The sequence below is a fragment of the Copadichromis virginalis genome, linkage group LG17, assembly GCF_057382275.1.
Source record: "Copadichromis virginalis isolate Kocher_CV1m ecotype Utaka linkage group LG17, C_Virginalis_male_GT1.1, whole genome shotgun sequence".
Taxonomy (NCBI): Eukaryota; Metazoa; Chordata; class Actinopteri; order Cichliformes; family Cichlidae; genus Copadichromis; species Copadichromis virginalis.
In genome coordinates, this window is record NC_140634.1 from 10830696 (window position 1) to 10902784 (window position 72089).

General features: G+C 39.5%; 1 protein-coding gene and 1 long non-coding RNA gene across 2 annotated transcripts; one reads left to right on the forward strand and one right to left on the reverse strand.

Annotated features, from left to right (window-relative positions):
* Positions 1-12517: 12517 nt before the first annotated feature.
* LOC146689019 (uncharacterized) lies at positions 12518-12982 on the reverse strand. Its single transcript, XR_014916176.1, has 2 exons — positions 12719-12982; positions 12518-12592 (listed from the first exon to the last, which is right to left on the reverse strand). It is a non-coding gene; the product is annotated as an uncharacterized LOC146689019 (long non-coding RNA).
* Positions 12983-36946: 23964 nt separating this feature from the next.
* LOC146689020 (uncharacterized) lies at positions 36947-41740 on the forward strand. Its single transcript, XM_085437014.1, has 13 exons — positions 36947-37172; positions 37528-37565; positions 37867-37951; positions 38051-38141; positions 38279-38367; positions 38448-38575; positions 38670-38721; positions 39561-39658; positions 39760-39895; positions 39979-40044; positions 40232-40278; positions 40444-40592; positions 41311-41740. The coding sequence occupies exons 2-10, from the start codon at positions 37541-37543 to the stop codon at positions 40004-40006; spliced, it is 732 nt and encodes a 243-aa protein (XP_085293140.1). The 5' UTR covers positions 36947-37172; positions 37528-37540; the 3' UTR covers positions 40007-40044; positions 40232-40278; positions 40444-40592; positions 41311-41740.
* The last annotated feature ends 30349 nt before the right edge of the window (positions 41741-72089 follow it).

A 72089-nucleotide genomic window follows, 5' to 3' on the forward strand; every position in this document is an offset into this window, starting at 1 on the left:
CCTTTCTTAAAAGCACCTGTGCGTGGTTTTTGTAGTCGGACAAAGATGACCCAGACGGTGCTCCAATCCATTTTCTTTTATACTACACTCAGTGTGCTGAAAATCTTTTATGAGGACAGTTTGAAGTGAACCTTTGGGGCAATGTGTGTAGTTGTTTTGAGGGACAGAGTATCGATTTCAAAGTCAAGTCAAGATTAAAAAAAAAATGAAAGAAAAAATGAAAGAAAATAAATGATTCAAAATGGCTCAGTGAGAGAGCTTTCTGGAAAGTCCAACATGAATATCCTTTAGCTGTATTACTAAATAATGGTAAGAGCTATTGCACATCAGAATAAAACATAAACCCTGTTGTAGCTCTAAGCATAAAGAATGCTTTCTTCCCCAAATCTATTTTAACGATGTGTCTCCTGGCCTTTAGTGCTATTTTTCTATCTGGATTGTACTGGTGTGACTTGCTAGTTTTGCAGATGTTGGTTGTAGAGATATTTACCTTCTTTCGAATTTAATTCGACTGGATGGCGCTGATGATGGGGACAAAAAACTCAGCTGTCTTTCCAAAGAGTATTCAAAGTGCTATACTACATGCCACATTCACCCATTCACACAAGCACCGTCTTCTATGCTTTTAAGTGCTTACTAACTACCATTCCCACACATTCATAGAGCAACTTAGGGTTAATATTTTGGTCAAGGAAATTTGGCATGCAGATTAGGGGAGGCAAGGCTCGGACCACCAACCTCCTGATGACCTGCTCTACATCCTACAGCTACAGCCACCCAGTGATTAAACAACACTTGTAATGACATATTTCAGAGTACATCATGTCAGAAATTTTTTAACCTTCTAAAGACCCTGACCAGTGGCCCTCCCTAAAGCCCGGCTCACAATTCAATCCCAAACCCGCCATTCTCCTTGCAACTTTGCCATTAACTCATGGTTTGGACTGGGTCTAACCCTGAGCTCCTCTCTCCCGGAGTTCAGAATCAGAATCAGACATTAGAATAAATTCCAAATACCTAAAGAAAGAGCACTCATAATGCGTTATATATTTGAATCATTAATTCATAAAACCAATTTTAATATTACAGAATAATAGGTTTTAAAATTAGGTTTTTGTAGTAACTGGTTTGAATGAAGAGTATAATATTTCAATGCAACTTAATTCAATTGAGTTTTATTAATATAGGGCAGCGGTTATTGTAAGGTAGAGACCCTACAATAATACAGAGAAAACCCCAACAATCAGACAACCCCCCCAAACACTTGGCGACAGTGGGAACGAAAAACTCCCTTTTAAAATGAAGAAACCTCCAACAGAACTAGGCTTAGAGAGGGGCAGCCATCTGCTGTGACCGATTGGGGGTGATGGGGAAGAGAGCCTGAGATTAATAATGACTAATGATTAAATCAGAGTGTTGTGTAAGCAAATAGAGAGTGAAAAAAATTGAGTAAATAAGAAAAACTCGCTCAGTGAAGTATTTGACTAAATACTCGTGAGATTAGTAGAGCACTGTAGCCCAGTTATAATGGTGCAGAGGTGATTGTGGATAGAGCATGATAGTTTTTTGCTCGTGATCAATTCATTGGTGTGTCAACCCCAGGTGAGATGGGTTACACTAATTACACCCACCGACAGAAACAGAAGCTGGAGTTGTTCAGTCACGATACATTAACTTGATTTCCTTTCGCGTGGTGCTTCCATCACAGAATAATGGTGGAGGTCTGTGTGCGATCCTCATTTGTATGAGTGCATGTTTCTGACGAATGAAGTCAGAATGGGGATTGAGCTTACGCTAACAGAAACACCAGCAAGCACTTTGCTCCTGGAGCAGCCCCACGAGGAAACTAATAGTCACAAACTGCTTTGTGCACGACCAGCAGAAAAAGAGAAAAATGTTTTGAACTGAGGCAAAAAAGGGGGGGAGGGGGGTTGAAAAGAAGCATGGCACAAATGCAGAAATGATGTACAGTCAGCAGAGTCACCTTGTATAAAAGTTTGGGGGGGGATGACCATTAACAATCAAAAGTGACAAATTGTGGTTAGTCTTTTTCGCAGCGCTCTGTTTTTTTAGGGGAGAAATGCAGCAGGGGAAAAGCAGGGATGGGCGAGGGATTGACGGAGAGAAGCCACACCACATTTACCACACCTCTGGCACTGATGGAAACCTGTCGGCTACTCTGGAGACAGGAGCATGCGTTGCCTCAGGTTGCCATGGGAACTGGGGTAGATGGCGAGTTGAGCGGACACAGACGTCTTTGCTTTTGCCCAGGTTCGAACGCTCCTGGACGGACACGTCAGCACACCCAAAAGGCAAGGCTTAAAGACAGGACACCACTCCTGCCTGCATGTTATGGAGCACTGAATCCATCGCTTCTACCTCAAGTACTGTCTACAAAAGAGATACAGGGAGGAAATTACACCCAAAATAGAAGACAGGGAGGTGTTAAAGACTGTGTTAGGGAAATAATAGACTGGTAATGCAGATAAGACAACAGAATGAAAACTGGCATGTCCTTATCTCTTCACTGATGCCCTGCTGATGCCATGTTCTTTTCTCTTGGTCTTCATTATTTATAAATCTTTTTTTAAATCTTTTTCTAATATCATATTGCAAAAGAAAAAAGAAAAAAAAAACCCTGTTGCTCGGTTCAGCCAGTGCTGAGCTCGACCACATACTGTTTGTCACTGTCTGTCAAAAGCTTTCTGGGTAACATCAGTGCTGTCGGCTGCCAGCTGAGCTAACGAAGGCTGGAATAAATATTTGCGTAGTGTGTCCGGATGAAGACGGGTATGACAGAGAAACTCAAGGGGATAAAACAACGGAGTTGTGGGAACCCGCAGATGGTAACAAATGATCCAGGCTGTCATTCCAATTTATTGACCACATTGCACAGATGTAGTGATGCAAAGGAAACCTGCTGAAGAGTAGATTGAGCTTTTATGACCTTTACAGCCATTGCTTACACGTGGGCTGCAGAGCAGAAGAAAGAACTGCTGGCATTTTGGCTGTCTGCACCTGGTTTGGTAAACAAAAGGTAACATTTTGGTGTCAAATTGTAAAGTGTGAATGCAGTGACATTAGAGCTCTTTTGAGAGGCCTTTAAGATCTTTTCTACAGTAGGCTACTGTGCAAAAGTCTTGAGCTACCCCTCATTTCTATATGTTTCTAGTGGATGCAGCTGATGGCAACATCAATGAACTCACAGACTCTGTCATTGGATATATCCAAATCAGAAACCCTGGGTAAAAAAAGACGTTCGCGCCAAGCTAAAAGTGCGGACCTCTTCCCTTAACTCCGGGGATGCTGATGCATATAAAGCAGCCAGGTACGACCTCCGAAAGTCCATAAAAAAGGCCAGAAAGGACTACAGGGACAAAATGGAGTCCAGCTACCACAGCTTTGACACCAGGCGACTGTGGAATGGACTGCGCTGCATCACTGACTACAAGAAGGTCAACACAGTCAGTGTTCAGCCCACTGCATCTCTTGCAGACGAGCTTAACAACTTCTATGCTCGTTTTGACGCAGACAACAGAGAGCATATCCTCTACCCTCAGAAGGACAGTGAGGCTGCAACTTTAACTCTGAAAACAGAAGCTGTGAGATGGACCTTTAAAAAGGTAAATCCTCACAAAGCTCCAGGACCAGACGGCATCCCAGGCCGGCTACTCAGAGTGTGTGCAGACGAGCTGGCAGAGGTGTTCACCAACATCTTCAACCTCTCCCAGAGGCAGTCAGTGGTCCCCACGTCCCTCAAAGCATCCACCATCATTCCCGTTCCCAAAAAATCAGTGGTCTCCTGTCTGAATGACTACCGTCCTGTTGCACTGACATCCGTCATCATGAAGTGCCTGGAGCGGCTGGTCAAAGGTCACATCTGCTCCTCCCTCCCTGACACACTGGACCCTCTTCAGTTTGCCTATCGGACAAACAGAGCCACAGAGGATGCCATCGCCCTGGCAACGCACACCACCCTCACTCACCTGGAGAAAGGGAATACATATGCAAGGATGCTCTTCATCGACTACAGCTCGGCATTTAACACCATCATCCCCTCGAAACTTGCCACGAAGCTCGTTGACCTTGGGCTGGGAACACCGATCTGCAGATGGATTCTAAACTTCCTCACAAACAGGCCCCAGGTGGTGAGAGTTGGTAAGCACACCTCCTCATCACTCATCCTAAACACAGATACGCCACAGAGTTGTGTGCTTAGCCCCCTCCTATATTCCCTGTTCACACACGACTGTGTTGCTAAACAAGAGTCCAACATCATCATCAAGTTTGCGGATGACACAACCATCATAGGCCTCATCACAGACAATGATGAGACGGCCTATAGAGAGGAGGTGATGGCACTGTACGAGTGGTGCCTGGAAAATAACCTGACTCTCAACATCAGCAAAACTAGATAAATGATAGTGGACTACCGGAAACGACCAGTCAGAGAACACCAGCCCATCCACATCAACGGTGTCAAGGTCGAAAGGGTCAGCAGCTTCAAATTCCTTGGAGTCAACATCACTGAGGACTTCTCCTGGACCCTTCACACAGACACTGCTATCAGGAAAGCTCGCCAGCGGCTTTACTTCCTGAGGAGGCTGAGGAAGTTTAGCATGAATGCCAACATTACCTCAAATTTTTACAGGTGTGCAATTGAGAGCTTGCTGACGAGCTGCATCACAGTTTGGTACGGAAGCTGCTCTGCCAGCAGCCGTAAATCACTACAGAGGGTGGTGAAAGCAGCAGAGCACATCACTGGCACGAGGCTTCCTGCCATTCCGGACATTTATCTCCAGCGATGCCTCCATAAAGCACACAGCATCATCAAGGACCACAGCCAACCAGCACATCAGCCGTTCTCCTTGTTACCATCTGGCAGACGTTACAGGAGCCTGTCTTCTCGGACTACAAGACTTAAAAACAGTTTTTACCATCAAGCCATACGACACATCAACCACAACACTTAAACACACACAACACAGCACTCAGAAGCTACCCTGCAGCTTCACAAGTACTCTGTTTAATCTGCACTGGTCACTTCACTTTATTGTTATTGATATTTATATTTTAAAGTGCAATACTGTAATTTTCTGCTGCTCATTCCTGTGCAATATCCCATCTGCCCTCCCGTCATATTTCTTTTCAAGATTTTCTTATTTAATCACTAGTGTACATATATTTATATTTATAGATACATATATATTTAGTCATCTTTTCTCTTTTACCATGTCTCTCTAATATTTTGCTCCTTACTATTTTTTTTATTATTTTATTTTATTATATTTTCTCCTACTGTATCATGCTGCTGAGTGACTGCTGCTCGTCAAACATATTTCATTGCAATGTTGACACTGTGCTAACTTGCATATGACAAATAAAACTGAAAACTGAAACTGAAACCTGAAACTGAAAACTGAAATAGGGTAGTGAAATGTGTAAAGATACATGGAAATATGGTCTATTAGGCAAAAACAGTTTGCACAATTTTAAAAGCCTTGAAAGTTAATATTTGATATGACCACCTTTACTCTTTAACACTATCATAACTCTGTCTTGTAATTTATTTAAGTAATCTTCAGGAATAGTTCTCTTAGTTCTCTGCTAAGACTGCTTTAGTGTAAAATGTGTGTTTAGTGTAAATAGTGTTCAATTGTGTGTTTTTCTATCCAGGAATTATAGGAATTTTTGTAGTTCAATGACAATGTGTTTGGGATAATTGTCATGCTGAAAAATAAAACCACTGCCAATCATAGACATTCCTGATGGGATTGAATTATGGATCAAATTCTGTTTTCTGGGTTGACAACTCCATCAATTTTGAGAAAAACTCCCCAACACAGCTGACTGATATGTAGTTCACAAACAATGAGAGATCCATTGCCACACATTTACACCCCAGTTCTTCTATTTCTTCTAATTTAGCATACCTAAGTCTTGTCTCCCCATTTCACTTCCTTATAAATGGCTTATTGATAGCCACTGAGACCATTTCCGATGATGCCAGATGCATCTCTCAGGTTCTGTGTCAGGTTTTTGCCGGATTTTTTTCCTATTTCTTAAGGACATGAATTCAGACAATGTTTATGTGCTGTAGATTTACTTTTTTCCTCCATTTGTTCATTTTGCTGTCATTTCTTGTCAAAGACACACTACATACATTGCTGAGTTTCAGTTAATAGCACGTTGTTGGTGCAAGAACGAACATGTTTTATTTCTGTCAAACTGTGTTATCTTTGACATTTAACAAAAGAAACAAATGGGAACAAATGATGTGTTTTTTAACAGGCTACTAGAAACAAAGTGCCTAAAGATGCAATTTAAAATTGTTTGTTTGATAAGTTGTCTACTGTGTGTAGATACAACACCGGTAAAACCCTTAAGGTAGATGCCTTTTTTCATGCTTGAAAGGTTCAAAGGTCAGTGTTAAGTGTCTTAACAAAAATGTATACTCCTCCTAAAATGGTCAGGCACAAGGACTGGAGTGAAAATGAGTGAAAAGGCCACCAATGTTCAAAGAGAAACTTCACAAACTATCGCTGAAGTGTAAAATTTCTTAACAATTGTTGCAAGCAGCATATAAAAAAAATGTTCCAACCTAAATCAACTGATTTAAGATACCAAATATTTTCCAAAAAATTGTTTGTTGTTGCTAATTAGTACAACATGCTCATATGCTCCCAAATGCGAAACAGCACACTAAAGGAAGAGAGGCGAAGTAATGAAACAAAAGCCAAACCCATGAAGTGTGAAGAAAGCAGCAAAATCAGTTACGACATTTGCATGAAGGTGAGAAAAGCAGGAAATCTTGTGGACCGAGCAGGCTGGCTTTTAAATGTGCTTTTTTATTTAATGATGTCCCTTTTGGCTTTACCTTTGTTGGCATCTTTAACTGCCTGCACTGTCTGGTGTATCATATTAATTGTCTGTATTTTGTGTGTGCTGCTTTGCATGTTAAGTTCTCAAGCTTTTTCACCCTGTTTGTTCGCCTTTCCCTGCAGTGGCTTAGAGTGTTCGTTAGCGTTGTATTGTTTTAAAGGGCTACTTTAACAAGTTCAAAAGCTAACACTATTACATTTACAGTAATGGAGATTAATGTGCATTGTCCCTAAAAAAAACCCCCAAAACAAATAAATAACAAATAAAGGCTCACCAGCTGCATATGGTGCTTCACTTTTCTTTTTTTTAACATTTTGACATGTTACAGCCTTATTCCAAAATTATATTTATTTTTTTTAACACAAAATGTGTTAATAAAATGGCAAGCAAACTTTTTTTCCACTTTGCCGTTAAGGGGTATTGTGTGTGGAAGGTTTGTTAACAAGATTATTCATTAAAGTCACACTTGTGGTTACATTTTTAGGGGCTAAAACACTGTGGTTGCAGGGAACAGAAAAATCTGTGAGTTTGGTGTGACATTACCACTTCACAAATCCAAAAATCCTTTGGCATGAAGCGCTGCCACCAAAGGACACCTAGTGTACAACTGAGCCAGGACAGAGATGCCATTTGAAAAAAATGGCACCAACTGACACCCTGACAATGCGAATAAGTTGAAACACTTTAACGGCGAATCTCCGTTAGCGAGTTAACGCGGCTCGCCACGTGCGAGGGCTGCACGGTGTCAGCGTGGTTAGTTTGCTAACGCATTAGGGTATATGACGTTTGAGTAATTGTTTTCTAATCTTAGGTAATCACATAGTGTGTACTTTTTTATATAAACCCACCGTTCAAGCAGAAGGCTTTATGTCAGGCTGTTGATTACAACTCGTATGATGAAAAAAGATCATTAAAAAATTATGTGTGAAGTTTAAAGACATAGCCCATACAGTGTAGGTGAAGTGTAAACCAGAGAGTGAGAGCAGCATTACCACCTATTTAATATTTTCTTTCATTACAGCAATCTACACAGAATCAAGGATGCATGTTCCTCTGGGTCTGCTTTGAAAGTATCTGCAGTTTTAATATCCTTGAGAATGCAATGTTCCCAGCTGGGCATAGCAATAACCATGTGTGTCTGTAAACAAATGTCCTTGCTGTGACTAGCACATAAAGTTGCCTTTAGGGGATAAAACAAGAAAGATGTTAAACTGTGCCTGAGCTTCACCTAATGAGAATGGCCTTGCCATCACACACTCAGTACAGAGACGGACTACAAATCTGATCCACGCATGAATTTTAATAGTACAATTTGAATGCTTACAACAAATGGAGCACAACAAACTCTTAGGAGGGCAATGTTTGTCTCAGTAGCCTTGTGCTTAATTATGGAAGTGCAGTCACAGTTAAAGTCATCCGAAATGACCACTGATTACTATTTTCTGGTGCATTCAGTCTTTTTACATGCAAAAGCAGAGCTGTGCCATGGATGTACTAATGGAGAAGGACCATAATCCACTATATGGTGAGGGTATAAGCAGTGAAATCAGTGTCCTTGATTTCACCAAGGATCCTTAAATCCCCTTTCGAACTTCTGATTTCAAAACACAGAGCAAAAATGCTCAGCTGGAAGCTTCATGAAAGGGCTTAATTAATGAATGAGTGATGTTACGCCAATCTTTTGTGAAGTCTTTGTTGGCAGCAGACTTTGAAATCGAGTTTCTCTTGTTTGGTGGGTATACCAAAATCCTTGTTATTCTAAAAAGACAGAAATCAGACATTTAGTGAAGTGGCTACAAACATTTTTTTCACCGATGCTGTCAAATGATTCCAAATAATTTCAGAATTAGGCTTTGTCATTCACTTCGGTACCGTAACAGGGTGTCGAACACATCACTGTTTCTAGCTCGAAATACCTTTTTGTGTTGGCCCAACTCAGCCCAGACTTCAGTATGCTGCACACTCAGAAGTGGAGCTGAATGTCAGCATGTAAACATCCTCAGAATTGCTAAAAGTGCTGCTTTCAGCTAGGCTTTGGTATGTTTCCATGTTAGCTAATACAGTAACTAAGATCTGCTGGGGATAATAATCTCATTAATTGTCAAAGTCAGAAGAAAGATGAGAAGCCAACCTGATTCAACCTGAGGGGGGCATACAGAATTTTATGGCAGGCCATTTTAAGGCTGTTGAAATACTTAATTATACTTAACAACAACTGTCAACTACATGTTTCTGGATGCAAAATCAGACAGCATATGATGGATGCTCTGTGGATCATTTATGTATCTAGGAAAATGAATGTCAATCCACTCACGGGCTAAATTATTTATGCCTGAAGTTTTATTCATATTTAAGTTTTCCCTTTTTGTCCTCTCTGACTATTTCCTATATGATGCACACTTGACAGTAGAATGTGTGTGTATGTATGTGTATATATATATATATATATATATATATATATATATATATATATATATATATATATGCGCTGTCTGTGTTGAGCGCTCAGTGGATCTGTGGTTGACAGTGCAGCCTAGGCGGAGTCGTCAAACGCAGATTCACTGAGCGCAGGGCAAGCTAGCGAGACAGAAGTTAAGCTGTGTTGCAACACAATTCAGATCTGACGTTTGGAACAATTTTGGTTTTCATGTAACGTATGACCCTGAGGGTACGCGCATCATGGACAAAACAGTATGTCGTGCCACGCAATGCTCAATTACATGGGTGGGAGCTAGTGTGTTAGCGCAGTTTGCTCGTTAACATGTTCACGCCATCCAGCCCCATGCACGGGGCGATCCACGGTAGCTCGTTAACGGAGATTTGCCGTGTTGTGGCGTTAACGTCATTTCAGATTAACGCTGACAGCACTAGTGGGAACACAACACATATGACTGCACATTTACACCGACATCATCCTAGTGCAAAGACAAGTGGAAGCAGACAAAAACAACCACCACGCATGCTACAAACTTTACCCGAGTCATTTAGACAGCCGTTAGCACATGATTCTCCTTATGGGGACCTGATATGTTTAATATGCTGCTGAGAATATAGCCCAGAAGAAGCGTGTAGTATAGCTTTTATTTTGGAAAGAGCCATTTCTCTGTAAAAAACTCTCTTTTCCAAAGATGAGTGATTTCTCGATCAGATATATTTCTTTTTTTATTACTTTGTTGTTTCAGCAACATTAAATTTAAAAACTGTACTTTTGAGTTAAAATATATATTTATAATTTTAATAAATGACAAATTAAAAAGGGATGAACATTTTTTTGTATTAAAAAAACATCGAACCGTGACACTAAAGTCTCGAACCGAACCGTGAATTTTGTGTATCGTTGCACCCCTAATATATATGTATATATTCAGATGCTGAACACTAAAATAAAGTGATGGATGTTAAGTGGCTAACTTTGGATTAGTGCGGAGTAACTTTGAATTTTGGATTCAAAATAGGGAACTCTACTAATTAAAGACGGACCAACATAGCCATTAGTCCCATGCTGCTAGATTACTTCAAACATCTTTTATCAGCATAAGTGGTGACATTGTTGAAAACTGTAATCAAAGTGGACATGTCTGAGAGGCAGGTGGTCTTTTGTGGAAGGACAATGTGCCCTCAGAACTCAAAAAAGGACACAAAAGATGGGAAGTGGGACTTGTTCTCTCAAAGAGGCTAAGAGCAATACTGTTAAAATTGAAGGTGAACAGCTGCACATTTGCTGACTTTATTGCTTTGAGAAAAGCAACAGGAACTATTAGGCCTGCAGACATGTCATATCACTGTAGGGAGCATTTTGCATTGGGAGATTCAGAAGAATGAAGGGTTACTTTAAGCACGAAAACAACCCACTTCCTGTCAGGGGCCACCTGTTACTGCTCACGACTCAGACAGCAGGGGAAAGCAATGACAGAAGAACAGAAAGCTACTGAGAAACTGATAAAGAAAGAGACTGGCAGAGTTTGCCGGAGAGGCACGTTCTTTATTTTCCCTTTTTTTTTGGTAAAAGCTACATACTGTAAAAGTCAAAAGGGTACACTGTCTATAAATGGTATGCTATCAAAAGGAGAGGAGAAGACGTGAAAATATGTGGGTGCTATCAATGACAAGGCATCCAGCTGAGTGTAAAACACAATGAAAATCTAGCATTCTATCCTTCCACTGCTTTCTTTAAAACTCACATCAGATAATGTGTTTTCTGTAGCTGTGGGGGTGAAAAACACAAGGCTGAAGCTCTGTTTAGGCCATGAATTATTCACATACTATGCCTGAACATACAGCATTACACTAAAATTACATAGATGGTGTATGCTGTAATGTTTATCCCAGAACTGTGACAAAATAAACTCAGAAAGATACTCCCTCCTAATCCATTTTAAAAGCAGCGGCAACAGCAGCGAAGGGCTCCATTTGTAGCCGCAGAATGAGAGAACGTCTCATGCATTAGCAACGGAGTGGAGGCAAAAGTGAGACGAGAGGAGAGGATGAAATGCATCAGCTCGATCCGCAGGTTGAGCTCTGATGGCTCGGCTTCCGGAGTATCGTCCTGAGTGCTAAGGTGCTGCCATCTTTCCCAGCAGGGCACTAAAATAAATGAAGGGTCATTTAGACAACTGAATGTAGCTGCAGTGAAATCCAACAACAAATGGGCACTCTAATAGAATTATATTCAGCTGATGTCAGCACAGCCACTATATCATCTTTATGAGTCAGCAAGAATAGGACTACACTCCTGAAGCATGAGGTCTTACTTAATACAGTGCAGAAAGAGATTTCCCATGGGGCCAATTGAAGAAGCGGGCAATAAAGTGAGGAAATCAACCAGAAGTGCTGATGTATGCCTGTAATGGCCTAGTTGGATAAAAAAAAAGGACAAAGTGGTAAACTTAGCTGAACTACTAATAGGGACAGCTGTGAAAAGAAGTAATAATGTGAAATGAAAACTTCTAAGCTGCAATTACAGTAATGTTTCCCTTGGCAATATAGAATAAAACTAAATCATTCACACACTGCTAAAATATCAAAGTCAACTGAATGCTGAAGCTGACTTTGCTGGTTATCAACAATGCCAATCTGTGAGGAGAAAATTGAAAACAGTGTGTAACAAATTGAAACGTAATACAATGTGAAGGAATAGTCGTTACTGCTCAACACAGGCTTGTTTTGTTTTTCAAGACGCACTTAAGTTCTCCGTCAGCCCCTAAAAGGTATCTCACAAATCTCTGTATGGAAACCAGCAAACACTGAGGTATATAAAGTTGTATTAGCAGATCTGGAAGGCTGTACTAATGGCATTTAGCTATGTTATCATGGTAATAGTAGTTGGTCATCAGCAAACCCAAAGCACAGCTGACAGTATGTTTAAACTTATGAATGAAATAAATATTTTAATTTGGACCTGAGAGTTGTGCGAGTTATGCAGTATAGACACAGGTTAACTTAAGATGGACTTTTGGGTAATATTCCAATTCAATTCAAGTTTTTAATGTAGCACTGTCATATGCTGTGGGAGTGTCTGGTTGGGCGTGGTCCAGGTTCCTGTCATTTGTCCCTGGGAGTGGAGTTGGCCAGCTCATCACCTGTTGTCAATCTCCGGGGCTCCACCTAGAGGGTTTTTAAGCCAGCACGGCCTGTGTTCCAGATCTACTGGCGTTTAGATCAACTGGCGTTGGTCGAACAGATGTGTGTCAGTCTTGCGTTTCAGGAGCTGCTACCGACAAACCAGCAAAAAAACGCCAAATGTGTCATCTGTGACATTTGTGAGGTTGTCTCAAACACACTCCGTCAGTCTTGATGCTGTTGAACAACAAAATGCTTAAAAATGTGGCGAGTTTACCTGGTGATATCCTCATGCGCGACGCGATCGCGAAAACAGCAAACAAGTAACACCACGCCGTTGTTGTTCACAGGACACAAAGAGTAAACGATCGGGAGACTCTTGTCGTCGTCATCGTTCCCCTCGCACGGTTTATTTCTCCGAATTCAGCGTTTTTGCTTCACAACTACAGCGAGCTGTTTGCTTTGTGCACTAACATGGAGTCGAGTCAACCAGCGCCACCTCTGGCCAAGTGCCACAGCCTACAGCCAGATCAACCTGTGACACACATCTGCACCATGTTTGAATTCGTGTCATGCACATTTGTACCTTTCAATTGTGTCTGTTTGTGCGTCATGCAAATAAACCTTTGAAAAGAATGAAATGATATCATATATTCCTTATTGGCCTACATTTGTACAAAATTCCAAATTATATACACAAAGTCATAGAAATCACCACTCCAATTGGTCATCATGATTTTGATATTCTCTTTTTCCATAACAATGAAATACACCTTGGACAAATATGACACATCAATATTTCATTAGTGTTGTAACATCACATGTCGCTAGCATAGTCTGCCTGTGTCTTTTCCCTGAAAATGAATATTTCCAGCCAATATAGGCAATTCATCAACATGGCTGGAGTTATATACAGTCTGTATAAGTGTGGTTAATCTAATGAACATTTGTAAGGAGACGGCAGTTACTGTGAATTCACAGCAGTTACACAGTGATTAGTAATAAACAGCCAGTGAGAGTGAGTGGATATGACTGTTCCCACCACTAACACATGACCATAGCCCACTACTAGATTAACTTGTGACACATCTGCACCTGCTGCTATGATCACAGTGAGTAGAGGCTGAGTGGCTGCACTTACCCCTGGTACATCCAAATCTGCCCACAAACATGTTGAAAGATGCAATGCCAGCAATGTGGATTGTCAACACTAAAAACAATCAGTAAGCAAAGACAACAGGGATCACTTTTTTCTGTTTATTTAGCACCCACAACATTTGTAGTCGCCTTCTGCACAAGGGAAGTCCACACACACCGTGTGGTACCACTTTCCACAGAAGGTGCAATCTGCAAGATTGAATGAGATTGTCAGAGTCATTGTCTGGCTGTTTATTACTAATCACCTGCTGTACATTCACAGTAACTGCCATCTCCTTACAAATGTTTATTAGATTGACCACACTTATGCAGACTGTATATCACAACCAACTCTAACATGTTTGTTTGCAGAGGGCAGACACAGACAGACTACGCTAACGACATGTGATGTTACAACACTGGTGAAATATTAGTGTGTTCACGACATTTTTCGTATGGGCAAAAGTATTGATATCAGGATGGTGATTCTTATGTGTATGTCATTTGGCATTTTGTACAAATGTAGGCTGATAATAAATATATGATATCATTTCATTCTTTTCAAAGGTTTATTTGCATGACGCACAAACAGACACAATTGAAAGGTACAAATGTGCATGACACGAATTCAAACGTGGTGCAGATGTGTGTCACAGGTTGATCTGGCTGTAGGCTGTGGCACTTGGCCAGAGGTGGCGCTGGTTGACTCGACTCCATGTTAGTGCACAAAGTAAACAGCACGCTGTAGTTGTGAAGCAAAAACGCTGAATTCGGAGAAATAAACCGTGCGAGGGGAACGATAACGACGACAAGAGTCTCCCGATCGTTTACTCTTTGTGTCCTGTGAACAACAACGGCGTGGTGTTACTTGTTTGCTGTTTTCGCGATCGCGTCGCGCATGAGGATATCACCAGGTGAACTCGCCACATTTTTAAACATTTTGTTGTTCAACAGCATCAAGACTGACGGAGTGTGTTTGAGATAACCTCACAAGTGTCACAGGTGACACATTTGGCGTTTTTTTGCTGGTTTGTCGGTAGCAGCTCCTGAAACGCAAGTCTGCCACACATCTGTTCGACCAACGCCAGTTGATCTAAACGCCAGTAGATCTGGAACACCTGCCACTCCTCGCCAGTTCGTCCTGCTACCATCTGTGATTCTCCACCCATCGCACTCACCAGTAGTGCTGTTTTTGGTCTCCATCCTGTCCTCCCATCTGCTCGGAACCCGAGGATTATATACTCCACTTCTCCTCAGCCTGCCCTTCAGTCTGTATTCTCCATCTCTTCGAAATCTGGACCGGACTCTCCACTCTTGACCCTCTTTGGAATACACCCCTGGCAGCCTTTTCCCCGTTAAATGACTAGGGTCGCCAAGTAAGCCCAAGACTATTCACTGGCACTCCGTACCTTTGTCCCTTACTCGTTTGTTTCCCATTCAGTAACATTTCTCCCCTGTGTTTACAGAAGTTCCCGTTAGAAGTCTCCCCGTGCTCTACGCCGGTTTCTCCGCCCACGGATTTCCTTTAGTTTTCTGCGTATGGTTTTTGTTAAACCCAGTTCCGTTCACGTTTTGTTCTTTTCAATAAATTATACACAGTTCTAAGCAAATTGAGTCTGCTCTTGAGTCCACCGCATTCTCGTCCGTGACAAGCACCAAATTACAATAACAGTCAATTCAATGCACTTTATAATGTAAGGTAAGACTCTGCAACACAGAACCCCCCCCCCCCTCCAAAAAAAAAAAAAAAAAATCAAACCTCCTATGAGCAAGCACTTGGCAACAGTGGGAAGGAAAACTCCCTTTTAAGAGAAAGAACCAGGCTCATGGATGGGCAGCCATCTGTCGAGGCAGGGAACCCCATAGTAGGCCAGACCTATTGCTTCATAGCTGAGGGTGGGTTCAGGGTCACCTGATCCAGCTCTGACTATAAGTTTAAAGTCTCCTTTACTTACATTTGGGCTTTGCTTTTCTTCACTTCTAATATGAAGTAGTCAAGTCAGTGAGATAACATGGGGAGAAAACAAGTCTCCAAAAAGTGAGGCATCTCTTACTCGCAGTTTTCGGGGGTTCTCCTTCATCACATACATTGACCATTGATGTCTAACAGGTGAATTTTCCAGTGCCAGTGCAACTACCCAAACAACAAAGAACCACTTAATGTGAAAGAAGAGTGAACGTGGACACCATCTTGGTTTCTTAACATAAAACTAATTGTTGCAGTCAGGAAAAGCCCAAAAGTGATCCCCCTTAAACTGACTTTCACTTTTAGTGTCCTTATTTTCGCCTGAGTTATCGGTTCTCTTATTAGTTGGTTAACATTAAATAATGTCTATTAGCTGTAACCAACCAGCCATTCTATTGATGTAACATTCTTTACTTACACAAGATGGCACTAAACTTGTAACTTTAAGCACTTATTTGTTCAATCAGGTTTCACAGACAGTGTTACATCTATGTCAGTTTTTGAGAGCAGGCTCCATAGTGTAAATTAGCCTTTATACAAGTTGGATTTCATGTCTGCTTCAATCATAATCTTAGCAATCCAAATACTTAATGACAAATACCAAATGGACATTGTTGCTGGAAATCACTAAAGTCAGTGGAGTTTATCCTCTTATGGAACAGAAACACAACCTTTGTTCAGTTACTAGTTCCAAAACGTAACACTCCTACCTCCCACTGTTAAATCAGTCATTTCAAGTAGGCTCCCTGATTAATTGGCCTACATGAAATCATTCATTGGACTAAGTTTAGTGTCTGCCTTTAACACACAGTTTAACAATCACTGGTTAATGAAGTCAGCATGTCAGCATATTAATGCTACTAGTGTGGCTGAGGCTGAAAGCATCATCATTTGTCCAGATTGTCATTTTTAACATGATGGTGGTGCAATGGAATCATCAGAGTGCATCAAAGTAAAATTGCATTGTGTTAGGGAGATCTTGGAGGCAATCCAAGAGTTTTTGACAACTGAATGCTATTCAGTGCTATTTTAATTTGATTATTTTAACCTGCTGTTAATGTGACAGGTAGAGTCAGAGGATTAACAGTGTCACTGTGCAAAAACATTAACTCTTAGATATTGCAGATACTGCAAAAGTAGTATATGTATTAGTATTAGCAGTAGTATGTTTTATGATAGTCATAATATGGATATTGAGTGGTTACAATCACAAACAAAATAATTAATTTAATTAATAGTTTATCCCAGCAGAAACCACTTTCTAAACCTTTATGTAGACCAGTACTGTCCCCTACTGAGTCAATACAAGAGGGCCCCATATTTTATTGTACCGTTTCATGCACATCAGTCTCGGTCAGTGTGTCCTTGGGCAAGACACTTCACCCGTTGCCTACTGGTGGTGGTCAGAGGGCCCAGTGGCGCCAGTGTTCGGCAGCCTCGCCTCTGTCAGTGCGCCCCAGGGTGGCTGTGGCTACAAGGTAGCTTGCCATCACCAGTGTGTGAATGTGTGTGTGAATGGGTGGATGACTGGATGTGTAAAGCGCTTTGGGGTCCTTAGGGACTAGTAAAGCGCTATACAAATAAAGGCCATTTACATCTGGTTGATTAAGCTTTGATGATTTTCTTCTAGCCAGATGGAGGTGCAGCGTCTCACATGCTATCAAGAAACAACAAAGTCAATCCTATTAATAATACCAGTCTGAGGGCCACTGGTACTAGTAGAGAACTAGGTCTGTACACTGTTTGTGTACCATATACAATGTTTCCTACACTGATAGGAAGGGTTTTAAAATGTGTTGCTTTTGTGGTGCCTTAAAAGTGCTATTCAGTGTTTTGTGCTTAAATAATGACAAGTGGCTAAATTTATATATGCTTTTGCTCAGGAACATTTGGTACTTGTCGGAAATTAACAGTAACTGCATCCGTACTAGTCTCACACTGTAGACTAGCTCAGACTTTGTGATTCAAAATAATCTTTGAAAGATGCAAATGGATGACGACATCAAAAGGGTTCATCTTTGAATGTACACGTTTTTAATTAACCCCAAACAGCCAGTATCCCCACAGATAAGATGTTAGATCTAAATTAGCTTGCAAGCCGATAAACAGCCTCTGCTGTTAGAAGCTTCTGAAGTATTAGGACCTGAAATGAGCCTCAAGACCCACACATACCCTTGCAACCTCCAGTTGCTAGGGAAAATGCCTCTTGTTGCTGAGTTGTTGCTGGCTGTCTCCAGGTAAAACTGGTTGCAAAGATTATGCTGTAGCAGAAACTTCCTTGTCACTGCTTTGATCACTAGCAGATTGCAGTGGTTGCCAGTAGCATGAATGCTCACATTGTCTCTCTGAGCTGTACATGGAAAAGCAGGATGCAAATCTGAAATGGAGACTGTTCGCCCTCAAAGTAATAGTTTTGCCTTATTGCTGACATCAACACATTTCAAAATATGCAACTTTTACTTTGAAAGGAAACAGTCACATCTTCCAGAGAGTTTGCGGACAGGTAAGCACCTTTCATATAAACTGCTCGCAACTGATCTCTAGGGTTGATTGAATGGGGCTTTAGCAGTCAATTTCACAACAACTGCCACCAACCTCAGGCAACCACGCACCAGACAGAAGCACTGGTCCCAACCAAATGGTCACCAGTCTCTAAGCCTCACTCACCTGTGTGACTGAGGCTTTATTCATAAAGGAAGAAAAATGAAAATACGTAAAAATTAAATAAAAAAGAAAGAAAACAAGTACAGAAAAAAAACTAAATACCACTTGCTTTGAACAAATCTGATGTCTTAGAGTGCCCACAAAATATCCTCAACTGCCTTCTGATACCCTTCTGATAAGTTTTTTTTATAGAGTTTTGTAGTAATTTATTCATCACTTTACCTTCATCTCACTTGGTTTTCTATGACTTTTGCTGTAAACTACTCAGTTATGGTCATAGAGAGATTTTGCTACCAATTGGTGGAAATTTGACCCTGATAAAAACGTGGCCACATTGTTCCAAGTTGGCAGATTGGAGCTGATTATGTTTTTAACCAACAATAACTTCCTTCTACAGCCTTTCTCGTTTCCCATTCATCTCTCAATGTATGATTATAATATTTGACAAGATATTTAGCCAAACAAACACAATGTCCCGCAAGGGACATGGGAGAAAAATTACGATGAACTTTTGCGAGATCTCGCCAAACTACTACAGCCGGGAGGAACACCGCTCTCCCGGCACATCGTGCCTCGACCTCCCGGTCGGCTTCGAGCTGGCAGCCTCCGAAGAATGTGACTAAAAGTTTTGCAAGATCTCACGAGTTTGTTTTGCAAGATCTCGCAAAAGTCTGTCTTAATTTTTTTTTCTCCCATGTCCCTTGCGGGGCTCCGTAGTAACTGAATGCTATAATGAAGCGTACATATTGAAGTCGTTCTGTCAACTTTGTATTCAGCCCTGAACCTCAACAAGGAATCAGTGCTCAAGCCGAGGCCTGAGTAAAAAAGCTCAAATCAAGTTTCATTTATGTCACACAAAAAAAATGTGTTTGCATCCACAGTGTGAGACTGCAGACACGCACTTAACTGATGCCCACCATACTGTCTGAAGTTAATGACATATCACCATCCTCAGTAAAAAGAGTCTAATTGCATTATAGGGAATTGAAGTAAGGAATGAACATGTTTAATTTGCTTTTGCATTAGACTCATAAGAACTCATCAAAGGTGAATTAGAGTCTGAGTTTGATTAAATAGACGGTAACTAACCATCAGGAATAAGAAGGCTTACATGCACATTTCCCTATCTAATTATAGTGAACAGAGGACAATTATTATACTTCTTTAGCAACGAGAGAAGTAGTCAGTGAATGGAAGCTACATCTCCAGAGGCTATATAGAACGCCATAGGAGTTTGTAGATGTTTTTCATAAAATACGGTCTTGAAACGAAGGGCACGCTGGCTCCTCGTGTGCTTGATATTTTGTTTTGCTTTTGGGGTTTTTTCTTTTTTTTCCCCCTCTTTTTTTTGCAGCACGTGTCAGGACAGCTTATACTAGCATGCACAATAATGCAGTACGCTTAAATTGTTGTGTTTTCAAGGCCGTGCATTGAAACTGAGGGTGACCCTTCCCTGCAAGCAGCCCTTGGCCTTATTTGATCCAGTTCTCTGGAAAATAAGCGGTTGCCTGGGCTCAGAATCTTAAGTGGGATTTGAGTGCAACTGTTTATTTGTGTTTGAGGCAAAGGTGAAGGAGTCCGTGTAGAGGTAGGGAGTATGGGCTAAACCTCAGGGGAACCAGGAGGAGAAAGAAAAAGCCGAAGAACATGAATAGGAATAAAGCGGCAGGACGACAAAACCAGACGCAGCGTTAGTTAAAAGTTGAGCACAGAACAGCAATTCTCTGCTAAGTGCTTATTTAGTGGATGAATCATGGGATGCAAGGGCTTAATAACAGGTTATTAATGCCCATCATCACACCCTTAAACATAGTAGGGGAGACATGCAAAACAGAGGCTTGATGTGGACCCTGATCTCTCCTCAGTCACTCACAGCTGCAACCAGACAGGATGAGAGATCACAAAACTGGAGCAGACAGATTATAAAATGCCGCTGACATAAACCGCAGTGATGCCGTCACAGAGAGGATGCTGTTTCCCTGCTCACAGCATCCTTGCTCTTTGCACTTAAAAAAAAGGTTTAGAAGTCAGTGAGGATGAATAGAAAAATAACGCTCCGTCCTCGCTGTGTGTCATTCTGGAGCAAATTATTATTATCTCTTGTCAAAGACTAAGGACAATGGGCAGCGGTTTTTAAAATGGTAAACAACTTTCAAGTGCTCAGTGAAAAAGATGATGCTAAGACTGACACCATTTTGTTCTAAGACAATTAAGTAAATGGCAAAGCTGCGTTCCAGTATTTCACAGTTCAGTTAATTAGCCAGCTGCAGTAATTACCTAGCTTAATCCTCTCTGCTGTGAGATGGTGACGTTCACAGCCCTGCTTTTTACAGGACACTGAATTCTCTTTTGTTCTCTGAGCTTATCTCATATTTTCCATTTCAAAGCTGTACTAATCAATATTTTTAGATTTGTAACCTCAGTGTTTGTAATATAAAAAGCTTTGGCTTGTTGTGACAAACAGAAAAAATAATTGCCTTGTTTTGCTGCTACTTTTTTTTTTTTTTTGCATGATTTTCAGTCCAGCTCTGGTAACGTCATTGAACCCTCGTGGAGTAGTGGAAGCTGAAGAGACAGAAACTCCTCTTGAAAGTAAGTGGAGACCAAAACAAAGCTAAAAGCTCAAAGGTTTAATTAAAAACACATTATAAACAGCTACAATCGCTGCTCCATACAGGAAAATTATACTACTCAGACTTGTGTGACTATCTATAACACTATGGTTGTATTTAGTGGTAGCTGCTAGTGGTATTTATTTACATATATCATACAGTTTGTCATAGTATAGCACAATTCTTCACTTAGCACAACAGATAATGACTCCTGGACATTTTATTGGCATTTTTGATGTGGAGCAAGTCTTTAAGCTACAGCACATGGGCTCAGGTGATGCAGACCCCAAATGTTTGAACTCAGGCCAACTTGAGCTTAGGATCATGACTTCGTAGCAGGTATTTTAAAGAGGATTAATGATTAGCCTTGTGTTGTGGTTAGCTCATCTCAGACAATCTTTTGGCTGAAGTTTGGTCCATTCTTCTGCCAAAGGAAGGCATTTGTCTCTGCCCGTCAGAGACCCTTAACATGAACGTTTGCTGAAAACAATTTAACCACCATCTTCCCTGCTCTGTTTATATTAGCCTAACCACAACTTCATATCTAGCCACCAGGTACAGTGGGGCAAAAAAGTATTTAGTCAGCCACCGATTGTGCAAGTTCCCCCACCTAAAATGATGACAGAGGTCAGTAATTTGCACCAGAGGTACACTTCAACTGTGAGAGACAGAATGTGAAAAAAAAATCCATGAATTCACATGGTAGGATTTGTAAAGAATTTATTCGTAAATTAGGGTGGAAAATAAGTATTTGGTCACCTCAAACAAGGAAAATCTCTGGCTCTCACAGACCTGTAACGTCTTCTGTAAGAAGCTTTTCTGTCCCCCACTCGTTACCTGTATGAATGGCACCTGTTTGAACTCATCATCTGTATAAAAGACACCTGTCCACAGCCTCAAACAGTCAGACTCCAAACTCCGCCATGGCCAAGACCAAAGAGCTTTCGAAGGACACCAGGAAAAGTATTGTAGACCTGAACCAGACTGGGAAGAGTGAATCTACAATAGGCAAGCAGCTTGGTGTGAAAAAATCAACTGTAGGAGCAATCATCAGAAAATGGAAGACATACAAGACCACTGATAATCTCCCTCGATCTGGGGCTCCACGCAAGATCTCATCCCGTGGGGTCAAAATGATCATGAGAACGGTGAGCAAAGATCCCAGAACCACACGGGGGGACCTGGTGAATGACCTGCAGAGAGCTGGGACCAAAGTAACAAAGGTCACCATCAGTAACACACTACAACGGCAGGGAATCAAATCCCGCAGTGCCAGACGTGTTCCGCTGCTGAAGCCAGTGCATGTCTAGGCCCGTCTGAAGTTTGCCAGAGAGCACATGGATGATACAGCAGAGGATTGGGAGAATGTCATGTGGTCAGATGAAACCAAAGTAGAACTTTTTGGTATAAACTCAACTCGTCATGTTTGGAGGAAGACGAATACTGAGTTGCATCCCAAGAACACCATACCTACTGTGAAGCATGGGGGTGGAAACATCATGCTATGGGGCTGTTTTTCTGCCAAGGGGACAGGACGACTGATCCGTGTTAAGGACAGAATGAATGGGGCCATGTATCGTGAGATTTTGAGCCAAAACCTCCTTCCATCAGTGAGAACTTTGAAGATGAGACGAGGCTGGGTCTTCCAACATGACAATGATCCAAAACACACCGCCCGGGCAACAAAGGAGTGGCTCCGTAAGAAGCATTTGAAAGTCCTGGAGTGGCCTAGCCAGTCTCCAGACCTCAACCCCATAGAAAATCTGTGGCGGGAGTTGAAAGTCCGTGTTGCTCGGCGACAGCCCCAAAACATCACTGCTCTCGAGAAGATCTGCATGGAGGAATGGGCCAAAATACCAGCTACTGTGTGTGCAAACCTGGTAAAGACCTATAGTAAACGTTTGACCTCTGTTATTACCAACAAAGGTTATGTTACAAAGTATTGAGTTGTATTTTTGTTATTGACCAAATACTTATTTTCCACCCTGATTTACGAATAAATTCATTACAAATCCTACCATGTGGATTCATGGATTTTTTTTTCACATTCTGTCTCTCACAGTTGAAGTGTACCTCTGGTGCAAATTACTGACCTCTGTCATCATTTTAGGTGGGGGGACTTGCACAATCGGTGGCTGACTAAATACTTTTTTGCCCCACTGTAACTGAACAGCTGAGAATCGGTAAAGTAGCCCAACTTCACTAACCCTCCTTTCTGTCTGTTTTTCCAAAGTAATAGCAGCCCTGTACATTTGTGTTTTTCTTACTGTGTTGGCCCTGGCAACCTGTCCGGGGTGTGCCCGACCCTAATCGCAGCTGTTTTACTCAGGCTCCATTCCACTGAGTAGAATAAGTGGTCATGAAAACAGATGAGTGGATGGTTCAAATTCAACTTAAGTATAGTACTATTAATGACGCCATACGATCTAAAAGTAAAACAATAAATGGATAAATAAATACAAAATTTTTAAATGAATACAGATAGAGTGTGCACCTTAGCCACTAGCTGTATTAATTTTTGCAAATAAAGATTCATAGTAAGCATTTAAAAGAAAGCCTTGGAGACATGCCAGTGGTAGTGATACATGCGGATAAGCAGCCAAGTGTGGCAATTACTATTCAGACAGAATACAGTTACTTTTCTGCTATCCATTTATCTTTCCTGACACATGGGAACCAATCAGATTGTTCACAATGCATAAATCGCCAGCCTTCACACACTGCAGTTATGCTCTGGCATTTTGAGTTAATTATTGATCCATGTGGTCAGGGAGTCCTGGAGAGCAGTCTTTCTGTGTGAGGCACCGTGTAGTTGGAGCATGCAGTTTGATTCAGGTGGAGCTTTTGGTGGCAGTGCTCCAGAAACACTGCGCTGGCCTCTGGTCCGCTTCCACCTGGAAGCATCTGTCTGGCTCAAGTCCTACTCTACACGGAAAGACCAGTCAAGCGCACGCAGGCTCAGTGATCCGCGATTCATTCGGCATCGACCGGTTTCTATGTCAGCGGACAGATAACATAATTTGCTGTGGAGTTTTCCTTTTGAATTCCTCTTTTCTTTACTTCAGAGATTGTTGTTTTTACAGTAATTGCTCACGGTGACTTTTAGTCGACCCAGATCACGCGAAAAGAAAATGCAGAAATTTGTTTGACAGTATTGGATTGTATTTATAGTGCTTGTTATTGCACGTGCTGCATTCGCTTACGTATTTCAGAGGCAGTGGTTGCAAGTATTTAACCTACCTGTCACCTTATCTTACATATAAATCAAAGCACTACATCGATAGAAAAACATGTTTCTATATAATAATATTATTATATTATGTATTCTGTGTTTTCAGTGCAATATATTTGTCTCCTCCAGCTAAAGTCAACTTTATTAACTTGAAATGAATTTTCCCATATGGAAAAGAAATAGTAAAAACTTATATGATTTACTCATGAAAGTGGCCACTTTCTCATTACTTTCATATATCGTTTTAGTAAGTATCCAAAACATACAAGTTTCATTTATATAATTTTTTCAAGGGATCTTATATCTGTTTTCACTCTTGTATGCTTTTCATACAAGTTTCACACAAGACAGATACAAACTTTATAAGATTTATATATATCTTTTCCATATGGGTTTACTTGAAGTCAGGGATTATGAGTACAAGTTTTGAAAATAAGGATTTTACATTTTTCAATTTCTAGTTTCTTCCTGCATCAGCTACCTGTCTCACAAGTGTCTGTGCCTGTGAAGGAAACGCTGTGGATGGCTATAGCAGCACAGCAACAGCGGTGAAAAGTGACATAGACTCAACTACAACACGATCCCTCTGGGATTTTCTGGCAGTGTTTTTGTGAGCGTATAAATTTTAACATCATCAGTCATTTTGTATGCAAACATTTAGCATATAAGTGACAACATCTTTGTCCAAGTGATTCATCATTTAAGAGATGAAAGATTAAGTCTCTGGAGAAGGTTTAGATACCCCGAGGTAAGTCAGTTTCACTTTGTAGTTGTTCATTTTGATAGGGGTAAGGAAGAAAAGTCATAAATATTCCTCTGATCGTGCCGTAAAGAGAACAGGCAGTGAAGCTGTCAGTGGTCTGAGATGATGCCGAAGTTGCGTCTTTACTATAAAGAGTTAATTTACTCAATGCTGATCTATGTCGGTTGTGTCAGGTCAAACTTGATCATATTAATTTTAGTCAATCCTATCGTCACTGCCTTACATCTTTGCTGTTCACAGTAAATTATTTACAGTGTTTCATTTCATTAAGTTTGACTAATTCAAAAATAGATATTTTACTTTCTAGGAAAACAACATGGGAAGAAACTGCTTTGTATCCACACAGTGACACACGCTCAATGCTAAATGACATTTATCATCAGAGGTTCATATTCATTCTGAGCTGAGTGCAGATGCAGTGGTGGGTACATAAATATGTTGAATGAAGGAGACAGACTCTCAATAAATAAAAATGAATATTTGCCAGGTGTATGTATGTTAAAGCTAGATGACATATATAGAGATTATAACAACACTGTTATTGTAGCATATCGTCTAATGATATATATTATTTTATATTATCTAATGTTATATCTATGAAAAACTTGAATGAATAAAAAATTTTGCAATCAGCAAAACTCATCTTTAACTTGTTGGGGTATAGATTGATGAAAGCTTTCACACAGTTTTAAATTAGGCCAGTGGTCGCCAACCTTTTTTGCGGCACGGACCGGTTTAATGTCAGACAATATTTTCACAGACCGGCCTTTAAGGTGTCGCAGATAAATGCAACAAAATAAAATGATAGGACCAAGTCAAAAACCGTGGTATTTTGTAAATACAATATAAATGCAAATTCAAGAAATAAAGTTTTAAAAAATGTTTAGCATCGTCTTCTGTCAATACTGAATGTGACGTCATGTGGTTGTTTGGTTGCAGCTGACCTAACATACACTCATGTAAGCTGAACTAGTGACAATAAGAATCGATAACAAAACTAAAATTAAAAATCAGTCACATTTGTGTGAGCCCTGGCTGCAACAATGAGTTCCATGTAAACAAACCGAGGATATACTGTCATTTGCTCTCTCTTTAGCAGTAAGCTAGCTGCACTTAGACAGGAAAATCCAGCTGTTAGCCATAATGTTCGGGTTTGCAAAGTACTTTATAAATGAGGACTGTGTTGAAGAGAGCCTGTTTGAGCCACCAGACTGACAAGCTGCAGTCCACACTCCCATTTTACTGACCAGGCTGGGTCATTTCTAATATGAAGTAATCCAGTCAGTGAGATGATGTGAGGAAAAAACAAAGATCTCCAAAAAGTTTGGCATCTCTTTCTTGGAGCCTCTGCTGTTTTTTCCTTCACACACATTAACCTACTTTCCCTGCAGATGTGCTGATGAGATTCCCGAACTTAGTTATATTTGTGGTGTGATGTGCATGTAGTGGGCTGTTGGATTAGCTTGCGAAGAGAAATGTTATTCTATTTCATTTAATAGCGCTGATCACATTATTTGATTGCACCACTCGGTACACTGCCAGGGAAGGGAGCCAGAGAAGGAAAAACATGTTTCTGTCGGCCCGGTGAACCACCTGTCACCTGGCTCAAACAGTCCTCATTCATAAAGTGCTTTACAAAACCATATTACAACTAACAGTTGGATTTTCCTGTTTCAGTGCAGCTACTCAAACAGCGAACTTACTACTAAAGAGACAGAGAGTGAATCCTTGGTTTGTTAACATAAAACTCATTGTTGCTGCCCTTTGATATGATGCTGATGATGCTGAGATTAATTGACTGAATTCTACCTTCATACCAACTTTATAACATCTAGATAAAGTCAGTATACTGTCAGTGTAGAGGATGGAAATCAGGACAACATCTTGGGGAATTCAGTTGTGTACATCCAGCCCAGTAGCCCAGATCAGCTGATCACACCCTGTACACTGAGAAAATCTAACTGAGTTCTCAGTTGGAATGTTTGTGATTCTTCTCCATGCTGTGCTACTACTACTGATTTTAGGGTTCCCCCACCTGCTGACTCCCACTTTAACCCCTGACTGTACTCATTTTCCTGTTTCGAGGCAGTCACACTCCAACATAGGCAACAGAAAATTGAGATTTTTCTTCAGATTCAAGTTGAGTACTATTAGAATTAAGTTTGTATTCCCATCTTCTTATATTTTTATATTGATACATTATTGTAGCACAAGGCTTAGTTAGCTTTGCACAAAACCAGCTGGTAGAAACATCCTCCAGAGAGCTACTATTTACTTAATTGTTTTGAATACATTTCAGAGCCTGTACTTTTTTCACTTGAGTAAATACATTGAACCAGTAATTCAACTTTTACTGGAGTATTTTTAAAACTAATATTTGTATTGTACAAGGACACTAGATCATGCACCCATTTCCATAAATTTAATAGCAAAGAGCTGTGCATGTTTCAGGTTTGTATTTCTTAAAAAATGTCAATTGTGTGCCTGGGCAATCAGAAGTAATAACCTAAAACTCACCATACTTTTATGATCAGCGCTTATGATGAGAATTATTAGCTTTGATGAAATTACTCTGATTAAAATGTACATGCTAAAAACATTTTCTGTGTTCAGAATACCAACATTAACTTTTTATTACCCTTCTTTCCCTGAGGTTTTTTAGTCTATGCGCCTTCCCTCTTTTTCTGTGCTTTAGCTTATTTGGTTCATGTTTTCCTTAACAGCTTTTTCTTTTTTTTAACATTTTCCTGGTTTGGTTTCCTCAAGTTTCTATTTTTTCTGTTAGTTTGGCAAATATACAAGATACAAGTGCAGTCTTGTCGTCAAAGTGTGTTCATGATCATGATCACAGTTATATCAACTATTAAAGACTCTCTGAAAGTGACAGTCGTTTCACCCATAGTCTGTTTACATGGGAAAGAAGGCAGCGTGGAAATATGTCAGTTTTGCTTCAAATGGGAGGGAGTGTATTTTTACAAATCTGGATTTCAGTGCTGCCATATTTATGTCAGTCAAAAAAGTCACCAAGTATAGCTAAATATTACCAAATTACTTGTGTTGTTCAGGTTTTTCATTTGTATTATAAAAGTCTAAAGGCTTACATACGTGAGCTCTAAAGTTATCTAGCAGTACATGGATCTGGTAGTTGGACAATCATCAGCTTGACTGACAAAAATATCATCTCAGTTTCTTGACGACAAAAAAGACTTTTTAAACTGTTCTAAGCATTGCTCTTCATCTATTTTGATGCATACAGTGGGGCAAAAAAGTATTTAGTCAGCCACCGATTGTGCAAGTTCCCCCACTTAAAATGATGACAGAGGTCAGTAATTTGCACCAGAGGTACACTTCAACTGTGAGAGACAGAATGTGAAAAAAAAAATCCATGAATCCACATGGTAGGATTTGTAAAGAATTTATTTGTAAATCAGGGTGGAAAATAAGTATTTGGTCAATAACAAAAATACAACTCAATACTTTGTAACATAACCTTTGTTGGCAATAACAGAGGTCAAACGTTTACTATAGGTCTTTACCAGGTTTGCACACACAGTAGCTGGTATTTTGGCCCATTCCTCCATGCAGATCTTCTCGAGAGCAGTGATGTTTTGGGGCTGTCGCCGAGCAACACGGACTTTCAACTCCCGCCACCGATTTTCTATGGGGTTGAGGTCTGGAGACTGGCTAGGCCACTCCAGGACTTTCAAATGCTTCTTACGGAGCCACTCCTTTGTTGCCCGGGCGGTGTGTTTTGGATCATTGTCATGTTGGAAGACCCAGCCTCGTTTCATCTTCAAAGTTCTCACTGATGGAAGGAGGTTTTGGCTCAAAATCTCACGATACATGGCCCCATTCATTCTGTCCTTAACACGGATCAGTCGTCCTGTCCCCTTGGCAGAAAAACAGCCCCATAGCATGATGTTTCCACCCCCATGCTTCACAGTAGGTATGGTGTTCTTGGGATGCAACTCAGTATTCTTCTTCCTCCAAACACGACGAGTTGAGTTTATACCAAAAAGTTCTACTTTGGTTTCATCTGACCACATGACATTCTCCCAATCCTCTGCTGTATCATCCATGTGCTCTCTGGCAAACTTCAGACGGGCCTGGACATGCACTGGCTTCAGCAGCGGAACACGTCTGGCACTGCGGGATTTGATTCCCTGCCGTTGTAGTGTGTTACTGATGGTGACCTTTGTTACTTTGGTCCCAGCTCTCTGCAGGTCATTCACCAGGTCCCCCCGTGTGGTTCTGGGATCTTTGATCACCGTTCTCATGATCATTTTGACCCCATGGGATGAGATCTTGCTTGGAGCCCCAGATCAAGGGAGATTATCAGTGGTCTTGTATGTCTTCCATTTTCTGATGATTGCTCCCACAGTTGATTTTTTCACACCAAGCTGCTTGCCTATTGTAGATTCACTCTTCCCAGTCTGGTGCAGGTCTACAATACTTTTCCTGGTGTCCTTCGAAAGCTCTTTGGTCTTGGCCATGGCGAAGTTTGGAGTCTGACTGTTTGAGGCTGTGGACAGGTGTCTTTTATACAGATGATGAGTTCAAACAGGTGCCATTCATACAGGTAACGAGTGGGGGACAGAAAAGCTTCTTACAGAAGACGTTACAGGTCTGTGAGAGCCAGAGATTTTCCTTGTTTGAGGTGACCAAATACTTACCTTCTAATATTGAACAGAAGTAGATTTTTTGAGACAAGTTGCTACCATCAAACTCAAAACGGGCTAATATTAATTCATTTTATGAAATAGTTAAACATCAGTTTAAAAAATCGATGTGCTTTCTGGGTTTTTGCAAACCACTGGATTGTGTTTTATGTACATTTTACACAGCAACTACCTTTTTTGAAACCGGGGTTGTTGAAGTGTTTTGTTATCCACATCCGTACAGGTGCATGTTTATAATTCTATAGATCATATAAGCACTATCAGGACGTAGTGGCCTGACTGTTTTGCAGTGCCCTGCCAGTTTCTTCTCTAGGGGAATGCTGTTGCTAGGGGCTTTCTGCTCACAAACAACCAAGAGTCTTTTCATGCTGGCCATCCTGCCAAGCATGTGATCCCCTGGTGTAACAGGATCTCTATTCAGAATAATACACCCGTGTGTCCAGGTCTCACCAAAGAAACAATTCAACCCAGACTCCTATTCAGCAGGAAAAAATTCTCATTCTTAGACTTTGTGCAGCTGCCAAAATTGGGCTGGTGTCTAAGGGATTTAGAGGGAAAATACAAGGCTAGTCCTATATAGAGTTATCAGCTTAGTAGTTGCACCTGCACAATCGAAGAACAGTGGTGCAAAGAAACTTTTTAAAGCCTATTCAGTTTTTTTTTGTATTGTTTTTTTTTTATATTAGCTGCTAATATTGGATGACGGTGCACCACTTTTTGTCCAGCGTGACATTAGCCCCACACCCACTAGGACTGAAACCCTATAGAATGTCATACAGTGATAGGATGAAACATAATGACATTGGAAAACGTACAGTGGACCTGAGAGTTCAAATGCACTGAAACTTAAGAAATCACTGGTGTAAAAACAAAAATTCAGTGTGGCAGTTGATTCAATCAGAGAAAAAACACCTATAAATTATGTATGCCATCTTTGATCACAGGCTATTTGCGGATATTGTTGTTGGTCATGATGGCCAGAACAGCTGAGCTTACATTAAACAGCTTAATCAGTATTTTATGAGATAACTTGGACTGTGAGCCCATGCAGAACCCAGAGCAGGTGCAGGGAGAGAAAAAGGAAACACGTGTTCGGGATGATGAACACCTGGCGTTTCGTTTTCTTGGAAGCCCATAATGACAGTTTAACATTAATGGCATAATTTGTTGTTGTTCCATATGGTAACGTTTAAAGTTATAGTAATATAATTTAATATATAGTCTGAGTATAATTTGTGTAAGGACAGAAAAGTATGTCTAAATACAGTTCTGTAGAATACATGATATTTATGTTAATGCAAAGTATCATTTTTGACTATAATATGAAATTACTTCTTACATAAACCTGTACTGGTTGCTGGAGTTTATTGTCAATTTGAAGTGCTATTACTTCCGTGGGCAAAATATCCTGACCCTGCATTCTACATAATGGCAGTCACAGCGATGATTGGAAGATTGAAATTATATAATCATAAACAAAACATTATCATTAACAGTGTCAATTCTTTCTCTTTCGGTCTCCTCAGACTCCCTTGTGCCCGAGGACGTCTATCCTCCGTCTCTTTTTTCCTTCTCGTTCCCCTCTTATGCCTTCTGCCAGTGGTTGAGGCTGCTGAGGATACAGCAGCATCCCTGCAGGATGAGGCAATAAGGACATGAGGTGTTATGGATGGCCTGCCACCTATTGCCTCATCCATGGCATTTCCATGGTGCTGCTGTTGCCTCACCACCCTGAGAACTAATCCCTAACTGGGGACAGCTTAAGTGCTACAAAACATAAAAGAATAAATATTAAACATTAAAATAAGTGTCTCTAAGACTTGCTATTGTGAAAATTGTCTTACCAACCTACTTTTGCTTGAAGTTACCCCACTATTTCTTCACCCAGCCAGGCGTCAGTACACCCTGCAGCCCAGTTTCTTTCACAAATATCCAAGAGCAAACACAATTATGTCCACAGTTATTACAACAGAGTTTATAACTTGTGAGCAAATAAAGACTGCCTGCAGGGTGCATCATGTCAAACACTTTCAAGACAATGTAGACTAACCTTTTTGACTATGAGTGCCAACATCTTCATGCCAGTTTCCAAGAACAAAATGAATTTTGTTCAGAGGTAACCTGCCACAACTTCTAACAACTAATAGGATAATTAAGTGGAAAATGACTACTCATATATTACTTGATTTTAAAAATATGCCTATATTGTAAGGCCCCATGGAAACAGCAAGCTCCATCTGTGTATTTATTCAAAACTTCTATATTAGCACATAAACATACTTTTGCAATTTTTTCATCATCCAGCTGTTACCAGGGATTCAACATTAATTAAAATAAATGTGGCAATATGCAAAATCATCGTGGTAAGTTAGCCATGCATTCCTGTCCTTGCTGTTATCCCCACGAAGGAAGGGAATATGTCATTGTCTCCCCATGTCTGTCTGTCTGTTTGTTAGCAGCCTAGCATCCACAGTTTTCGAGATATCATTTTCAAATTTTGAGTGATGGTAGATACCGATAGCAACTCAAGCTAATTTAAGTTTGGTGAAAATCGGGACAAGCTCAAGGTCAATTCAGTAAAATCAGTATGGATTGTCTTCACAACAATATATTAGGCCTTGGGGGACACGAGTACCTAGGTTGGCTGGGATTTTGACCCTGACCTTATTTTCTGATTTTGTTGACTCTGAAAATAAAATTAAAGAAACCATATCCAGAAATATATCAGCTTTAGGACACGTTTCTTCTTTTTTCTCCATACAACGCTCTACAACATCTAGCCTTCTAATGAACCAGTCCATGATTCTTCCTTGAAATTGTATACATTATGATTACTTTATTGTAAATGCTAATCATGTTAGAATGCTGCAGTGAGGACAAACAACTTCCTCACTGTGATTGCCTGACCTGTGTGGCTCCTGAGGTTTACTGCTCTTTTTACATGTATAAAAGCTGATATAATCAGTCCTGCTTGTCCATTTTTATAAACTCCAACAGAATATGACAAACTACTCATTTTACCAAGTCCTTGAACTGTCCAGTATTGTCATGTGACATTTAAATAAAATGAAATCCATTTCTATCTAGTTTACCATAAAATACATTGCATAATAAAAAATAAGTAGCCCACAAATTGATCTATTTATTTGTCTCTCGAACAGTCCAATCCTTGTGTTTCCCCACTGGTATGCTGGCCAGGCAGGTGTTACAGCAGAACTTTGTGTAAGTGAGCTGCCTCTGCAACAAAGCTTTCTTAGTGTGAAAGACTCCAGAACCACTGTCGTGGACTGCACTTGGCAACATTGCAGTGCTACATTGCGTACAGGTGCATGTTTATAATTCTATAGATCTCCAGTAAAGCTTCTGCTTGTACTGGTCCTCCATTACAGTTAGGTAGGTTGGTTCTGAGCAGGTGCAGCCTCCCCAAGGCTGCCAAACAAAACAAGGAAGCCATAAAATTCACTTCCAGGCTAAGACTGTCAGGATCCTGGGTCTCTCAACCCGTGTTTTTGTGTTTAACCCCGTGTGTTTTGAGTCCAGCATTTGGGTCCTCGCCTGCCTACACACAGCCGCTCCCTGACAAAGACGTTCGAATCAGAGTCTGTCTGCAGAAAGAGACTCACTGGAGAGGTATCTGAATAAACTCTTCAGTTGTGTATTTGTCATAATACTAGTGTTTTACAGTTATTGGAGTGGCGCACCTTGTGTACAATCTAGATATTTAACAGTTAATTCAAGAGTGGAACTTCTTTTATGCTGTGTAACTTTAAGCTGTCTGGCGAAAGTCTGTAATTCTTCAGTTCTTCTTGGGTTCCATATTGTATTATTTTAAAAGACATATAAAGGATCTTACATTTCAAATAATGTGCACTTTCACTACAAACAAGCAGCAACTTTTTAACAGCTTGTACTCAAAACTTTTTTCCCCTTGGTCCTGAGACACGCAGGCATTGAGCAGACTGACGCTCCATGTGTCAGCCAAAGATGCAATAAGATAGCCACAGCTGAAAGAAGACAATACGGAGGCTGTAACCTTATTTCCACCAGACTGTCATGATGAAATCCAACAGTCTATGTGCCAATCGCTCCAAAACCTCAGATGAGCCTTTAATATTGGCAGAAGGGAATTTAATCTCCTCTCCAAGCTGAAAACACTCAGGCTGCCCTAAGATTCACCTCTCCATGACTCAGTGAACTTGCTTTTATTTTTTCCGTTCAAAGAAAAGCTCTTAACCAATCTTCCATTAACAGTTGAAGTAAAATGTGTGGAAAATTCATAAAGTTATTACGGTTGTTACTCTCTGTTACAACTCTTGTTTCCTGTAGGCATGAATTTCCATTTCATTTTATTCTTTCTAACTAGAATTGGCTGAGCGCTGATAAGAACATTTGCTCACACTGTACTTTTCTTTTCTTTAGCAGAATTTCAAACTGGTGTTCTGCTGTGATTTCGATCACTGGATCTTTTTTGTGAAAGCATTTCTGAGTAACAGTAAAATTAATAAACAGATACACATTATTTTATTTTGTCAGAGAATCTTCAATATAGCTGTTATCATTATTACTTTCTTTATGTACATGAAGCTGCAGCTCAGTGTTAGTAGTAGTCTCAAATCTGTTGGTCGGACTCGGCTGGAGACTGTTTGCAGTTTGCCTGTCCTCCCTGTGTATATGGCTCCTCCCACACTCCAAAGAATAATGAATGTACATGTTAGCAAGTGCATCTGAGTAGCACCTGCTGGCTGCTGCTTTCTCTCATAACTCTAGCCTTAAAGTACATTAAGGATGTAATTCAAGTCTGTTTTTCACGGGACTGCATAAGAAAGTTCTCTTTTTAACATGACTATAAGAACCCATCTCTCCCTATTTTTTTTAGGTATCATGAGTTTATCAGAGACATTTCTCTTTTTGTCCTCCAGCTGAGTAATATTTATTTGTGTGTGTGTTTCTTTCTAACAACAAATTACATCTGATTTTTCCCCTCCATCCCTAGTTGGAAGCATATGCCTTTGTGCTTTTTACATGCAGTGCTCTAAATCAGCGGTCCCCAACCTTTTTTTTGTGCTATGGACCGGTTTATGTCCGACAACTTTTTCATTGACCAGCCTTTAAGGTGTCGCGGATAAATACAACAAAATAAAACCAGTACTGGTACCAAAAAAAAAAGAAGATTTATTTATAACACACAGGAAAAGACTGAGGGAATCCGAGTTAGCAATAAAAATGATTAAAAAAAATAATGATAAATAAAAACCCTGAAAACCATAAATTTCATACCCGAGCCTCAACTCTCGCGGCCCAGTACCAAACGACTCACGGACCGGTACCACTGCTGTAAATTGGTATAGTTGAGGCAAATTCTTATAAAGCAGCTCCATTTATAAAAGGCAAAAACACATTCAAATAGTTAAAGTAAAAATAGTAATAAAAAGGATGTCCTAAACGCTAGGTGAAATAATAAAGCAGTTAAAGCAAATGCACAAAAGCATTTAAGAAAATCGAGGAATGGCAGCACCAGCCAGCTGACTCCTAAAGATTTCAAGGTCATATTCACGTCGATTCTGGAGCATCAGCAATGAATTTTAACTCTATTTTAACACATTATGTGCCAGTACTGATTATAGTTTAGGATTAATATGGTATCACACACTGTCAGTCACACATAAACATGCTTTGACTCCGGGAACATCACTTTATCTTCCTCTAGAGAAGTCCTGTCTATTTTCTTTCCCAGTGTGACCAGATGCATGTAGTAGAGCGAGTAGTGAAGGACATTTTACTCACGGCTGCCCAAAAAAAAAAGTCACTCCCACAGCTGTCTTTCCTCAGAATCTAACACACCTTTTAGATGACAGAAAGCTGCATATGGTGGTCTAGATGGAGACAGATGCAGCCGTGAAGCCTGTGTGGCTCACACAGCTAAATGAACTGGCAAAAGATGGAATAAATGCCTGGATGTGGGATGCATCGGGTTTACAAATCTAACAGACTGCTTAAGACTCAGAAATCAGAAAAGAAATTGCATTTGGAGTTATGTGTGAAATAATTTTCTAGGCCAGCATGAGAATATTATTTTTCACCACAATGAGAGGAAAAGAAAAGATATGAAAGAGCTCACTGTCAGCAATACTCCCTGCTTCTAAAACATTATTATTTTTTTTGGCTTCCAGATATGAAATGGTCTGTGTCTAACCTAAAATTTAGATTTTATTCATCTTCCATGTGGTGTGTTACATTGCAAACACAGTAAGCCAGCAACAGCAACAGAAAATCCATACCTGCAGTGAAGGTATCCTTCATAGTAGCAGGGTTTCTGCCAGGAAAATTAGGTAAGTTCGAGGGGGGTAGAGTCAGTACTTGGAAGTATCCACCTACTATAATTCTACTACCTAATTTTGTATGTGTCTGTGTGTAGCTCTGCACTGCCGGACTTGCAATAAACTGGATACCCTGAGCAGATTATCTGATTAGATGCTGAAACAACCTATTGACTTTATCATTACATTACATTCAGTTTACTGGCAGAGAGATTTTTCCTTATTACATGGAGGCAAAGCTACTTTTTTAGTAGCCCATTTTAAATACAATAAAACTTGCTTGATACGATGGCCCAGAGAGTTCAAATACACCACAACTTAAGAAAACACCGGCAAACAAAAAACAGCTGCAAAAGTGCACAAAACACAACAGAAGTGTTTTTACAGTGCATCAGCTAATGCAGATATACAATTGGTAAAGGACTAAATAGGCTTCTGTTGTTTTTTGCGTCCTTTTGTTGGTCTTTTCTTAAGTTGCAGTGCATTTGAACCCTCAAGGCCGCCTTTAAAATGTAAAAACAAGAGTAACATAAAACACGCAAAATACACAATCCGAAATAATAGATTATTTTAATATTAATATGACAATTGTCTTTGTCTTATTATACAAACAAAATATTGTATTTTTTCATGTCTAATGCATTTTCATGATAATTAGTAAAATGACTCTGTCCTCTAATACGGTGTACATTTTAGGACATCGTCAGGTATCAGACAAAAAATTGTCAGGTGTCAGTTGTCAAAAAAAAAAAAAAGTCAGGTATCAGAAAAAAAATTGTCAGGTGTCAGTTGTCAAAAAAAAAATTGTCAGGTATCAGACAAAAAATTGTCAGGTGTCAGTTGTCAAAAAAAAAATTGTCAGGTATCAGAAAAAAAATTGTCAGGTGTCAGAAAAAAAATGTCAGGTATCAGAAAAAAAATTGTCAGGTGTCAGAAAAAAAAATGTCAGGTGTCAGAAAAAATATTGTCAAGTGTCAGTTGTCAAAAAAAAAAAAAGTCAGGTATCAGAAAAAAAACTGTCAGGTATCAGAAAAAAAATTGTCAGGTGTCAGAAAAAATATTGTCAAGTGTCAGTTGTCAAAAAAAAAAAAAGTCAGGTATCAGAAAAAAAATTGTCAGGTGTCAGACAAAAAAGTTGTCAGGTGTCAGAAAAAAAATTGTCAGGTGTCAGTTGTCAAAAAAAAAATTGTCAGGTATCAGAACACAAGGTACCAGAGAGAAAATCTTCCTGCAGGTGGCGCTGTTGTCATGTCCCACCCGAATTGATTTCCAAATATGTCATCAACGTGTGACCGTGGGAGAGCGTAAGGTCATTGACCTCACCGGAGTTTTACCGTGGTTCAGGCTCCTAACGACACAAGGTAAGTTTAACTTTTTCTCCCTTTTGTTCATATTTTTGCCACAGTTGTGTTATATTAAGTTGCAGTTATGTTGTGAAAGTTACATATCAGAGACGGAAAGCCAGTTTTGTACGAAACCAAATCAGTACTATTTTTGTCTGGCTAATTCATTCTAGCTAGCGACAGTGGTGAAACGTGATTCAAATTTAAACTGTTCAGTAATTGTTTTGTATACATTTCAGCAAATGGACAAGCTGAAAGCTCACGAGCAGCCTGCATCCTTTCTGTCGCTCTTTTTCTTTATTTCTCTTTTCTATATTGCTACTGTCGGGATATTTTTTGATCCCGATATGTTTTTTTCTGTTGTTGTTTTTAGACTTTGCTGCAATATGTCATCTGACGATGATGAAAGGAGTATCCGACTCTGGCTGGTTCCCATGACTGTACCAAAAATACATTTTTTTTTTTAATTAAAAAAAGAGCATTAAAAATAAATGACTAAAGTACAACTTATTTATTAACTACTGTTCACCTCTTTCATATCAAAGAAGTGTATTTTTTGCTACACAAGTTTTATTTGTGGGCACTGAATAGACGATGCTTTTAGTGTAATTGCCACATAAAAAGATTTAGTACTTTACTGGTTAATTACTTATGTTCAGTGTAAGAGGTGGGTGATCAATTAGACTGTTGTTGTTACACTTAACCTTTCAAGATATGATGATAATAACATTGTTCAACAAAGGCTTAAAACAAAAGGAAATCAGCTGTGCACTGAATTCATATGGGCATAAAATAAGGTAAGTCTGCATTTCAACAGTTTCCGTGACAACTCTCTAAAATGACAAAACATGCAGTTAGCATTTAATATAATGTAAGTCTGTGTTGTCTTTTAACAGTGAGAGGCATCTGAGACGAGTTTTAAAACTTCTAGGGTTGAAGCGAAGATGCCCCCAACGACCTTTTACTGAAATCCACAAAGCTGTGGAGGTAAGCGTTAAAACATCAGTGCAAAAAATATATATTTTCCTGAAGTCTGTGTCATGAGCTATTGTAGAAACAAATGTTATTTTCTGTAGTGATTTTAAAAAAAAAAACATTCAATTGTCTGTTTGTTTGTTTTTTAGAGTGAGATGAAACAGTGGTCTCCTGAACAAGGAATCAGGGCAATGGTAAAGCGGGTAAGGGATGTCAGAGGAGTGCGGCCTTGTTACAGGTTGGTTAAATAGTGTGTATATGATCAAGTGTTCTCTTGTTTTACTGTTGAGCTCAGAGTAAAATCTATTGTTACTGTAGAGACGATGTTGCGAATATAATGAGGTATATGGATGCAAGTGGTCTTCAGAGGAGATCTCCTGGAAAGAAGAAAATTCCCTGTCGGAATTACATCAGCCGTGGTCCAAATGACACACGGCACATTGATGGTATTTATTTTATCTTTTCAATTAACCTTCCAAACATGTTTTGATGGTACTTCTGTTGAAACAAATTGTAATTATTATTTGTTGTTTCATATAGGCAATGATAAACTGAAGTTCTTTGGAATGTGGATACATTTGGGGATTGATGGGTAGGTTTGAATATGGCATTCGCTACTTAATTTATTATATTCAGTGATAGTACAAAGTTGCTTCAAGATAAGGATGTGCGGTAAACTGAGGTGTTATCTCTCCTGAGTAGTCTAGGGCAGGGATGAGCAAGTCCAGGCCTCGAGGGCCGGTGTCCTGCAGGTTTTAGATGTGTCCTTGATCCACAGCTGATTCAAATGGCTAAATTACCCTCACAACATGTTTTGTAGTTCTCCAGAGGCCTGGTAATGAACTAATCATTTTATTCAAGTGTGTTTACCCAGGGTGATATCTAAAACATGCAGGACACTGGCCCTCGAGGTCTGGATTTGGCCAAGCCTGGCCTAAGGGACCAAGATAAAGTATGAATAGTGAAGGAGGATTCAAGATGGCGGTTTTTAAAAGGCTTATTTCCTGCTAGTCTTAAAGTTCCATTTCAGACTGGCAGTTAATTTCAGGGAGGGCCAAGACCAACACAACAAACAAAACATCCCTGATATAAAGTAAACAGAATTTAACTCCAAAGAAAATAAAATGTACAATTTACGATAACCTACCTAACCAACACATAAACAGGAGAATACAAGGGATTACAAAACAAAAGGCAGCTCTCCCCTCGCGTCAGTCTGAACACAGTCAAGAGTCACATTCAATTCCAAAGGCATGTAAGCCTACACAACTATGGCAGTCAAAATGGCCGGAGGAACCAGAAACAACGCCTAGACATAATACAATGGAAAACCAGCATACTCTTGGGGAATGTAACAAAAACCAAACATAGTGCCAAAACATGATTAAATCATATGTACAAGTGGCCACTTTTCTGTTTCTTTCTTTTCAGATTTTCCAGGAAGGTTCTATGGCTAAAGGTGGGCACATCCAACCGCAAGCAAAACTTTGTGGCCAGATACTTCTTTGAGGCTGTTCAAGAACAGGGTGGTATGCAATATACTAAAAAATGGGGGGTTAAAAAAGATTACATTTTGTTAATAAATTTATTTTTTCATCATTCACTAATTATCTTCAGTTTGTGTCTTTAGGCTGTCCTCAAATGATTCGGGGGACAGAGGAAAGGAGAACCTTGTTGTGGGTCAAATGCAGATGGCATTTCACATGCGAGATCTTGGGAATCAGGCATGGAGGTGCTTCAGAATGGGGACATCAGTGCACAACCAGGTATGTCTTTAAGCTGGTAAATGACTATTTCTAAAGTAACAACCTGACAACAAAACTGATAATGTCATGTTTCTGTTGTTTAGAGAGCTGAATGTTTCAACAGTATTTTAAAGCGGACATGGATTAAGAAATGGCTGACACCATTTGAGGTAAAGCAAATCTTTCACCTGTAAAACCTATTAACAAAGAGTAGCCATCCAAATTTCGTTAAACATACGATGGATTAGTTTATCTGAAAACACAAGGCCAGAATCTGTGTTTATGTACATCTGTACCTTTTCACTAATGAAATTCTCACCTTCACAACTTATGTCTTTTTCAAAACAACATGCGTAGGCCATGATGGAGTCTGGGATCCTTGAACTGGACAATCCTGTGCACATGTAAGTCAATATTTTTAGACATGAAAAATAATCAAGCAGCAGTATGAAAGTATGTGGTCTAGGAATGCCTTTGTTTTTTGAGTACTGATTAAAATTTAGCTTTTACTTATTCTACCTCAAAGAAGCAGATGAACATATTAATTTTTTAATTCTCCTTTTTCATAGCAACTGCTTGCAGTACTCACACTTGCCACTGCTTCAAAGAGACTTAAAAACGGAGCAAACAGTTTGGAACACCCATGACATCCGCAAGCAACGCAATGCACCTGGTCCATTTGGGAAACCCGACCTTCTGTTTACCTCACCACCTCCTGGTATGTCATTTGAAAGCCTGTGGGGTTTTATTTTTTTGTTTGTTTTTTAACTTTCATTAGTTTACTTTTACTTTGATATAGCACTCTTCACAGGATAAAAACCACAAAGTGGCTTCACAATAATATAAAACAGATAAACATAAAACAGCACAATCGAACATACAGAATAAATGCAATCAAGGAAACGTAATGATGGAGGCAGAGCATTCCATGACCTGGGAGCCACCGCTTTGGAAGATCTCTTGCCTCTGGTCTTCTGGTGGGACTACTAACAGCCATTGATTAGATGATCACAGGCTGGGAGAGGGAGCGTGGGGTTCTATAAGATCAGAAATTAAGGCAGGAGCTTCACGATTCGGAGCATTGAAAGTCATTACTAAAATTTTTAAATGAATTTTCTAAAATATACTGGAAGCCAGTGTAATGAGCGTAAAACTGTTATAATGTGCTTTCTCTTTTGTGTCTTCCGAAGAAGCCTACTTGTAGTACAATAAGAGATTTCTGAATTTCTACTGTCAATACTAAAATGGCTTCATATTGACACCTTTAACTAAAAATTTATCTAAATGTTTGAGTGATATTTCCATCTTTAAGTTTCTGTAATAACATCTGTAAACACTGACTGCTTCTTATACAGGTTCTAGAACAGCTTTGTCATTATTCATTTATTTTTAACATTCAAAGTGAACATCTTTTCAATATTGTCTTTCATTCGCAGGATATGGCAATGTGCTGCACATTGTTGACCCAGACCTTTTAGACTATGCCAAGCAATTAATCTGTGAGAGGGAAGAGCCTTCACTGGTAGCAAACCAGGAATTCAGAGACATGTGCCAGAACATTTTAGAAAACAGCCAGTTTCCCTGCACACCTGATGGTTGCCTTGCTGCATACCTCATGCTAGTCCAAGAGCTCACAACTGCCATGAACAGAAATGCAGTTCCTACACTTTCTACGTTTGCCGAGGCAAATGACATGTACATCTTTCTGAAGAGAGAGAGGATGGAAGGTGCACCAGTAAACATTTCCAATGACCAATAAAATCATACAACAGTGTTTGTTAACATTTATTTATCCATGTTTAAAATCAACAGGTAATTTGAAAACTGTCTGACCAACAAAATGTACAATAAAATGTTGAAATACAATTGACAAGGTGCCATCTTTCATAATGATTCAGTGTTTCATTTACCACAACTTTTGTTAACAATAATGTAGAACATAATTCACATTGAAAGACTTTTGAACTGCAGACTGTAGCAACATTACCACTTGTAGCCATATCGGCTCGTAAGATCAAGGCCTGACTTGAGAAACTTAACAACATCAGATGCGGAAGGCCTTGAGTCTGGGTCATAGCTCACCAAACCACCAAGAAAACTGTTTTTGTCACTGAGATGTGATAGGGCATGTGGTGGGGTTTTGGTGGCCATTAGTGCAGCCAGTTCTCTTTGTTTTTTAACCATCCACGGAGCGGAACCCGTCAGGATCTCCAGATATGTGGCTCCGAGGGACCACATGTCTGTCTGGAACGAGGCCTCTTCAAACATCAGTATGCATTCAGGGGCCATGTAAAGATATGTGCCACCAGCTGGACCAGTAGCCTGGGCAGTGAACTTACTCCCTTGACGAAGCATCACAGTGTCTCTTATGTTTGCCATGCCCCAGTCTGTCAGGACTGCCTTCTTAGAAGGGTGGTGAACCTATAAGGTATACATATGAGAACTTACCAGGTTGTCTAAAATTTCACAAATGTTATCAAAAATGTCATTCCAAAGACCACAGCTCATAATTGGGGAAAAAAAAAACCCTCAAAGCTTTTAGCACCCAGATCACCCAATCACTGCAGATTTATTCTGAGATTGTTTATTATACCCAACATTAAAATTAACAGATTGGTTAATGATCCAACCCGGTTTTATAGTCCTGTGCATTTTTTAATCCCCATTCCACTTAAGCAAGTGGTACAGACTAATAAAAGAATAGAAACTTTCAGTTTGTAAAGCCTAAACTTACAACATGTTTGGGAATTTTGTAGGTGTGCAAGAACCAACATATTAAAGAAAAATTGGACTATTAAAGAAACAATGTAAGGCTTCTTACTTTAAAAAAAAAATCCTTTATATGAATATGCCAGAAAAGTTTCTCATTGTTCAAATGTAGTGTTTAATAGACTGAAGAGAATAAAGTTAAATAAATAATATACTATTTTTATTTTGATCTTCAAAAACAAAGTGGAGAAAAAGAAAAATACAATATGGCTTACCATGACATTTGCTGGCTTTATATCCTGGTGAATGATTCTCTGTGCATGGATGTACTCTACTGCCATGGATAAGTCCAGTGATATGAAACCGGCATCATCCCCTTCAAGCTATCAAGACAATATATAATATTAATAAAACAATGCATAGCCAGGTGTGACAATCTAACATGTCTACCACTGGAAATGTATTACTTCAAATAGGATTAGTATTCAAATGCAACTGCTCGTGAGCTTTCAGCTTGTCCATTTGCTGAAATGTATACAAAACAATTACTGAACAGTTTAAATTTGAATCACGTTTCACCACTGTCGCTAGCTAGAATGAATTAGCCAGACAAAAATAGTACTGATTTGGTTTCGTACAAAACTGGCTTTCCGTCTCTGATATGTAACTTTCACAACATAACTGCAACTTAATATAACACAACTGTGGCAAAAATATGAACAAAGGGGAGAAAAAGTTAAACTTACCTTGTGTCGTTAGGAGCCTGAACCACGGTAAAACTCCGGTGAGGTCAATGACCTTACGCTCTCCCACGGTCACACGTTGATGACGTATTTGGAAATCAATTCGGGTGGGACATGACAACAGCGCCACCTGCAGGAAGATTTTCTCTCTGGTACCTTGTGTTCTGACACCTGACAACTTTTTTTCTGACACCTGACAATTTTTTTTCTGACACCTGACAATTTTTTGTCTGACACCTGACAATTTTTTGTCTGATACCTGACTTTTTTTTTTTTGACAACTGACACCTGACAATTTTTTGTCTGATACCTGACGATGTCCTAAAATGTACTCTCAAGGACGCTTCGCTCAAAAAAAGCATCCAGCAGAATGCACAGGGTTCTTACGGTTAGAAATTGGTCACAGACTTGAAGAGTGTGTATAACTAACCTTAGGCACAACTTTGTGGCTTTGTAACACTCACATCTGTTACTGTGATCTAAGAATAGACCAACAGTGCTGTCTGATTGGGGAAGAAATTGAGAAAACAGAAAATATTACAGTATGTGGACTTCATTATTGATATATTCCACTTTTTACAGTATATGATAGGAACTATAAAAATCAATAAACTGGGCAGAAAAAATGGATAGAGATGAGTAAGATTAGAGGAGTCAACAAATGAAACAGAACTGTGGAGAAATATGATATCAGAAATAAGATGCCAGAGATGCATATGAAGAATTGCTTAAAATATTTACATTATTGTGTAATATAAATTGCCCAGTACACCAATATAGCAGAAAACATAAATACATGGACTGGTCTTCAAAATATATGTAAAAAGAAAAATGCATTATACACAGATTTCATAGGCAAAAACCTGAAGATGCTGAAATAAGATATAAAAATGATTTCATTTATATAATAACATCTATGAAGAAGAAATATTATAAGAAACCATTCAACAATAATATAAATATTATTAAAAGGATGGAGGACATACTTGTCAGTGTAATTAGAAGTGGGTCTATACCAAAACAACGAATCCGAGTATTTCATCGTAACAAACACGAGGATTATAATATGGATGGTTTCTCGTAACTGTTGGACCAGATTTAGTGGGAAAAAATCACTGATCCAGGAGAAGAAAAGCTGGATTCATTGAGACAGAAAGGTGAGATTAAAAAGTCATTGGGATGGAGTTGTAGTAATATTGATACGATACTGCTGCATGATACTGATCGGATAATGATTTGATGCATTTGTTGAATGAGTTGACTGTTGTTTTTTTTAATGTTGTTTTTTAAATAACACATCTGTAAAGATTCAAAATGGGGTTGAAACTGAAGGAGTCGATGAAAACAGTTTTCCTGGGTTCATTGATGGTTCATTGAGTGAGAGAACAAGGTTACAATTTGAGCAGTTTTTGTAACTTTGTGTGGAAAATTGGGTTTCTGTGTGTGTAGTGACACTGTGGAAGCAATATTTAATACTCTCCATGTTTCTTGCCCTCTCTTTCTCTCTCTCGCTCCCTCTTCTCCTGTATCTCTGTGTTCTGTCTCCCTTACCTGTTCCCATGTTATTCTGTTTTTCAACCTTTGTCTCCCCAGTCTGTTGTGTGTTTCCATGTTTGATAATCCCGGTCTTTGTGTCAAGCCTGCATCTGATTTGTCCCTCCTGTGCTCTTTCCTGATCATCCTGATGTGCATGTATGGTCCCAGTCTCCCTTGTGCCAGAACATCAGTTCTTCTTCCTCCATGGACACCTATAGTCCATGTTCTTAGTGCTGGTTTTGCCCAGTGTAGTTTCATGTTAGTAAAGATTTAGTCTCCTTTTGCCTTTCATTTTTGTATTGTCATGTAACCTTGCTACATGCTCCACTCTGAATTTGGGTCCTCTCTAAGACATGATCATGACATTCCCACTCCTTTCAATATCTAAACTAAGTATAGATGGAGGGAAATTGGAGTATATTTTGCTTAATTTTGTATAACATTTCTTTATTTGTTTTCCTCTTTCTAATTGACTCTCTGTATATTGTTTATATGATCGTGATTTATGTGATAGGCACTTATGCACCCCTATACCATCAGAGATGCAGGCTTTTGAACTGAGAACTGATAATAAGTTGGATATTCCCTTTCCTCTGTAGTCCAGAGGAGATGGCGCCCATGTTTTTCAAAATGAATTTCAGTTTTTTTGAGACGTCATTTGATACACCACTATCAAAGTAATAGTAACTAATAGTTCAATGTCTCAATGAGTTCATATGTCTCATAAATGAAATATGTTCGAGATTTGCAAATCATTGTGTTCTTAGTATTAATATATTTAGAGAATCCCTCCTTTTTTGGAATTGGAGTTTATTTAAGTATATGTCGTTATATACTCGTTTTGGACTGGCTCGGATATTCTGATATGTTTTGGAATACAAGTGACTAATAAAGTAAAATTTGTTCATATAGCAATTTTTTGAGACAAGAGTCATGAAGTCTTTATAGAGGTATTGAAAAACAGTCACAATGAACAGATCAAACATTGCCCATCTGAATAGATTAGTTTTAAGTTGTAATGCATATAAAATCTATAAAACCTATACCTCTGAAAAATCATCAAACATGAAAGTCAGTATAACTGGAGTTACAGTGTTTTCATATGACAGATGCAATTTGCTAATAAGTGTGCAAATTAGTTTAGGTAATGCCTTTGTTTGCATAATGGGATATGTGTGATCCATCGCTGTGATTATAGCAGCACAAGTGGTTATTTTAGCAGAACACTAGCTGTATGTAGCGTGCTCACCACATGCAGTGAATCATGTACAATACGTGGTCCAGGGAACTTCCACCCTCCATTCAAATTCACTGCGTGAGAGCTTTGTCTAAAGAAACTGCACTGCTAACACCTATGACCTACTGTTTGACTCTAAATGCGGCAACTGTTGTGCATGGTTCACTGTCTGCAGAACTCACATGGAGATAAATTACTAAACTGTCCCATTGTCCTCGCTATGTGGGATGTCGTTTAAATGGATGTTCTTCGATAAATCTTTCTTGATATCCTTTGAGGGAAATTGAGTGCCATACTTGGTCCACATGGGTGACATTGTCCCTTTCACGCTGCAGCAGCTTGGATCTCAAAGAAATCAAGTCAACATGTAGATTCTCAGAGAGTACAAAGCCTCAGCCCCTTGTCACTGGCCTCTGCAGTCTATTTTGTTCAGCTCAAGTGGCCACACGTGGTCTTTATTCTTGAGAGGAAGACTGACAACTTCACCACAAACGTTAGTGCAACTACTCAACAAGATTGTCAATTTCCAGCTCTCCGTGAGACAAAATCCTCAAATGAAAAAAAAGAAACCACCACCTGTCAGAACAGTCAATCTACCTCTTAGAAGTATGAGGAAGGTGAGAGGAAATCCCTGCAACTATCACTTTAGGTCATGTCAGTGACAGGGAGTTACACTCTCTGGTTACAAAGCTTTTCTCTATGCTGTACACATACTGAAAAGACACCTGATTTCTGCACCAATTCTGTGAATAATAACCCGTTGCCCTTGACAGATTCATTTCATGAAAAATCATTATATCCAACAAGACATGCCCAAAAAACAGAAATAATCAACTTGCACTCAGAAAAATAAAGGTGCCAACTGGAACCAAAAGTGATTCTTTAGACTGATGCCATAGAAGAACCTTTTTTGGTGCCACAAAGAACCATCAAGAAATGGTTCTTTGGGGCACCTTTTTCAAAGAAAAAACCTTTTTAAAAATGGTTCTTTGAAAAACCATTTTTTAAAAGGTCATTCTATAAAAAAACATTTTAAAGAACCTTTTTTGAGTGGTTCTTTAAAGCACCATTTTAAATCTTTCAAAATAAAATGTATCCTAAATTGAATTTGAGTAGGGTAAAATAAATACAAGCACATAGAGATATTTTAATGGTTTATTGCCATTTCGTAGTATACCAAAAGACAAAAAGGCATTTTAACCCTCAGCACAACATCACAACTAATACATGTCACATATTAGTCATTTAAACAGTAATAATTAAACATTTTTACTAGACTATAAATAGATATATATATATATATAAACTATACTAAGATAACACAATTAATGCATGTATTGTTTAATTAATAAAAAATCAGAAAGTGATAAAACACATTAGAAATAGCAATAGCTTCATAACAGACCAATAAATCAACACATTTTCATCAGAAGATATTTGCATGTTCAGTAAAAATATTTCAACAACAATTTTTTTTATTAAAATGATCAATGGACTTCAGCTTCATGTTATGTAAGGTAAGTTTCATGTTGTACTCATGGTTCTTTATTAGTCCAGTTTAGGACAATGTCTCTGACGTTTATATATTATCACATATATGTTATATAAAAACAACCTCACACCTGCAGTTGTTTCAGTTTTTCCACGTGTTTCCTGTCAGCTGGTCAACCTCACTCAGGTGGACATCCATATCAGCCAACCAAACGACAAGCTCCTCCCTTTGTGCTTCAAATCCCTCCCACTCTGAGACAAGGAGCTAAGAGAGAGAGAGAAAAAGAGTCGATTATAAAGAAGAGAGAAAAGTGAAACCCTCCTGAGAAGGTCTGACTCGCATACCTCCAGTCGAGCTGTGATGTACTCCGGTTTGGCGTTCACGTCATCCCAGCAGTGGCCGCACTCCCTCGCTGATGCCAGCAGCCAAGCCTGCAGGGTGCCCTGGAAGAGCCGAGGTCCTGCCTCTCGCCGCAGCCTCTGAATACACAAACACAAATTGCATCTGAAGCAGGAGGTGCAGATTGTTTTTGCTATGCTTTTCTAAATCCAGGCCAGCGGACGACTTTTGTCTTGCAGAAGTAAGAACTGGAACCCAAATCAAATGTATGCGATACACAATCAATTCACAAGAACGCATTATAAAAGAAAGTCCCATTCTTGCCTGATTTCAACTGAATTCTGCATCAAAACAGGATTATACATGTAACACTAAAGATATTTTGATGGCTTGTGCACATAAGCCTCTGTAATATATTTATAATTTAAAATGCCACTGGTCATAATATAACAGTAACGCTCAGTCATATCTCCTGAAAATTATGTTTCAGCCAAAGTCTAAATTGTGTTTCCAGAGAAATATATTTGTTCTCCAGGATTATGTCTGTTTGTAAAGTATCACAAATATATTTTGTAAAGGACAACCTAGAAAATGGCAACAAAGCTTCAGAAGGAGTCCGAAATCTTGGAAAGAGAGACTAAAAACTAAGGATCTTAGGCCAGTGTGGTTGAACGGCTTTCTAACTAAGCCAACCTATGTGGCTACTATAATCTGTTGCAGACAAGGACACAGAGAGCTGGAGACACAAGGGCTAAGTAATCCTTCCTTTTGTACTGCCTTAAAGTCCGTCTAAAGGGTGTATGTATATAGCTATTTCTTTGTAAGACACAAGGATGTCAGCTAGGTGCTCCCCATCTGATGACAAATTTGACATCACCTTGAGCCAAGCAGATCCTAATGGACTTGCAGATGAAAGAACTATTAAATGCTCAATGGTGGATGGCCCAGAGCCAAGTTGGGGAGGCGGGACACCTCTGGAGGCTAAAAGCTATACATGGTTCCCTGTTGATGACCACAGCCCGCTGGGCAGAGAGCCAGTGGTGAAGATGACAATCATGAGGAACCAGGCAGATAGCCAGCGAGGATGAGGATCTTTTAGTGGTGGACCAGGTGTCCAGAGACACACCTTCAGAAGTTTCCACTTCTGAAGATTTATGAGCAGATGACCTATCAATTCCCCAACGGTTTAAACCCATAAATATTTAGTTCACATTTAAAAAGATATGTGAACAGACTAGACTGTTTGTTTCAGGAACTTGCAATCCATTTCCTGCCCCTGATACAGTACTTCAACCATGTAACCAGCAAAGTACCTGCTAGATCTTTCCCTTACAAAAATAGCCATGTGTAACATGCACAAAGTGAAGTCAGTTGCATAGTTTTTCACGCTTAATGGATCAATAATCCTCCACTCTGGGTGGGAGAAGAAAAGAAAGTCTTCACTGTCAGGGCAAAAATTAGAACATATTAATTAAAGTTCGCTAGGTAGCTAATGTTTGTTGGTTTTCAAGGTTACTATAGTGTGACTCTAACAGTGATAGTTCAGTTTTGTTAACACATTCTGTTATGACATTAATCAAATAATGGGTTTGTTCCAGTCTAGTTTTAAACGATCCTTCACTGGGTTGCCGAGGAGACTGAGAGGTTGTTCCCATTTGGCCACTGTAAAGGGGAAAATGTATTAAAATGCAGTTCCAAACTCCCTAACTGGAGTGAAACTGACTGATGCTGGAATCTTTCTTATGTCATTTGCCTGTGGAAGGGGTTTCGCATCAGTTGTAATGATGGTAAATTTGATTCTTTTTACTGAATCGAGTTTGAATGAGTCACTCACCAAATTGAATCGGTTTTTTGAGTCATTTGAGTCACTGAGTCAGTTGACCAGAGAGTGCAAAAAATGTACATTTTCACTTAAACTTAATTTGTTTCTCTAAACGACTATATTATAGAGCAAAAAAAAAGCAAAAAAAAAAAAAAAGATTTCTAAAGGGAGCATTTATTTTATTTATTTTTATTTTATTATGTGTCAAATATATATTTTCTCATCTAAATGTCCACTGAGCTGTGTGCCAGAGTAATAGGCTCTGTTTTGAGTTTTGTTCAAGAAAGAATGACTTCATATAGGGAAAGATATATATCACATATGCAGGTCACCTTAAACTAGTTTTTTAATTAAGCAGCAAGGCAGAACAAAATCAGGTCTGTATCAAGACATGAGGACTAAACCCCAATTCAACCAGACCCAGAACTGATCCGGAATTATAACAGGACTACAACAGTTCAAAATCAGGACTACTTAGGACATAGGTGTCAACCTCTGGCTCACGGGCCAAATTAGGCCTGCAGCCTAATTACATTTGGCCTGCGAAGCCATACCAAATTATTATTAGAGCTGGCCTACTGGTATTATACAGCTAATATATATATTGTTTAGTATTAAGCTTTGCTTGTTCCATATTCAGTTTTTCAGCAAAACATGTTTGAGTCCATAACAAGAGATTCATTCTTTTTTTTTTTTTTTTTTTTTTTTTTTTTCTTAAATGACATCAGAAACAGCAGTATGCGACATTACATGATGGCAGAGCTTCAGTTCATCCTTTGTCATTTTTTTTTTTTTTTTTTTTTTTTTTTAAATAAATAGGACAGGGGGAATGAATGAGAGAGAGAGGGGGAGAGAAAGAAAGAAAACCCAAGGGGAGAAGAGACGGTGAGAAGGGGGGGGAAGAGAGACAAAAAAAAAAAAAGAAAAAAAAACTCCTGGGTCACCTGTATGGAGAAAAAAAAACAAACAAACAAACAAACAAACAGAGGAGACAGCAAACAACAAAGAGCAACATAATAATAGAGAAAACAAAGCACCATCACAATAAACTAGCTAGTCATAGATATCAGTATTTACTAAGTAATAAACGATATTGTGCAGCACGCAAGATAGACAGCGCACAGTGTGCTTTGAGGCAGCAGCCAAGAAAGCTTTAGTCCGCGTCTGTGAATACCCATGTGTGCATACCTGTGTGGATCAGCATGCTTGCATTCCAAAGGTTTCTCCATGTAATGATCTGCTAGGGAGTGTGGGGGGGCCACAGCCCCGTCCTCCAGGGTGTGAAGCGGGTATGGAGGAGATCAAAACTCCAGACATCCAGAGGCCCCCAGAACACAAGAGACCATGGAAGACCAACAGAGGGGCAGCCGCGCCACTGTTCCAGTAAGAGCTGAGGAGAGTCCCAGACGAGGGCTCACTCAGCAGCCGCGGAGCAGAAGCCAGGGGGGGTTGCAGTGACGCGCCCGTGAGCTCCGCCGGCCCCCAGCTGCGCCTGAGTGACCGAGCCCTAGGCCGAGAGGCCGGGGGCACCCCACCTCCAAAGGGGCCCGAGCGAGCCCCAGGCCCCAGGCCCCGACAAGCGGCCGCCAAGGAGTGAGCCGGTGTGTACCCGGACGCCCACCCCCAGACACAAAGAACCACCAACACACCGACACCTGAGGGAGTCCGCCACCGGCAGGGGAAGTGGTGGTGGGTGGAGATAGGCCTCCAAACCTTGGAGGGCCTGAGGTGTCCCCAGAGAGGTGGCGTCTGATACCCAACCTGACATATAGACACAGACATACAGGCACACACAGACACAAACATCCATTCCCACCCTCATGCTCTCATATGCACTCACTCCACACTCAACCAACGTGGAGACAGACATAAAGAGACGCTGTACACACAATCACACTCCCCAAGCGTACTCTACAAACCGGGTCTAGGTACCCTTGCCCCTGGAGGGGGGAATTGCACCCAGACCCAGGTGGTGTTACCCTTTTCCCTGCGGTGGGGAGAGGCAGACCACCCCGACTCCGCAGCAGCAGGGAGGCCCCACACCCCAGACCGCAGTCGGACGGCCAACTCCTCCTACTAGCCCTCCCGCTCCAGCAGGCCGCAGAGAATGGGGGTGGGAGAAGACTCCAAACCTCCCTCCACCCGCTCATTGTAGTGTTGATGCATATGTGTTCTAAGGTGCAATTAAAACCCAGGAGGGCATGGAGCTACCTGCCAAGGAGCAGCAGGTAAGCGCATAGTCCCTCCTGCTAACCCTCAATGACTAAGTGTATTTAAAATTGAGAGGTGGGCAACGACGTCAGGGGTGAGGTATACACCCTGATGGTGATTTGGACTCCGTGATTGTGCCCACCCCCAAGATCCTATATGTATGTGTAATGAGAGTGTGAATAATGTGAATGTCTAAGTTGTGGGATAAAATTGAGGCAGAGGCAGCCAGAAGGGGACGGGGGGGGGGGTAGCCTCCTCTGCACCCTGGTGACATACCCCCACTCCAAGGCCCTGCATGTGTGGGTGGTTGTGGAGGAGCGGGAAGAGGGAGGCAGCTGGAGATGGGGAGGGAAGGAAGGGAGGGGCAGGTAACCCCTCCCTGGGGCCAGCTCCCCCGCTGACCCCAGTAGGCACTCCCACCCTCCGCGACCCGCCAGGGAAGGGGGGCCCAGGCCCATCAGACCGGGGCCCAGTGCAGTAGCGCCCCCCGGCTCCACAGAGCCCTGGACAGTCCACCCAACCCCACCACAGAGAAAACTGCACCCACCCCACCAACCACACATCTTCCAGACTACATAAGACGGTAAACGCCCAGGCTGAGATCTTCCTCCACCTCTCCTGTATCTCCCCCTCCTGCAGAGAGTTCCTGAGAGAAGAAAGCTCCTGCCAGATGTGACCATCCCCCCCACCAGTTGAAGAGCCCCCCAGGCGGCTCGATGCACCGGCGGCACCCTCACAAGAGATTCATTCTTAAATCTGGGGGAAGATTTTTTTTCAATAAATATTAATGTTAGCCCGCGACCTTGTTCCAGTTTTGAATTTTGGCCTACTGTGTATTTGAGTTTGACACCCCTGACTTAGGACTTAACCAAGACAGAACCAGAATCATAGACCTGCACTACACTTATTTTTTAATTCTACCAAAGTCCACTATTTAGATTGAGAAAAGTTTATATAATTATTTAGCCTTGTTGTGCAAACAAGTCTGCATAACTTAATAAGTATAGAATTTGAAAAATAACAAACCTAAAAAGAAACACTAGGTACAAGATACATGAGTACCTATGATACAGTGATACTTTTGGTAAACAACCATTTGACTAACATGTGTGTCTCACCTGCTCTTGTTCCATCTCTGTTCTATCTTCATTCTCCATCTCCCTCTCTGCTCCCCTCTCTCCCTCTTTGTGCTGACAATCATCAAATATACAGTTGAAGCCAGATATTTACATACTCTTCAGCTCAAAACACAAACACTTTTTAATTGTAACATCAAATCAGACTAAATGTTTATTTTTTTTAGATTGATAAATATAAAAAACATATTTGTTAAATTTAAGAGTAAAGAGAGAAACTGTCTGTATTTCTTAATTGCAAATGGACCCAAATTGTATTCAAATTTTGCCACACTTATGGAGCTCCACAATTCTTTTCCTGGTGTTTTGGTTGACATCTCTTGATTTTCCCATGTCAAAGAAACAGGCTCTGTGTTTTGCCTTATATGCATCCACAGGTGTGCCACCAATTTACTCACATGGACTCTACTAACCTATCAGAAGCTTCTTCAGCTCAGAATGGAATCGTCTGGAGTTTTCTTATTATTTAACAATAAACTTAGTGTATATGTGCTCCTAAATTTGATGATAATGATAAAATAGACAGCTCTGTCTCTCGTTATTCTGACGTTTAACTAATTCAAAAGATATTTCAATATTTATTTACAGAGGTGGGACCAAGTCATTGTTTTGCAAGTCTCAAGTAAGTCTCAAGTCTTTATCCTCAAGTCTCAAGTCAAGTCTCAAGTAATGTCAGGCAAGTCAGAGTCGAGTCTCAAGTCACTGGTGTAAAAGTCCGAGTAAAGTCACAAGTCTGAAATTTTGAATTTCAAGTCCTTTCGAGTCTTTAAGAAAAAAAAAAGAAAAAAGAATGTTGCAGTTATGCTAAATGTAAATATTAGACCATGTAATTTTTAAATCTGTGTTTTTCTCAACACATGACAAAATAGTGAACTTAGAAAATATACACAAATTGTGAAATTGCACCTCTTTAAAATGCAGCTCAATTAAACTTAGCTCCAAGAATAATTTTCACCGACAGTTCTGAGATAAGCTGCATGTTATTCTTGGATGCGGTTGTAGGACCGGCTTTAAAATCGCATGACAAAAATATCATACACATTAAAAAAAAACTGCATCACCAACGTAGCCTGGACAACATTTGCTAGTTAGATGAAGTCAGCTATCTCATCGTAGCATATTTATATGCATATTTATAATCATACGGTTCTTGGAGTGAGTGCACACACTCATGAAGTTTAGTAACTTCAGGTCACTGCAACAAGCCCAGGTACAGTTTACCGCCGGATGGGTGCAGGACCTTGAAATGCACCGTGTAGAAAGTAAAGACCATCGTACGTATCATAAGTTTACCAGTCTCACAAATCATCGTCATAAATACACATTCGTTAACCGTTTATTAATATAACCTTTGAGCTCAATGGTAATTAATTAGCAGTGGAAATAATTTCTGGTAGCATCACAGAAATGTAACAGTGACAATAATACTGTATGCTGTAATCGTACTGGGCAATTAGTGATACAAAAAACCTGTTTTATCCTGTGAATAAAAGTATATGTTTTTGTCAATGTACCATAATAACAGAAGCGAAACACAATATTGTGTCAGGACAATTCACTATTTATGCACAATAAATAAAGGAGCATAGCGCGACAATTTCTGTTCAGCGCCAGACTTGCTTGTAACCTATATCACCAATTATGTTATGAAAAATGACGCATTAACTACAACAGCAGACTGACCTTTGTGTAAATGCTTGGAGCAGACTAACCTGTGAGCTGGAGTGTTCTGGGACGTTATATTTGATCTTTGAATGGCTGCAATCCAGTCGCCTCTTTGTTATTTCGGAAACATGGCTCGAACAATTTCTCTTCAACGACGTAATCCGATAACAACCGATCTCTTTACCCGTCGGCTTCCCGTGGCTGTCATGCGACCGGCTATTGCAGTTAATAATACAACAGCTTCTTGACATTTTTGTGTTTCTTTTTATCGCTGTATAACTGATTTCAATTGAAAGCCTGCGTGTGCTAGTACCTCTTGCCATGAGTTCCCAGAATCCTTTGCGGTTTTACCCCTGAATGACTTCACATTTTCAATCTCTATATAATATGCATGTTAAATTTTATATTTGGGGTGAAATATCAAGTCTTTTCAAGTAAACCGGTTCAAGTCCAATTCAAGTCCCAGTCATTGGTGTAAAAGTCCAAGTCAAGTCACAAGTCTTAGAACATTTTTTCAAGTCAAGTCTAAAGTCATAAAATTAATGACTCGAGTCTGACTCGAGTCCAAGTCATGTGACTCGAGTCCACACCTCTGTTTATTTATCCAAAACAAAACAAGTTTGCTCTAAATTGATGTTGTACAGTAAAAAGATGTTCTTTTGTTTTCCATAAAGTGTATGTAAATATCTGGTTTAAACTGTGAATATACTGCTGTGTATTGAAATTCCTCTTGTTTTGCATAGAAATATACTGAACAACATACAAAGCATAATATATAAAACAACATCTACCAGAGTTTTTTCTTTGAAAGAAGCTCCTTATGTCCATTCTTGTATATCAGTGCATTACTGAAACCGATTTATTTAGCCATGGTGGGAAACAACTGAAAATATGAAATAAACACACATGTAAGCTAGGACTGAAAAAAAAAACAGCATTTTTGTTGTTCGGCTTTTCATTTTGCCATTTGTTGATTCACTTAAAGAGCAAGTAACATAATATGGGTCAAGTGATCAGTTTGATATCAATCTTTTGTGATAAACCGTCATATTTACATTATTTGTACAGTACAAATGATTTGCTTTGGTACCTGGTCAAACTTCAATTCTACCCCCCCTCAGTTGCTTAGAGTCTGAGCTCGGATCATACCATTATTAGGGGGGATTTACGTCATAAATTCCCACAGTGTGCACTATGTGCTTCAAATATTATGTGTAGTTTTTGTTTTATACAGTTGTCAGCCAGGCATCTAACTATGAAAAAAAATCACACTCCAAAAGACCCCGGGCTTCTGAAAAAGCAACCCGGGCTTAAGCCCCCCCGCTCCACCACTGTCACAGAGAAACAGCCATGAGGGAGATCGCGACGCTGGACAGAAGAAAACAAAAGGCTTAACTAGACAGGGAATGATGAGGGAACAGGAAACACGTGGGAAACACAGCTGGGGCAAATCACACACAACGAGACAAAGCAAAACACAGTGCACACACACAGGAGACTACCAAATTAAAACAGGAAGTAGTGGGAACACACACACAGAGGCCCAGACAGACACAGAGACATGACTGAATGGAACTCAAGTGTTTTTGAACTCAGGTTGCCTTTTAGCATCTCAAAGTTGTTAAATTGCCCAACAATTGCCTTGAAGTTGCTGCTGGCTTGGTTTGTTGTGTCAACAACAAACCAAGCCCTGTCACAATAACACTTCCATTGCACTGCGATACAGAAGCAGTTTATGCAGTATTCCAACAGTAGCTCTATACAAATGATTATGTATTCAGTGTTAGACACACAGGGTAATGTAACAAAAGACATTAATCACTAAAAACACAGTATACTAAAAATGTCATACATACATGGGCTTGACTTCTATGAGTTCTAATCCACTTTAAAATGAAGGGCCTACAAAATCTTCACTCCAGAGAGCCACAATACCAAAGTCTGTCAAATGAAACTCAAAACTGAACTTAACTATGCAGGCACTTGGCAGGAGGCTTAGTCTCACACTGACTAATAGAGTTGCAAGGAATTAATTTGTACTTGGCACAGCATGAGGCTATAGAATAACTGTCCCATAAAAAAAAAAAAAAAATCACACCTTCATCATCAGCTAGCTTTCATGTTATTATGGTGCAGTAGGATGGAAATACATGGAGCTTAACGTGAACTTTCTTGATAATATATGATAAAACCTTAGTGGCAGCATTTTTAAATAAAAAAAACCTGGTGTTCTTAGGGGTCGCTAAGTTGTTCCATAGTGAACAATGGGTTTGCTTGTTTTCTCTTTTGATTAATACATTAATTATGTCAAAATGATCAGCGACTTAGAACTTTAATTTTAAAGACTTACTTCTGTATAGGAATGAATAGAAGAGAATGCCAGTGTTACACGCTATATTTTTTAAATTAAATGAAGTTATGCTATAACACCTTGAGATGAGCTTTTTTCCGTCGCTGTTTTGGTATTTTGATATTGGACATGATGCCTAATGGGTAGGGCTAACTGTGATACTCAGGATACCGCTAACAATTATTCTTTATCCAGTGAGTACACTCTGCTATATCCTCCTTTATGACTTCAATAATCGCAATCACTTTTTACTCAGCAAGATTTTAAACTAGAGAGCCCAGAGTCATCCTCAAAGTGTTTACTAAGGTCATTGATCCAAGGAGCTGGGGGCTGTTTTCTCAGAGTTGCATACACATTGATGACTTTTAAAAACCAGAAGAGTTGCCCCTTGCTGGCCATTAGAAGAAATGCAGGATTAAGGAACTTCTGGAATAGCATCACTTTATGGTATTTGTGTTTCATTACTTTTGCCCCTATAAATTTGTTAAAGCAGATTTTAAAAAAAATAACTGTGAGTTGACACTAACAAAAAAAATGTTTACTTTCTAGTGAAAAAAGCCCGTGGTGGTTTTGACATAAAACTACCTTGTCAGCCTTCAGAATGATCTTGATATGAATTATCCAAAGTTCTGATTTTAGAAAAAAATAAATAAAAATGTAAAAACTCTATTTAAATGATGTAGCCATCCACTGATGTCACCCACTGGTTCTCTGAACCCTATATTATTCCACATTATGAAGCCTTGTGGTGACAGTTTCTGCTGTAATTGTCTTTTATTATTTTTAAACTAGACATGACAAGTATCCCTCAGTTTCTCTAACCGAGAAACTTGTCAAACAAATGGCAAAGCATGCCCTATTTTTTTTTCTTTTTTACTGTAATGAAGATCATGATTTATAAAATTAATTTCCTGTGACTTGAATCAGGCAGCTGAGCGAAAAACCAAAAAAAAAAAGAAAGAAAAGAAATTCTATAAACCTGAAGTCTTTCTGCAACTAGAGGTATTACCCACATTTAACATCCATCCACCATATAAAGTCCATGTTGAGGGCGCACTACTGTTTGTTTTGGGGTTTTTTTAATTTCCCAGGCACATCTTTAAGCCCCTCCCTCTGTGGGGAAAGTGACTTTATTAAACAGCAAAAAAAAATGTCAGAGTGTCAAATTGGATAAGACAAAATGCAGGGAAAGTGTAGGGAAATGGTGGGCCAAAAAAAGACAGGGCCTTCAGGCAGGTTTTTTTTTCCAAATGTGCAGAAGTTGCTGACATGTTTGCTGCAGGCCATTCTTTAGCACCAGTGGCCATGATGTTAGTGGCAGGAGAGACGAGAACAGCAAGAGAGTGGACGGACCGTGGACGGTTGGCTGCCTGGCTCAACAAGATGTCATGAGAGATGATGATGATTAGCGCCAGGCTATATTACTGTGGAGTGCTGTTTACCTCACCACAACTGTATACAAAAGTGGAGCAAGTGCTAGCGGTGGACAAACTAGCTACCAGTTGGAAAGTTATATTAATAATGTTAACATCAAAGAAAAACCTGTAAAGCTAACTATTGAAACTGCCTATCAGTTAGCAAGCTAGTTTTCTATTATCTGTAGTTAGCTAAAAATACATCTTGATGTGGCTGTGATATATTGTGTTACTGGAAGAAGGTCATTATTTTGTTAACCACCATTAATTAACATTACTATTGTGCAAGCTCCCAGTGCTTGTTTTTTTTTCTTCATTTATGCATCAGACCATTAAGAGCTTGTGTGATTTACCGTTCTCATCAATCATTCCTTTCACTCGCTCTTTCTCTCACTCACACACACAACCAAATACAACATATCATAGAGTAGACTTCAGCTCTAGCATAACATGAAATGTAACTTAAACATAAAACTCAATGTTACAGCCAGCGGCAGCACAAACGTGACACACAGACTGACTTTTAGTTTTAGTGTATTTATTTTCCCCTGAGTTATCGGTTCTACTACTAGTTAGCTAACATAAACTAATGTCATTCTATTCGCCGCAACCAACCAACCCACCTGGTGACCTAACATTCTGTACTGACAGAAGATGGCCCTAAACATGTTTTTAAAACTTTGTCTTTAAGCACTTATTTTTTAAATCCACCTTCACAGACAGTATTTTTGAGAGCAAGGCTCCATGGTTTAAATTTGCCTTTATACATTTAGTGTTTCATTTCCACTTTAAACCTGATTTTAATTAATTTTGTCCAGAACTGGTCACAATATGATCAACTCACTTTCATGTCATACACTTTTATTGGAGACAATTTTGATCTTTTAGACACCTATGATTAAGAGGTTAGCACAAAGATTTAACATCAAATAAGTCTTGTACATCATTTCATCTCATTTAAGTCATGTTTTGAATTTCAAGGGGAAACTCTGTGGTTGGTTGAATTGATTACAGATTTCCATGCATGTATACAGCATGATAGGAGGTGTCTAATCTTTGCGCATAATCTGCAAGCTTTCATCTATTTCCTATTTGTGTTTTCTCAATTCTGTGAGACAAGTTCTGAAGGAAAAGGCAATTAACAATGGAAGAGACGTCTGACAGGATGAGTTGCAGCAAGAAAGCCAGACGTCAGAATAAGACAAAGAGGCCATGAAACACTGCCACTGGACCACTGAAAACTGGAAGAAGGTATTATGGACTGATGAATCTAAATTTGAAATCTTCAGTTCATCATACAGGATCTTTGTAGGCGAAAGGATTATTATTATTATTATTATTATTATTATTATTATTATTATTATTATTATTATTATTATTATTATTATCTTTGTAGGCGAAAGGATGGTTCCACAATGTATGGCCTCAACTGTCAGTCATGGAGGAGGAAGTGTGATGGTCTGAGGCTGTTTTGCTGGATCCAGGATCAGTGACTTGTACAGAGTGAGAGGCACCCTGAACCAAAACGGCTACCACAGCATTCTGCAGCGCCATGCACTACCCTCTGGTATGCACCTGGTTGGTCAGGGGTTCATCCTACAGCAAAATAATGACCCAAACATAAGTCCAAACTATGCCAAAACTACCTCAAGAAAAAAGAACAAGATGGTAAGCTTGAAAACATGGAGTGGCCAGCACAGTCTCCAGACTTAAACCCGGACAGAAGAGTGAAAGTAAAGCGACCTACACATTTATGGGAACTTCTGCAACAGATATGGGAAGAACTTTCTGAAGAATATTTGATTTCTATTGTAGAAAGAATGCAATGAGTGTGTTCAGTTGTTGACTTTGATGAGTCAAACGTTTAGAAGAAATGTTGGTCTATAAATTGATTCTACAGTTAACTCCAATTGCTTATCTGTACTATGCTTTAATTTCAGAGAAAAAAATGAAAGAAGAAAAAATTATTTATCAATAATATACATGTTTAATGTAAAAATGAATATATAAACAATGTAATGGAAAGGTTGATCGTTATGAAATTAAAACCCGAATCAAAGATCCAAAATAGGATGAATTATTCTGTTATTATTTTTTTTATTCTGGCACTTCACATGTCCATAACAAAATGCCCTCACATGATGATTCACAGGCACCCTGGTGGTGCAAAGATGGCTGGTGTCTTACTGATTGTGGTGAATGGAGTGGGCAAAATCTTCCTACAATACCTTACATAGACAAACATATGGGACTCATATAGCACAAGATACATCTGAGTTTGTGTCAAGTATGCAACAAAAAAAAAAAAAAAACATATCCACTAACCTCACAGCTTGGGGGATTAGATGAGGACTCAACCCTGATGATAGCCCTCTCCTGATGTTTGGACAGAATGACTGTAAGCTGTTCAGCGAAGCTAGTCATCATCAGAGATGAGTCACAGAGCTTCAGTTCACTGATCAACACCTCCGCCTCAGCCCCTTGGCACAGCTTGACACACATATACTCCCATGTGTCAATCTGTCAGAACCCAATGGGGTGGAATAGGGAGAGTATGCATTTTAAGCAAAGGTGACCTCAACTTTTACTCATTCTCTTTACATATCTATACATGTTATCAGCTGGACTGCAGAGACAGAAATGAAATTCCTAACCAGTTAACATTTATTTTTCTCTTAACTATACAATGCAAGAATTGTTTAGACAAAAATCTTTCCTGCTGACCAAATACATGCTGCAGTTGATGCAAAGTTACATGTGATTATATCTAGTCAAAGTAACAAATGCTAACATTTCTAATTCTTCTTGTATATTAACATATCAAAAAAGTTCCTCTTACAGGAACATGTATTACTGTTTCTACACTCGGTAAAAAATAACAATGCCCAAGCAGCAACCTCCAGGACTGAAAAAAGAAAGCTAACACAGAAGTGCCAAAAGTGCAGTACAAAGGTGAGTAAGCTCCCACAGATTCCAGTATTTAAAATGCCCAAATTGCTGCTGTTTACTTTCCTGCCTTCATTTATGTTATGTCATTTATGTATGATATCATCTTTAGATGGAAGCTAGTGATCTAACTCCTTTCTAACTTCTAACCTTCTAACCATTCTAACTTCTAGTCTGGATGTTAAACTTAATTGTTTCACCTGGTAGAGCAACAACGCTGATCATTTAATCCCTGTGGGGGACGGAGCTATGGCTGCCCACACTCCCTAGCAGATCATTACATGGAGAAACCTTTTGAATACAAGCGTGCTGATCCACACAGGTGTTCACAGACACAAACTACACCTTTCTTGGCTGCTACCTCAAAGCGTACTTCACAATAACATGTAATATTTAGTATCTACTGTTATCTACTGTTAGCTAGTTTATTGTGATGGTGCTGTATTTATTATGTTGCTCTTTTTTATTTGTTTTCTCTTCTGTTTTTTCTTATCTCCATACAGGTGATCCAGGTGTTTTGTTTGTTTTTATTTTTTTCTTCCCCCCTTTCTCACCATCTCTTCTCCCCTCTATTTTTCTTTCTCTCCCTCTCCTTCTTTCATTCTTTCTCCCTGTCCTTTCCCCCAGTCATGTCTGTTCCGTCTGTAACAACCGAAAATCAAATCAAATAAATACATAATTATAATAAAGGTCAATCAAATGGACCAATATGGCAAGGCCATGATGATCCAATTGGTAAAGTAAATCCGCTTGGCATCTTTCTTGGCCTTCAGACAACAATTCTGATGGCTAAAGATCCAAATGGGACAGACAAAAATTTTTTTAAAAATTAAAGACGAAAGAATTCAGACAGTTTGTAACACAGTGTTTGTTTGAGTTTGGGATAGTATGAAATGAGACTTTGTTAGCATTAGCCTATTAGTAAGCAGCCCACCATTATTATATATTACAGAATATGGAATCTAAAACCACCTGATGATGTCAATCATACTGTCTGTACTCATGCCGTATCATGCTCCATTCAGACAAATGTAAAACGTCTACAAAACATCTTTAAGATGGCTGTATGAGCATGTTTTCACATACAGTTCTTTTTAGAAGAAGTGAACTTTGTCTTCTGAAAGTGGTCCAAAAGTCAAAGGGGGGCATAGGTTATATTTTCTCTTATGTTTTTGTAATAAAATATAGCATAATCATAACATAAAATCACGTTTAATACAGAACTATTACTTTTACAGTGCGGTATATGTAAAATGCCAAGGCTTCCTCTGCCACTGAGCTTTGTGTCTTTGAATATGTCAAAGAGTATACCTTTATCTCCCTGCTGATGAATGATTTCCCCTTAAATAAGATTTTCCAAGCTAGCAAAACACTGTGCATTTGTTCACAAAAGGGGCTATTTTCAGTTTTTTCTACTTTACTTTGTTGTGGCATACGTAGCAGTATGTTCCTAACGAAGCTCCTCAATTCCGTGTGAGCTGTGAAATTGGAGATGAACCATAACATTTCCTGTTTGATGTGTTTTTCATTAACAACTTGATGTGGTTACTCCTTTGTCGTACCCAGCATTTGTGAGCTTGTTTGTTTTGGTCCATGCCATTGTTGTAACATGCAATCAAGACGGCAAGCCTTTGAAACCTGTCATTAAATGGCAGAAGGGAAGAAACCAGAGAGCTTTGTGTTTACTGTGAACCTGTTAAATGAACTTTAGCATGTAGTATAACCAGCTCTGTGAATTAGGCAATGTTCTCGTATATATCGACACTCCAAATTAACTGCTCCTACTTCAAGTTGTTTTGTACTACTTTTGTGTTTAATCTTTATATTTATCTACAAAGTACAGAGTTACCACTATTTTTATATGAGTTAAAGGTTTTGATTTATGTAGTTTAAAAATTAAAGGAAAAAAAAGGTATTGACTGCAGTTCAGTATGTGGTAATTCTGAATGTGTCACATGCTTATGCAACAGCAGAAAACCACTCTCCATTCAAGGTTGAGTAACACAGCGCCAGCACCTACCTCTTTGGACACGAGGTGAAGTCTGCCTGAATCACTGAATCTCTCTTCCAAACAATCCATTTTCCCTTCACAATCCAAACGTCTCCCGTTTGCCCGAGATGCTGTAATTACACACTAATGCCTTTCGGTAGAATTAGAACACATTTTGCAGGAACATAAATTAATGTTCAAGGAAGATTCCTGGCATAACCAATTCCGTCTACTTGGAACTGAATTCACACTTCACGAGCAACTGCTAAATGTTTTCCTCAAGCCCTTTTTTTGAAAAAAGAGCCTGCACTTACACTGATGAAAAATGAATCATTTTCTGTCATTACTGCTGCTCCACTGTGCACCTTTATCAGCTGTGCTGTTTCAATGAATGGAGAAATGGCAGCACTGAAAGGCTGCTTAAGAAGATCGTAATGGAAGCCAAATGGCATTGATTCACAAAGCTATTTTTGATACAAATTATATAGGAAATTAATATTATTCCTTATTTTTCTATTCATGAAAATGGATGTCTGCAGTATTGATTTAAACTTGACTTTGTTTAATTCATGTCTGCTGGCTATGCAGGGTGTAAATAATGAAAACCTTCATCTTGTGTGACTAGTTTGAACCAGGCTGTGTTCAAAGGCCTTGGAAAGCTTGGAAAACTTGGCTTTGGGTGTGTGACTCAACACTTTTGGACAAAGGATTATCGCCTTGGTTGTTTGCAAATGTTACGAGAGAGGTGCAGGTCTGATAGTGGAACCACACTCTCACTGGTTAACAGTTTATCGCAATCACCAGCCAATGTCAAGATTATGACCTTGAATGAGGAGCGATAAGAAAACAGAATAATGGTCTGCAATCTTGCTATATGTAATCTACTGAGACCTAATGGTTTTATTTTACAGGGTAAAGTTTTCACATTCTTCTCACAGAACATGACTACTTCATACTTTTAATCATATTGCACGAGAAAAACATGGGATTGACATCAGTAAATTGGTGTTTGGCATATAAAAGTCTTTTAAAATCAAACAAATGTTTACATTATTTTCAGTTATATTTATTTTTTTTTATTTTTTTTTCACATGTAATTACAGGAAGTAACTACTTGATGACTTGACCATATCATTCTCAACAGATCCATAATCTCAACTATTTACTTTCATGTTCCCCTTGGAAACGTGGGGTGTGGTTGGCTGTAGATGGCCCACTTGTTTTTGTTTTTTGTTGTTGTGTGTAATGACACTGACATCAGCAGTGTCAATATTTTTAATTGGTTGTGTGTTTAAAAGTACAAACCGAAGCAATCAAATACACCAAACTTTTGAAAAAAGGGAAGTGACACCTCAGGACCCAAAGACACCTGTGGTTACCGTGTTCTCGTCAGTGCTCAAACCAAACCTGCACCAGTGATGTCAACACTGCATACCTAGTGGGACATCTTTATGCTGCCCTAATGAAAGAAACCTGAATCAGTAGAAGAGATGAAAGCTACTTCTGAAACCCCCAATTAAAATATGTATGCTTTTGAAAAATACTCTCTTGCCTTTCATCACATCTTATTCATTAAACCAACGTATGTACTAGCTTGTGAACTGGTTTTCCTTTCAACTCTGGACCAATTACACACACACACACACAAATATTTAAAAGAGATATTGAGCTATAAGTGAAATGTAAGTTCTGTTTTGTTCAGGAGATCATTTCACACATGGATATTAGCTATATGATTTTATTTTATTTTTTAGGTCCTGCTCTCGGTGAGGCTCTGTGATCCTCTTTGATGCTTTTGATTTCAGTTCAAGGCCTTTTTTTATTTTTCTGATTGCCATGGAAATGCTTCAGTGACCTGATAAAAACCAGATTCATTTCAGCCCGGAGATTTGAAACATTTGAAGCGGCACCCTGCACACCCTCCGCCTTCCTCCCATCCCCAATTTTTCAGCACCGCTTTCATCAGCTGTATCAAATTTCAAAACCCTCCAGTCCACATCTTTGGAAAGATTCAATAATGTTTAATATCTGCTGCTAAGTCAGCCAAACACACTGGAACCTGCGCCGAAGAGCTCCACTGCTGCTAAAAGCAAAACAGTTTAGAATTTGCTCATCGACTCTGCCCAATGTCGCCTGTTGATAAGAAATAAAGGAAATAGTCCTTGTTTCTTTTCCTTTACTCTACCCCTCCAGTTAGCTTCATTTCCTTCCTGATGGGTGTTTCTGTGGGGATAAGAGGCCATGAATACGCTAAGTATCCTTGAGGAAATGTGAGCAGAAAGCATGGAGTCTATCCGGTTAAGCATGAGTGGTTACTCTCTCTACTTCTACTCTGTGTATATGACTGTGTGTGTGTGTGTGTGTGTGTGTGTACAGTGAGGCACAAAACAATGGTACTTTGAACTGAGAATGAAAAAGAATATGAAACTTTATAGCCATTTGAGGTCACTTAAGATGAAGGAAGTGTAGTGTTAGGATGTAATAGATGGCAAAAATTGCACAGTAATCTTTAGACGGTGCTATTTAGATGCTCTACTCTACAGGGGTATAAAAATATGAACACATTAGCAGTTAATGTATGAGCAGGTGAAAATAGCTTTCATATTTGTGCAGCAGAATCTGTCCATTTTTAAATCCTGACACCCCGCAGATGTTTGTGTTAGCGTATGATCTGTAAATGTGTAACTTTATTGTCAGCTGGTAAACTTGAAATGTAAGTAAGTGGGCGGGGCTTTTCTAGCAGAGTCAGAGCTGTGTGTGCCCATGATTGTCATATCTGCCCTCACTGATAATATACAGATTAATTCTAAAGCCTGAGTTTTCATATAACACGTTAGTAACATACTGACTTTATTTGAACTGTGGCCATGTTTAATATGAACATTCATCTTTGTAACAGACAGGAAATAAGGGAATAGAAATGTTTGGAAACCCTCGCCACTAAGCCACTAGATCAGAAGGTCGTTTCTTTTAAGCTGCTCCCACCCCTCTGTGAAAGTCCCACTTACCCACTGAGGATAGAAAGCCACTGCATCGAGTTTTGCTGCACATGCACAATGACAACAAAGGTATTACGATCATTTATTGTTATTATTTTTAGGCAAAAGCACAAAATTGCAGGGAGCAGGATCTGGAGAACAGGGTGGGTTTAGGGTCAACGTGATATAAGTTGATCATCATGTTTTTATTTCATCATGACTCGTTTAGTACAATTTATTATTAATGTGCAGTAAATCGTCCCTGGATTGCCAACAAATGGGCCAGAATGCTGCAAGGCTTCTCACATGGTCCTCTAAAAGGTGTCATGTGACACTGATTCTTTTCTCTTTACAGTGGCTCCTCCTTAAATTTAAGGTTAAATTTAGAGTTTGATAATCGCCTTCCAGGCTCTGAGTGGTCAGATGGCTCTCTGTATTAGTGAACTTTTATATCCATGTGTAACAGGCAGGTCTCTGAGGGCTGCTGATCAAAGGTTGCTGGTGGTACCTAAAGAGCAGGGGAGATTTCACTTTCTAGAAAGCGCCACCTAATTTGTTTAGCTTGCCTCCACTAGACTTAATATCTGTGGACACCTGTGCAAGCTTGATTTTATTATTTTTATTTCATTTAAAGCACTTTTAATTGCTGTATGCACGCCTTTCTATCTTTTTATGTTATATTGTGAATAGTCATGTGACTTTTGTTCTCGTAAGGACTACATAAACAAATTCTACTTCCAGTTTTGTTGGTGTGAACAAAATCTTTTAATGCACAATTCCTTGCATCCCACTATTAAGAATAGCCCAGCTGATTCAGATTTACATAATGTGATCTTTTTTGCTTTTGCAGGCCAGAGTTCAGAAACTTTTGGATTCCTCCCTCCCACCTTCTTCCCTTACAGAATGTCTGTCCGAATTAAAATCCTGGTTTAGCTCCAATTTTCTAAAGCTCAATGAGGATAAAACTGAAATCCTCCTTACTGGCACCAAATCCAACCTTTTGCAGGCAAACCATTTCTCACTCACTATCGATAACTCCACAGTTTTCCCTTCTCCTCAGTTTGGTGTCATCGGAGACAGTTCACTTTCCAATAAATCTCACATATAAATCTCACATCAATAATCTCTCCCTGTTCTGCCTATTTCTATCTACGTAACTTTAACAGATTACGTCCTTCTCTTTCCACCTAGTCTACGTTCATTCTTTTCCACAGTCTCGTATTGACTACTGCAACTCTCTCTTACATGGTCTCCCCCAAAAATCCCTCCATAAGCTTCAGAACTCTGCTGCCCGCATTATCACCAGAATCCCCTCCTACCAGCACATCACCCCTGTTCTTCAGGAACTTCACTGGCTCCCTGTGAAATTCCGGATAATATACAAACTTCTTCTGCTCACCTTCAAGGCCATTCATAACCTCGCACCTTCTTACCTTTTATGATCTGTTAAGCACTACCTTTTCTGCCCGCTCACTTCGATCTTCTTCTTCTATCCAGCTTGCTGTGCCTTCCTTCCGCCTCACCACCATGGGAAGCAGAGCTTTTAGCTGCTCTGCTCCCAGGCTGTGGAACTCTGTAAAGTGTCCTTGGGTGTCTTAAAAGGCGCTTTATAAATAAAATTTATTATTATTTATTATTATTAAAAAGAGGTGAGGCATAATTTTCAAAGCCTTGTGTTATTTTAGGCTTGGATGAAGTCATAGGATGCTTAGGCCCATTCATACAATTTCTTTTAATTCATCAGCTAAGCTTTAGTTTCTCACAAACAATGGTGTTTGTGTTTCTTTTTAAAAATGTGTAGGTGGCTCTGTTAGACCTTACCACCAAGCCTCTTTTAGCCTTGATGTAAAATACTGTCTTTTGGCAGAAATATATTGTCAAACATGGTACTTTCCATGCATCATTCACTGCTATTAAGCTGTTCCAGAATCATTCAGGCCTTGTAGGAGGATGTAGGAAATGGAAAGTCAGAAATAAAAAAATAGAACAAAAACACAAGGCTAAAATTGCATTTCTTTAAACATAGTCTTTTAGCATGTTGATCTTCACTTTAATCCTTCGTGGGGAATACACGAAAAAAGCTCTCCATTTGCCAACAGAACACTTAGGGAAGGCTTTTTAATCTTACTAACAGCCTTGTTGCGAGCCAACTCTGCCTGTATTAATGCCTTTGTAGATTAGGCACAGCATGGGGGCACACTAGGGGTCAGTGCTAGAAGCAGGTAGTACAAGCAGATTTCTGGCCCCACCTGCCTGTGGCCAGCAGCTGGCTTTACTGCACGCTGCTGGCACTGCTGATTAGATGAAGCACCTCAGTTTATCCCATCTACTTCCTCAACCCTGACCGAGAAACTCAGGCAGTATTTTTATGCTCCTGCCAAAACACATTGCGGTGAATGAAGCCCACATAAAGACCTAACCTCATCCGCACTCTAGATGACGATTCAGTTCACCTCAGGACACAAGACAGAGAGAAATAAGAATGAAAGTGGCGAGCAAGACAAAGAACGAGATAAACAAGGACAACAACAACAACAAGGTGCAATGTATGAGGTCGCTGCTGCCATTCTCCTGGTGTTGCCCCCAGGCTTGTTGTTTCAGAAATGTTGCATTCAAACCAAACAGGGATAACTAATTGTACATTTCAAATGCAAAGCCTGCCTACAGGGTAGTTTGGCAGCATTGCGTATAAAAGGATTTATACGTGTCTGCTCCACAGAAAGATGCCAACGCATGTGCATGCCAAACTGCATGCCTCGTCTGAGTTGGAATCAAAAAAAAAGAAAAGAAAAAGGGAGAGAGACATACTCAAATTCAGGAATCGTCATAATTCTCACATCCCAGAAGGAAAGTAAGTTCTGGCATCAAGAGGTTAGCGGACATCAACCATTTAGTTAAATCCTGCGTGTCAAAAACCAAAATATGTAAATAGACCAGAAATGGTGAAGAGTGATGTGTGATGGCTTGGCTGAAAACACACCGTTTGTCACACATAGCAATTTCATAAAGAAATAATGTTTGATTTTAATCACCTTCTTTTGTCAGCTAGCAGGAAATATGAGATTGGTTATCAGAGCTGCAATCCAAAGTAAACAACATACTAGATCAAAAGTTGGTTAATATTTCATTTGTGGGATGTGAAAGCAACATTTTAGTTCTGCAGTTAAAACTATTTCGTACATCCACATCCATTGTTGAAAACGCATCCATAGGAAGACACTGGAATATAACATATAATATGATAGGTATATAATATATAATATGCTCTTTTTACAGTCGTTATCTAGTCTTCCTCCACTCTTCAACAAAACAATTAGAACACATTAAAGAAAATGTTCTGACAGCCTCGTCCTGGACACCTTCAACTCTCTGCACTCTTCTGAAGAACTATAAAGCATATTACTTCTATAGTTATCATGTAAACATTTACCATACTTCGAAATAAATAATTTTAATCAGCTCAGGAACATCCATCCATCATCTGCCGCTTATCCTTTTCAGGGTCGCCGGGCCAGCTGTCGCCTATCCCATCTGTCGCAGGGCGAGAGGCAGGGTACACCCTGGACAGGTTGCCAGTCTGTCGCAGGGTTGACATGTAGATACAGACATTCACACTCACATTCACACCTATGGGTAATTAGAGTTTCCGATTAACCTATCCCCACTAACTGCATGTCTTTGGACTATTGGAGGAAGCCAGAGTACCCAGAGAGAAGCCATGCAAAAACAGACCCTGGTGTAACCAACTTTAAGGTATAAAGGTGAATTACAGCGCAATAATTACTTGGGCTCGTAATAAGACCCTGGCCAGAATCAGAAGACACCAAATTCGTATGGAGCTAAAGTATTGAGCAGCAATAATGACCTGAACACAATGTTAACTTTTGAGTAGCCACTCTTGTATTGTTACAAGGTATAACAGGTATTTGTCCAATTTGTACAGATAAAGTATAAAATAAAATAAATAGTGTGCACACTCAAACAAAATAAAAGTACTCGTTCGGGCCCTTTAAGAATTCAGAGTTAAGCTGGCGATAGCCAACTTCAAAGGTCCTTGTGAGTATAACTGGAATGTATGAGTGTGTGGTGTGTATCTTCTTTGGGGTAGATCGTCCTCAAAGTGGTTGGCTCGCCATCTATCACAAGCAGAATATCGTCCTGGTCCTTGGACTTTTCCGTCCTCTCCAAAAAACCTGACCGTTGCTCTGTTTCACAAAAGCCCAACACACACTGGCGTTGGAATTGCAGCAGCTCTCCGGATGAAAGGTGAGTGGTTAGCCGACGTTGTTTCTCTCCTTCATCCAGCCACTCGACTCCGGACTTCCAGCAGGTAAGTAGGCTGGCTTTCCTTCATCTCAATCCTGAGTTTTTCCTCTCTTTTGTCTGTGGATTTCTCGGTTTGACTAGCAGATGCCTCCACTCCTCTTGCTGAGATGAGAAAAAAAAACCCGGGAGCACCATGCACCTTCACCTCACTTCCTGGCTGACAGGGTCAATGCGGCCTGGGTAGGCTCTGATTGGTCGCTGAGCTAGGTGCCCTCACGTGGGGTGAACTGAGAGGTGCATTCAATGGTCATAGGAAATATGACGTATTGTTGATGTGGACAGTTAATATAAAGAGAATAAATATGATTTTTTCCATCTGGGCTACACTGGCCTGATAACAGCTCTAACCACTGTGCCACCGTGGCACCAAAGGGATATAGGTCTACAACTTAATATAAAAAACATGTTTATTTTCTAAAATTGCAGATAAATAAAAAAAGAATTAAGCACTTTCGGATGTGGTCAACTGAATATCAACAGTGGGGCATCAAACTTTATCAAAAAATTAAGATGATGTCCTAGGAAAAAGCTTGTTAAACATAGTATATTTGATCAAAGACAAGAGATTTCTTAGATGCTAATTTAAAAGCCTTCAGCTGTTCAACTTGCCTGTTAATTCTACATCATCAAACTTTTCATCTATATAATGCTAAATGAGTTATTAAAAGGCTCTTAAGTCGCTCATGGTCACATTGTGGTTTGTGAGAGAAAATTCATTTCTTGCAATGCCCATCTCTGGTCACCACCATCTCTAAGCAGCATATCAAAGACATTACATTCATGCACAGTAAATGGTCAAATGTTTGTGGATGTTGGAGGTATTTCCCCTCTTTGTTTTAATCATTGTTATGGTCGTTACTCATAAAAAGTCTAAAAGTTATTACCATATTACACAGAACACTTTCCTTAAAAGTAATGTAGTAAATTACTTAATTACACAGAGGAGAAAGACATTTGTTATATTACTTGTTACATTACTTGTTACATTACTTTCATGTTACTCTGTAAAATCTCATAATTACCAACTGACAATATAAACCTATAGGCTACAGCCCCACACACCAACACAAATCCCTATCCTTGTCATCTTTCCCTTAGTATTTAGGTTGAGCACAAATCACAGATTAAAACCAGCACAAAGACACTTTAAGCAATCATCACAGTGATTCTTCTGTAGAAACATGAACAGGTAGAAATAGAGGTTGCAGCCTCAGCAAACTGAAAACAGCTGATCGTAACAAGAGTCCAAGAGCTGATAATTGGGATCGATAGGCAGACAGACTAATGATTCCGAGGAATTGGACTACTAGGAACCAGTTC

Bases quoted from the DNA above. Each gene is read 5' to 3' on its own strand.
- LOC146689020 (XM_085437014.1), top strand. From the start codon at position 37,541: ATGTCATCTGACGATGATGAAAGGA. The intron at 37,952-38,050 runs GTAAGTCTGCAT...GTCTTTTAACAG, and splicing joins TCATATGGGCATAAAATAAG to TGAGAGGCATCTGAGACGAG. The intron at 38,576-38,669 runs GTATTTATTTTA...TGTTTCATATAG, and splicing joins TGACACACGGCACATTGATG to GCAATGATAAACTGAAGTTC.